This window comes from Cupressus sempervirens, chromosome 3 (genome assembly GCF_028749045.1).
Source record: "Cupressus sempervirens isolate cs-2001-9-10 chromosome 3, ASM2874904v1, whole genome shotgun sequence".
NCBI lineage: Eukaryota > Viridiplantae > Streptophyta > Pinopsida > Cupressales > Cupressaceae > Cupressus > Cupressus sempervirens.
Genome location: NC_143120.1, coordinates 980599181 through 980671269, shown reverse-complemented (window position 1 = coordinate 980671269; position 72089 = coordinate 980599181). Strand labels below are relative to the sequence as shown.

The following is a 72089-nucleotide window of genomic DNA, read 5'->3' as shown; positions in this document are numbered from 1 at the left end:
GACCTCGAAATGCACTTAGAGCGCCTTGGAGACTACTCGGTATGGGCTACCCGTAGATGATGGAGGGTCTCCATGGCTAGAAAAAGGGTGTCACTAGGGTTCACGTGCCCATCCAAAGCTAATGGCATTAATGATTTGAGGCAAAGATCAACGATTTCAAAGTTACATTGTGGTGCACCTATGAACTGAGGCACACTATGAATTTTGGCATTGAGCGAGATCGTTGTGCTGAATCTAAATGGAATGTGATCTCTCAAAAATGAGATAGGTTATTTTAGGCCTTGACATCATAGTCCTATGGAATTTTACATTTCATCAATAGCCCTCACGAGCTCTGAGTTATGACCCTTAGAAGATTGACCTCAAAATGTACTTAGAGCACCTTGGAGACTACTTAGTACGGGTTTCCCGTGAATGATGGAGGTTCTCCATGGCTAGAACAAGGGTGTCACTATGGTTCAATTTCCCATCTAGAGCTAATGACATTGATGATTCGATGCCAAGATCAACGGTTTCAAAGTTACGCTATGGTGCACCTATGAACTGAGGCACACTGTGAGTTTTGGCATCGAGCGAGATCGCTATGCCAAATTCAAATAGAATTTGATCTCTCAAAAATGAGATAGTATATTTTAGGCCTTTACATCATCGCCCTATATAATTTGACATTTTATTGATAGCCCTCATGAGCTCCAAGTTATAGTCTTCGGAAGATCAACCTCAAAATGCACTTAGAGCACCTTGGAGACTACTCAGTACGGGCTGCTCATAAATGATGGAGGATCTCCGTGGATAGAACAAGGGTGTCACTAGGGTTCACCCACCCATCTAGAGCTAATGGCACTAAAAAATTGATACCAAGATCAATGGTTTCAAAGTTATGCTGTGGTGCACCTATGAACTGAGGCACACTACAAGTTTTGACATTGAGCGAGATCACTGTGTTGAATCCAAATAGAATGTGATCTCTCAAAAATGAGATAGATTATTTTAGGCCTTGGCATCACTATCCTATAGAATTCAATTTTTCATCGATAGCCCTCATGAGCTTCAAGTTACGACCCTCAGAAGATTGACCTCAAAATGCACTTAGAGCACCTTGGAGACTACTTGGTACGAGCTTCCTGCGAATGATGTAGGGTCTCCATGGTAAGAAAAAGGGTGTCACTAGGGTTCAACCACCCATCCAAAGCTAATGGCACTGACGATTTGATGCCAAGATCATTGGTTTCAAAGTTATGTTGTGGTGCACCTATGAACAAAGGCACATTGCGAGTTTTGGCATCGATGTGCTGAATCCAAATAGAATGTGATCTCTCAAAAATGAGATAGGTTATTTTAGGCCTCAACATCAATATCCTGTAGTATTTGATGTTTCATCAATAGCCATCACAAGATCTAAGTTATGACCCTCAAAAGGTTGACCTCAAAATGCACTTAAAGCACCTTGGAGACTATTTGGTACGGGCTGCCCGTGAATGATGGATGGTCTCCGTGTTAGTAAGGTTCACCTGCCCAGTTGGAGCTAATGGCATTGGTGATTCAATGCCAAGATCAATGATTTCAAAGTTACGTTGTGGTGCACCTACGAACTGAGGCACACTACGAGTTTTGGCATTGAGCAAGATCCTTGTGCTGAATCCAAACAGAATGTGATCTCTCAAAAATGAGATAGGTTATTTTAGGCCTCAAAATCACTGTCCTATAGAATTTAACATTTCATCAATAGACCTCATGAGCTCTGAGTTATGAACCTCAGAAGATTGACCTCAAAATGTACTTAGAGCACCTTGGAGACTACTTGGTATGGGGTGGCCGCAGATAATGGAGGGTCTCCATGGCTAAAACAAGGGTGTCACTAGGGTTCACCTACCCATCCAGAGCTAATGGCACTAATGATTCGATGCCAAGATAAAATATATGAATGAAATGGTAGCTAACCAAAGCTTAGAAGATTATTTTTAGAGTATTGTAAAAGGTTTTTGTCAGAACCTTGGTACGGAAAATTTAGAGTATATGCATTTTTTCCAATGATTCTAAGCATGAATGCAAGATGGATCCATTTCTGAAGAGCATTCAACAGGTTGATAGTTGTTATGAACTTTGAACTACCTTAACAAAAGGATGGTACTCCTTCACCATGGAGGAAGAGTTGGCATGGTTGTAATAATGCATGGTAACCATGATGAACCAACAAAAAGAAGAAACAAAATAAAAACCAAAAAATCAAGCTTAAAATTTTTGCTTTCAAGAGGTTGTGCAATCAGGTATTTTTCCCAGCTCAAGTCAAGGGAGGAGTCACCATTCAAACTAGCACTTGAACATGAAGATGATTATGGAGAGGATCAAATGCAACATGTTGATTTAGTCCCAAACATTGATACTTTCAATCAACAATGTGAATTAAGTCACACCATTTTCATTCCTCAATAGATGTTGCATCAAACAATTCAATATTGTTCATTTATCCATATTTTGGTATTTTCCTTTAAGCATGTTAATCATGGCACTTTTAATAATAAAGTCAACTATTTTAGCCAACTAGTGAATGAATTCATTTAGCATTTGTCTTGTTACTAGTTAGGGTAGAGTAGGTTAGTTTTCAAGCTTGCTACAAGTGTTACCTTTGGATAATACTTGTCAATTGTGGAGTGTACATTTAACATACCTTGTCTTTTCCTTTAGTGTTCTATTTTGTCCCTTTCCCTATATGTTGCAATGCCTTCAGTGGATACCTTCCTTTTGCATTTAGCCTTTCAACGACTGCTGCTCCCCATTAAAATAACAATATCAGAAAACTAGGGATATATTATCAAACTTTTTTTGATTGTTTGGGCCCCAAAACATGACTTTTTCTAAAACATGTGAAAAAGGCCCACAAAAAGCAATGTTGTCAGGTTTACAATGAAAGAGAATATTTTGAGAAAATAATGCAAGTAAATATGGAGTATCTAATTTAAGATCGAATACCCAATTTCAAATCGAATATCTGATATGAAATCAGATATTCGATATTGGCTGACACAAAATATTGGAGGGAAAAATAGATTTATGAGTTATGGCTAATGAGTTATGAAATATATAAATATATAATATATAATCTATAAATATATGATATGACTAATGAGTTATGACTAATATATATATATATATATATATATATATATATATATATATATATATATATAATATTATTATTATTATTTAATATAATAACGTAACTATTAATATATAGTATATTATGTTATTATTATTATTTATAAATATAATATATATTATTATATTACATTATTATTATTTTTACTACATGATTATTAAATATAATAAAATAATATATTATATATATGTTATTAATATTTATTATTATTATTGTCTATAAATTATAATCTATAATATATATTATTATTATGACGTATGTTATTAATATATAATAATATATTATGTTATTATTATTATAATCTATAAATATAATATATATATTAATATATATATGATTATTATGCTATATTATTATTATTTTTACTATATTAATATATTTTAACTATATTATTTGTATTTGTTACTATAACAACATATAATAATTGTTTACATGGGTCGAAAGGGGCCATAATTGGACCTATGACCCCTTTCAACACATTCTATGATGACATATGTCTTTAGGGGTCCTACGACCCCTAGGGACATATTATAATCATTTATATAGGTCGAAAGGGGCCATAGGATGATCTATGACCCCTTTTGACATGTTTTATTACAACATATCTCTCTAGGGATCTTGGGACCCCTAGGGACCTATTATAATTGTTTATATGAGACAAAAGGGGCCATAAGATGACCTATGACCCCTTTAGACACATTTCATGATGACATATGTCTCTAGGCATCCTAGGACCCCTAGAGACATATTAGAATCATTTATATGGGTTGAAAGGGCCATAAGATGACCTATGACCCCTTTCAACACATTCCATGATGACATATGTCACTAGGGGTCCTAAGACCCCTAGGGACATATTAGAATCATTTATATGGGTCAAAAGGGTCCATAGGATGACCTATGACTCCTTTCGACATAGTTTATTACAACATATGTCTCTTGGGGTCATAGGACCCCTAGGGACATATTAGAATCATTTATATTGGTTGAAAGGGGCCATAGGATGACCTATTACCCCTTTCAACACATTCCATGATGACATATGTCTCTAGGGGTCCTAGGACCCTTAGGGACATATTATAATTGTTTATATAGGTAGAAAGGGGCCATAGGATGACCTATGACCCCTTTCGACACATTCCATGATGACATATGTCTCTAGGGGTCCTAAGACCCCTAGGGACATTATAATAATTTATATGGGTTGAAAGGGTCCATAGGATGACCTATGACCCTTTTCGACATGTTTTATTACAACATATGTCCTTAGGGGTCCTAGGACCGCTAGGGACATATTACAATCATTTATATGGGTCGAAAGGGGCCATAGGATTACCTATGAATCCTTTTGACACATTTTATTACAACATATGTCCTTAGGGACCCTAGGGACATATTAAAATTGTTTATATGGGTCAAAAGGGGCCATAGGATGGCCTATCACCCCTTTCAACACATTTTATTACAACATGTCTCTAGGGGTCCTAGGACCCCTAGAGACATATTAGAATCATTTATATAAGTTGAAAGGCACCATAGGATGACCTATGACCCCTTTTGACACATTCCATGATGACATATATCTCTAGGGGTCCTAGGAACCCTAGGAACATATTATAATGGTTCATATGGGTTAAAATGGGCCATAGGATGACCTATGACCCCTTTCACCACGTTTTATTACAACATATGTCCTTAGGGGTCCTAGGACCCCTAGGGACATATTACAATCATTTATATGGGTTGAAAAGGGCCATAGGATTACCTTTGACCCTTTTTGACACACTTTATTACAACATATGTCCCTAGGGGTCCTAGGAACCCTAGGGACATATTAAAATCATTTATATGGGTCAAAAGGGGCCATAGGATGACCTATGCCCCCTTTTGACACATTTTATTGTAACATATGTCTCTAGGGGTCTTAGGACCCATAGGGACATAATATAATCGTTTATATGGGTCAAAAGGAGCCATAGGATGACTTATGACCCTTTTTGACATATTCCATGATGACATATGTCTCTATAGGTCCTAGGACCCCTAGGGTCATATTAAAATTATTTATATGGGTCAAAAGGGGCCATAAGATGACCTATGACCCCTTTTGACACATTTCATGATGACACATGTCTCTAGGGGTCCTAGGACCCATAGGAACATATTATAATAATTCATATGGGTTGAAAGGGGCCATAGGATGACTTATGACCCCTTTTGACATATTCCATGATGACATATGTCTCTAGAGGTCCTAGGACCTCTAGGGACACATTAAAATCATTTATATGGGTGAAAGAGGCCATAGGATGATGTATGGCCCCTTTCGACACATTTTATTACAACATATATCGCTAGGAGTTCGAGGACCCATAGGGACTTATTAAAATTTTTTATATGGGTCGAAAGGGGCCATAGGATGACATATGACCCATTTCGACACATTCCATGATGACATATGTCTCTACGGGTCCTGAGACCCCTAGGGACATATTATAATCATTTATATGAGTTGAAAAGGGCCATAAGATGATCTATGACCCCTTTCGACACATGTTATTACAAATATGTCCCTAGGGGTCCTAGGGACATATTAAAATAATTTATATGGGTCGAAAGGGGCCATAGGATGACTTATGACCCCTTTCGACACATTCTATTACAACATATGTCTCTAGGGATTGTAGGACCCCTAGGGACATATTAGAATCATTTATACGGGTCAAAAGGGGCCATATGATAACCTATGATCCCTTTCGACATATTCCATGATGATATATGTGTTTAGGGGTCCTAGGATCCCTAGGGACATATTATAATTATTTATATGGGTCGAAAGGGTCCATAAGATGACCTATGACCCTTTTCAACACATTCCATGATGACATATGTCTCTAGGGGTACTAGGACCAATAGGGACATATCATAATCATTTATATGGGTCGAAAGGGGCCATAGGATAACTTATGTTCACTTTCGATAGATTCCATGATGACATATGTCGTTAGGTGTCCTAGGACCCCTAGAAACATATTATAATCATTTATATGGGTCGAAAGGGGTCACAGGATGACCTATGACCCCTTTCAACACATTCTATGATGACATATGTCTCTAGGGGTCCTAGGATCCCTAGGGACATATTATAATCATTCATATGGGTCGAAAGTGGCCATAGGATGACCTATGACCCCTTTCAACACATCTTATTAGGACCCGTAGGGACATATTACAATCGTTTATATGGGTCAAAAGGGGCCATAGGGTTACCCATGACTCCTTTTGACACATTTTATTACAACATATGTCCCTAGGGGTCCTAGGAACCCTAGGGACATATTAAAATTATTTATATGGGTCAAAAGGGGCCATAGGATGACCTATGTCACGTTTCGACACATTTGTGATGCAGGCAAGAGGGTGAATAACTAGGGCCAAAGGCTCACCTAGCTATCCAAACCACCTTGCAAGAGTTAACACAACAGAAATGAACATAAAGAACATCAACCAAAGGAGAGAGAAGAGCAAATACTTCTATTGATTCATCAAAATATCTTCTTACATGCGCAGCTATGAGGCCTTCTGGGTTATGGACAATTATAATACATTTAGTTACAAAGATCCAATAGAAAATTGACACTTTTAGTTCTACTCCCTAATTTTCTCTCTCTAAGGCTTTTCTAATTCTAAGCCTGAACAAACCACCCTGCAAGAGTTAACACAATGGAAAAAAACACAAAAAATAGAAACCAAAGGAGAGAGAAGAGAAAATACTTCTATTGATTCATCAAAATATCTACATACATGCCTAGCTGTGAGGCCTTTTGGGTTAAGACCAATTACAATACATTTAGTTACAAAGATCCAACAACAAATTTTCACTTTCAGTTCTGCTCCCTAAGCTGCTCTCTCTGAGCTTTTTTAATTCTAAGCTTGAAAATTCTATTTATACTTGCCAAAATGGCTTACAGATCATTCTAGAATCATTACATAAGAGGAAGGCCAACCCAACAATGGTCTGGACTCATCCCAAGAAAATATCTTAACATAAATTTTTTGAATGAAATAAATCCCGCAAGTTAGCCCACAAAATCACATCCAAATACTGACACTCGACATACACTGGGTAACTCAGCACATGAAGAAACACTCGGCATACACTGGGTAACTTGGCACATGAAGAAACACTCGGCATACACTAAGTAACTTGGCACATGAAGAAACACTCGACATACATTGAGTAACTCAGCACATGAAGAATCACTCGGCATACACTGGGTAACTCGGCACATGAAGGAATGCTACAGTAACTCAGCACATGAAGAAAAATAGGGTTACTAGGTACATGAAGAAAATATGGTTACTAGGCACATGAAGAAAATAGGGTTACTAGGCACATGAAGAAAATAGGGTTATTAGGCACATGAAGAAAACAAGATTGCTAGGCACATGAAGGAATTACTAGGCACATGAAGAAATGCTAGGCACATGAAGGAATTGCTAGGCACATGAAGGACTGCTAGGCACATGAAGGAACTACTAGGCTAGGCACATGAAGGAATTGCTAGGCACATGAAGGATTACTAGTCACATGAAGGAACTACTAGGTGAACAAAATGAGCAGGATAACAAGGCAAATTGGGATGATCGTGCAACAATTTGATTACAACATATGTCTCTAGGGGTCCTAGGGACATATTAGAATCATTTATATGGGTTAAAAGGGGACATAGGATGACCTATGACCTCTTTCAACACATTCCATGATGACATATGTCTCTAGGGGTCCTAGGACCCCTAGGGACATATTATAATCATTCATATGGATCGAAGGGGGCCATAGAATGACCTATGACCCCTTTCAACAATTTTATTACAACATATGTCCCTAGGGGTCCTAGGACCCCTAGGGACATATTACAATCATTTATGTGGGTCGAAAGGGCTATAGGATTATCTATGACCCCCTTTTGACACATTTTATTACAACATATGTCCCTAGGGGTCCTAAGAATCCTAGAGACATATTACAATCATTTATATGGGTTGAAAGGGGCCATATGATGACCTATGACCCCTTTTGACATATTTTATTACAACATATGTCGCTAGGGGTCCTAGGACCCCTAGGAACATATTAGAATCATTTATATGGGTTGAAAGGGGCCATAAGATGACCTATGACCCCTTTCAACATATTCCATGATGACATATGTCTCTAGGGGTCCTAGGACTCCTAGAGACATATTAGAATTGCTTATATGGGTCAAAAGAGGCCATAGGATGACCTATGACCCCTTTCGATAGATTTTGTTACAATATATGTCCCTAGGGGTCCTAGGACCCCTAGGGACATATTACAATCATTTATATGTGTCTAAAGGGGCCATAAGATGACCTATGACCCCTTTCGACACATTTTATTACAACATAAGACCCCTAAGGACATATTAGAATCGTTTATATGGGTTGAAAAGGGCCATAGGATGACCTATGACCCCTTTCGACACATTCCATGATGACATATGTCACTAGGGGTCCTAGGACCCCTAGGGACATAATATTATTGTTTATATGGGTCGAAAGGGGTTGTAGGATGACATCTGACCCCTTTCAACATATTCTATGATGACATATGTCTCTAGGACCCCTAGGGACATATTATAATTTTTTATTACAACATATGTCCCTAGGGGTCCTAAAAACCCTAGAGACATATTACAATTGTTTATATGGGCTAAAAGGGGCCATAGGATGACCTATGACCCCTTTCAACACATTTTATTGCAACATATGTCTCTAGGTGTCCTAGGACCCCTAGGGACATATTATAATCATTTATATGGGGTCAAAAAAGGCCATAGGATGACCTATGACCCCTTTCAACACATTCCATGAAGATATATGTCTCTAGGAGTCCTAGGACCCCTAAAGATATATTAGAATCATTTATATTGGTTGAAAGGGGCCATAGGATGACTTATGACCCCTTACGATACATTCCATAACGACATATGTTTTTGGGGATCCTAGGACCCCTCAGAACATATTATAATCATTTATATGGGTCGAAAGGGGCCATAGGATGACTTGCGACTCCTCTCCATGCATTTTATCATAGCCTATGTCCTTAGGGGTTCTATGACCCCTAGGGATGCATTTGGTTGGTTCCAATGCATCGAGAGGGGTCATAGGTTAATTTATGTTCCCTCTTAATGCATTTCATGATAATTTATGTCCCTAGGGCCCCTAGAACCCTTAGGGACCCATTAGGAATGCGTCAAAATGGGATACTAGGGTCCCTAGGGACATATGTTGTCATGAAATGTGTCAAAAGGGGTCATAGGTTAACCTATGACCCCCTTCGATGCATTTTATGACAATATTATATTTAATAATAATATAATTGTATATTTTAATATAGTAATAATATAGTATTAGATTATGTAACAATAATAATCATATATGTTACTAGATTATAGATTTAATAATAATAATTATTATATTTATAACTATATTATACTTAATAATAATAATCATACATATTACTATAATTTAATAATAATTATAATCATATTTAATAATAATAATATCAATGTCCACACTTCCCCAAATAAATTACCTTGTAAAATACTCTAAAGTTCTCATCTCAATTTTTCCTACCTCAAAAATTACAATTGGAATATCTTTCCTCTCAAATTTTCTTCCAAAGTTTTAATTGAAAAATACGAGCCTAGTCAGATACCAAATTTCATATCAGATATCTGATTTCAAATCAGATACCCGATTTTATTTTGGGTATTTGATTAGGCTCGATATTTACCAAGCGTATTTGGTCAACCTAAAAAATGTGTTTGAGAAGGGTTTCACTGGCACTCAGACTTCGGATAGCCATCTGACAATGTTATTTTCATCAAAATTGAATGAATTGAAAAAGGTTTTTTATAACACTCTCAAGATTCCATCAATATAATATCTATCAAATTCTGAATTTGATAAGTATTTATTAGTTAATTTTCAATGAAGATAATTGTAAAGTGTTGATTGACATAGTAATTGAAAACTAGCTATAACTTTCAAACGATATAACATTTTTTAAATCCAAAAGTTTCTTCACATTCTATGCTTTGCCTAGTATAAGAAGAAAAAAAAATTTAAATTTGGTAAAGTTTTCTATTAGTTAAGGTGGTCAAACATGGGAGTTTTTTTTTTTTTTTTTTTTTTGAAATTTTTTTAGCAAAAATTGATATTTAATTATTTATTTAGAATAAAAATACCCAAAAATATGTGGGCATGAGTATACTTTTTATATCTATAATTATATTAAAAAAATATTATCATTTGATTTTGATTAAGGTGGTTAGACATACACCTACTTTTTATTTTCACCTTGAAATTTTCGTAGTACTACATTAAAATCCAAACTTTTGACCAATCAAATTTTTTTTCTCTAGATAAGGCCTAGTAGTTTAGAAACTACATTCAATTTCATATAGATTATTTTCTTATAACTTTTTGATATAAATTCTAGAACAACTTTAAAATTATGTGCCAAGTTGACATAACCTTGATTTGCTAGTTTTTCACTACCACTTAAGGCCATAGTTTGGTTGACCATGATCCTACACATACCCTGGTGATTTATCCCAAATGGGGTTTCCACATAAAATTCTTGTGTCAAAATGTGTGATTGATTTTGTGGTATTGCATGTTTACATTTTTGAAAACTTATTTTGACCTAGGACATCAATGTGCAAATGTTTAAGATGTTGAATGATCAATGGATGCATAAGTATAAGTTGAAGTACTAAAATTTTTTATTCATACATCTAGATCTTGGATAACTAATTCATCCCCCAGTTATTCTAAAAAAATTTACAATTGGTATTAGAGCTCCAAGTGCTTGTGAAAAAGTTTGAATGTACTTAAAGCTAAAAATTAAGATGTTTAGAAAGGAGGTGCCCAAGTTAAACAAGGAAAACTTTCTTTCATGGAAAAGTTTGATGAATCTACATCTAGGAGATCTTGGAGATTATGCATTGTCAATTATCATCATTGAGCATGTTGATCCAACTGGAGCCCCGACTATTGAGCAATTGAAATAGAAGAAGGAACACAATCAGGTAAGGTTGGAGATTGCATCTACCCTAAGCTATTTAGAGCTTGATGACATCAAAGGATGTGATTTTGCTAAGAAGATGTGGGATGCCCTATAGAAGATCCATGGAGGAGACAAGAATGTGTTGAGAGCCAAAGCTAAAAGTCTTAGAGAAAAATTTAATGAAATGAGAATGCAAGAAGTTGAGACTATAGTCCAGTATTATGCAAGGATCAAAGACGTTGTTAATGCAATTCAAGGATATGACAAACAGATTGAAGATGAGATTATGATCAACAAAGTATTGAGAACCCTTTTTCCTATGTATACTATTAGATTTTTTTCTCAAACCAAGGTGTATTCTTGGTAGTAATTTGACCCTTAAAGGACTGGTTGGTAGACTCATTGCTTTTGAATTTTCAAATTTTGATAATTTCAAATCTGAGAATGTTGAATCTTCTTTCAAAGCTAAGTTGACACTAAAAGAACCAAAAGATAAGAAAAATAAAAAAGTCAAATTGTTGGAAATATAAGGTAGTCTAGGTTACTAAGAGGGGAGGGGTGAATTAGGAACCAATAAAACTTTATCTTACTTCACCAATTAATCCTTCATATAATCTTCTGATCTAATTGCATGCATGAAAGAATGAAATAAAATAAACATTTATAACAATTTGACACAAGATATGGTGACCTATAAACCTTTAAATTAGAAAGTAAAACTGGGGTGGGGATAATACCCTCAAGCTTTAGTACTATAGTATAAAATTAACTTGACAAGGCTTACAATTGACCACTTTTGGTGATCTGCCCTGTTAGGAGAAATAAGGACTATAAGGTCTATCTTGTTAAAGGATTTACAAACATACAATGAAGTATGCACTCAGTTAAGAGATCTAACAGAGACTATTAAGTCTACCCTATTAAAGGATTTGGTTGATGCACTTGTTAGGATGAACTGGTGGTTGATATCTGATCTACAACTTTGATTTTCTAGTTGAGATTCCTTGTATTGCAATGATCACTTGATTGTGATAGATAAAATTCTATTGTCCCTTATACTTCTTGTAGCCTTCTTTAATTCACACTTCTTCTCATTATACTCTTTTTTCATACTTACTTGGATACAATATAATGCATTACATATATACCAATCCAAATCATAACATACTAGAGTCATCTATAATACCAATTTCATCATAATTCATAAAGTCATCCCAACTATTGTAACTCGAGTTCCAAAGAAAAACTCGGTGATGTTATGGCACATAGAAAACACTATCAATGCTCGACAATCTTTGGCACTCGGTTGAACTTGAATCTCAGTCCATACTAATCACTTCCAAGTAGCTTGAACTTAGTTAGCACTCTATGACTTCCTGAACTCTGAGAATCTCGCTAGCAACTAGATCACTAGGTTGACACTATAGAGCTCAGATAACACTATGATCTTCTTCACTTCCACTTATTAGCTTGATAGCCTTTACTATGCTCATTATGCACTAAACTTTATCTCTGAAGCTTAGTAAAAATTGTGTAGCTTGGAAAACACTACAAACTAACTTAGGTGCTTAGTAGACACTATATTTTGACTAATTAGCTTAGGAACAATTGAATCACTTGGTTAACTCTACAAATTGAATGATAAGCTCGGTGGCAACTATAGAGCATGGTAGCAATGTAATCAATTGACTAAATGTTGAGTCACCAATATATAACTTGACCTTAATGTCAAAAATTTCTCCCTTTGGCATTAGTGGCAAAGCCACTTATCAAAAAAAAAAATCTAATCATTCAAAACTATAAGTCAAAACTTCCTTTGCCATTATTCTATGTCTTTAACTTGGCTTTGACTTCCATCTGTTGTGGCTCACTAACATACTCTATTTTTCTAAAATTTTATTTTATTTTTTGTAAATGTATTTTACGCTTATCCATACTACACTATACTTCTCCCCCATACACATATCTCTCTTACATACATACAAATGGAGTATAGTATACTTCTTTATTACATATTACTTCTTCTCCATTCTTATTCATATAGTATACACTTCTCCCCCTTTTTGACATAAATGCCAAAGGTGTATAATCTCAATATGTTAATATGAAAATGTGACAATAATTTAGAATGTACCTTCAAAATAAGTACCATTGTCTTGTCCCAATTCTCCTTTAATACCTTGCTTGCATGTAGCACAGTCTAAACTTCTGCTGATAATTTCATCATGTGATTAGCTATGGAGAAGTTTTTATCATGGATGAGTGTCTTTGAATGTGAAATATGTTTCTATAATGCATCTATGTTTGGAAGAATCATGCCTTTAATTTTCACAAGTGTGGCCTTGATCCTATCTTCTTCCTTCAATAATTCTACCTGCAGATTTGTCAGATATCTGACCTTTGACTAATGTGTAGAACTATAGCTTAGGTCAAGTGACAGCTAGTGTGCACTTGCCTTCATTTCTTGATCTATCTTGGAAAATTTATCCTTAATCTCCTTTGTGAAGATAGATATGTTACTCAACTTGAAAAATACTGATACAACATTATTAAAAAATGTTTCCAGTGTACCAAGAATAGTAGCTAACTCTATTTGATCTATTGCAATTCTTTGTGCAACCTATTCTAACACTGTATTCTCAAATTTTATTTCTACTCTTTAAAGTAGCTTCTCCTATCCATTCAAGTCTTCATTGAATTTTTGGACAATTTTTGTTAATTGATCAAGAATAGGTTGAATACCATCACCCTCAACACTCAAAGAATCAACAAATATGCTCTTTATGTCTTTAAAAAAATTATTTTGTTTCTTCTTCTATTCTCTGAGATTTTTTTTCTTAGCCCTCTTCTTAATTAGTTCTCCCATGGAATTCATTTGATCAGGGGTGATGGTAGAGATATCCCAATTTGGAATAACTATATCCTCATCTATATCAATAGCTTTTGTTTCTTTTCCCTTTTCCTTCAAAATGGTGGAAACAATTTGTTTTCCCTTGTCCAAGACTTCAATACTTGGTTGAGACTATTTTTCAACTATCATTGTACTAGCTATGGGTAAATTTGGAGTAGAAACAATTGTGGAAATTTATGGACTAGCAACAAATGTTGAAATGACACTAACAATAGGAATACCTTGTTGTTGCTTGGTCAAGCTTGATGATGGAGGACCTTGTTGCTTGGTAGATGAAGTGTTGGGCACTTTATTCATTGTAATATTTAGTTGAATAGATTCAAATATTGGTTGGGTGCTTGTTATAGAAGTGGCATTGACAACCAACTCGGTAGAAGCTATCTCTAAGCCAAATTGCACTAAGGATGTGCTCAGAGAGTGAGGAAATAAGGCCATGACTTCTACTACAATTTTCTCTACATCAATTTCCTCAATACCTTATATCTCTAGAAGACTTTCTTTAGTAGCTTCCTATTCTTCCTCCTCATCATCTATATTGACATCATCAAGTTCATCATCTTTCCCATCTTCATCATCTTTTTCATCAACATCAACAAAAAAGTTGCTAGATTGATGCAACTTATAAATGTTCTTCCATGTTTTTATAGCTACCTTCACTACATATTCAATGTCCTTAAACAATATCATACATGTGTCCAAATTTAGAGTGAACTTCTTTTCATTCTACTTTAAGGATTCCTTTACTTTGTTTTTACTAAGATTTGGCATGAGCTGCTTCAAGGTCTATTCATAAATGTTCTTGGTAGTCTTCTATGCATGCTCCCATCTAGGATTTATTCACTACATAAGTTCATTAGGAATTTTCTCTACAAGATCATCAAATGAGAACTTCCATTTACCTAGCTTGGTCATAAAAACATCCTTAATCTTCCTTTTCTCATTTGCATTCCTCGTCTCATACTTGAGGAATTTAAAACATGCCGTGTTGTTTCGTTCTTCCATCTTTTTCAATCTTTCCTAAAATTTAGGTTTAGATATTGTGAAGATAATCTTTTTAGCTTCATCTTCACCTAACTTCAATCTCTTTCTGGACTTGGTTGCCCTTCTTGTGAATACAATAGGAGATGACTTGGTAGGTCTAGTTATGATAACCTTTCCTTTCTTCCTTACAGGCTCTTCTTCCTTAGATTTGACTTTTTCTTCTTCATCCTCTACATCATCATCTTCAATATCATCACCTTTTCCCTCTGTAAGCATTAGAGGAGAACCTGCTTGCTTTGTTCCTTTTAGTAGCTTCTCTAATCCTTTCCTTCCTTTATTTATTACTTGAGGTAGCTTAATCTCAAGCTCTATTCTTGACTCAGCTTCATCATATGTTCTAAAGTATGTAGCTTTGGGATCCATAGGATCATTTAGTAGAGCCTCTATGATATCCTTGGTGTCATCAATGTTAACCTCATACTCTAGAGGCTTAACCCATTCCACTCTAGGTCTGACTACTTGAATATATACTTTTTCATAGTCCACCATGAAACATATATAATCTTTGTAATCTTCTACAAGTTTCTTAGGAATCATTTATCTATTATTCTTCTTCTCCTTGAATGTTTCAAAATAGTTATCCATGATGCTATCAAAATTTTCACCCATCTCTGCTATATACTCATTAATCTGATATAAAATAAGAACATATTTCCTTCATAGTATTAAACCTTTAGAAGGGAAGAATTTCTAAACAAAGAAGAATACATATGTTAAAATAAATCTGAACTTACATGGATTATTCTTTGATCTTTTGATGCTCTCCATATTTTTTTGGTTCAATAGTAACTCGACAAGGTTGAAGGTTAGTTTATTCATCAGAACCTTGTATGCAAGATCAACAACTTCACATGACATGTTGTTTAATCTACTAGAACTTTAAATCTTGTGTGTGATTATATGAATTTCGAACTTCATCTCCATGTTTATTACACCACTAATCCTCATACCTCTTCCATACCACTCAGCAAGAGTTTATTTTTCTAATTTGACACAACCTATGGTTTTGGTTGTCTTTTCTTTATTTAGCATTGAGAGCCCAATAATTCTAAAAATAATTTTCTTGGTTAATTGAATGGGTTGGTCCAATCATAACTTCCCAATGTGTACATAGCTCAAAATATATCTCATCTACTTGACCTAGAAGTCTCTTGGCCTATGAGAGATATACATCAATCTCTTGGTTTCCAAATGCTGATGTTTAGGTTTCAATGCACCATCCACACAAAATTTCCTAAATGCCTCATTCATCTCTAGGGTTTTGAGTTCTTAGATAGAACTATGATAAAAGGAATGAATGTCATGCATGAGTTATACCTTAGGAAAAATTTGAGATTATGCACTAGTTGGGTCGAGTGTCTCTACAATCGCTAGACTTAACTTGAAATTTGGTGCCTTGCAGTTGACTCCATAAATCAACATTTTAGAACTTTTCTTCATTTTTCTACTTGAAGATGCCATGCTTGGTAGATTTTATGAAAAACTTCAAGAATCCTTTAAAAGAAACACTCAAATCGCTCAGGGGCTCTGGTTTTTATCTTCACAAATAGCTTTGGAAATTCAAAATGAAACAATGCCTTCAATATCTTCCTTTTAATGAGTTTCCTCCTTTCAATCACCATTAATTATTTGTACTTCATAGTCATTTGGTGATAGGCTATCCTCCACTCAATTTAGTCTTTAATGTTTAGAAGACATCTACAACTCAGTAGAGTCACCATCATTCTGTATGAATTATCAACTTAAGTATGCAACAATACATAACCCAACCTTGTTCACTAAGGTCTTGTGACCTAACCTTGCTTAGTAAGATCTCCTAATTTTCATCATGGTTGGTGATCCCTATGCATCTTGAATTATGATGTGGATCTTTCTTCTTATTGGCTAGAAATGATGTTATATTACTTCTTCTTAATCGTAGTTCCAGTGATCTCGATAGAACTAGGTTGACATGATTGAACCACCCAACTCATTGACCTGGGTGACAATTACTTCATGATTTTGACTTACATTCTTTGAAGATTTTGGTACCCATTTCTACCTCATTTTATTTCTAATATTTTCATCTTTGGCTTTCTTTTCATCTTCAATTCTACCTGTGTTGATATAGATCTTGGCAAGATGTCCAAGTTTCGTACAAATAAAACATCTTTTTTTAGTATCTCATTTTTTCATGTGATGTTTCACACAGTTTGCTCCAATGTGCCAAAATTCACCACAATAGTGACATCTACACCATTTATTGTAATTCCATCAAAATATTCCTTTCACAATTTGTTCTTCTAGGTACCACTACTTGGTTTTGTACTTTGAAGATTTGTGTCCTTGTTTCTTACAATTGTGATATTTACCTTCAAAATTAGGTTTCTCTTTACATTCACTTTCTCTATGACCATGCTTATTGCAACTGTAACACTTTTCTTTGAATTTTTCTTTACCATTACTCCAACATTTGTTTGGTGTATGACCTATCTACCACAATAATTGCAAGTAGGTCTTTGATTCTTTTGAGCTACTTGCTAAGATGATTCACCTTCTTTTGGGTATCCTAATCTAGCTTTGCCTTTGTGTCTATACTGATTTTGTTCATTTAATTGATTCATGCTTTCTTGATATTTCATCATTTTTTCATAGGTTTTCTTTTCAATGTTGAGATCATTCTATGATCTTAGATTCATAAGTTCTTCATTTGTATTGGTGAGCTGATCAATGAAATCTACTTTCTAAAGGGATAGTTGCTAGATTTTATTATTCTTTTCTTCTATCTCTTTTTTGGCTTTGTCTTTTTCTTACATGACTTCACATAATCAAATTTATTGGATTTATTTCTCTTTTTAACTTTCTAACTTCTTCTTGAAGATTGGAATTCTTTTCTAATATATCTTTGATTACTTCATCATCTTCATTTGAATTTCTTTCAAGATAAATACCTTCAATTCTTTCTTCAGTGTAGAGATTGTCATTCATTTGTACTACAAGATATTTAGTTCTTTTCAATGATTGAGAGATTTTCTCCTTTGATTTCTTGAGTTTCCCAATAGCCAATTCGAGATCCAAATTTTCATTATCAATAACCTTATCTAGCTTGTATACCTCCATTGCTGCTAATATCTTCTCAAGCTATTATACTTTTGATGTGAGAATCAAATGAGCTCTAATACCAATTGTTTGAAATATAAGGTAGGATAGGTTATTGAGAGGGGAGGGGTGAATCAGGAACCAATAAAACTTTATCTTACTTCACCAATTAATCCTTCATATAATCTTCTAATCTAATTGCATGCATGAAAGAATGAAAGAAAATAAACATTCATAACAATTTGACACAAGGTATGGTGCCCTAGAAACCTTCCAAACAATATGAAATACAAAAAATCAGAAAAGAGAAAGATGCCATCCTAGTGTTTGACAATATTCCTTGAGCTAAAATCAGTTAGTTTGGGCAAGGGAAATAACATTGGTATTAGAGCTTGCTTGCAAAATGTTTGTGAAAATTTCAAACAATTGAATTTCAGAAGGATTTGGTGTTTCACAAAGTTATAGCTAGTTTGGGTTATTACATTGGTATTAGAGCTTGCTTGCAAAGTGTTTGACAAAATGTGAAATAATTGAATTTGAGAAGGATTTGGTGTTTCACAAAGTTATAACTAGTTGAGGTTATTACAATGTTATCAAAGCCATTTCCTACCATACTGTGGGGTAGAAAAATATTAATTATTGTCATATTTGTTGTTGCATTTGGAGTGACCAGCACTCTAGCATTTTTTAGCCATGGACAAACATAGGAGGAATGATAGTTCTAGAAGTCGGTGGAGTAATGAGGAAGTTAGCACAAGGATGAATGTTTTGCAAGAAAGTATAGAGAAACTTAAGCTTCATCAATAGAGGTTGGAAAAGAGCTTGTTAGATCCAAAGATATATGAGAGTGTAGTGAGGTATATGGTTTCTGCCTTTAGAAGGCTGAGATCAAGGTTGTAGGGAAGGAAGCTTCAGTTTTCCCTGACATGTATCCATGATGTAGATGTACATGTATTCAGTATGACACTAGCTAGTCCTATCCATAGTGTTGATTATGGACTTATTTCATAGGGACATTTGGTTGTGTTAGTAGCAGTGGAGGATAGTAGCACTAAGCTTTAATAGGTTGAGGTTCCCAGAGTTATTGCAGTTAGTGTAGAGATAGTCAATGCAGTTGTTTACATTGATATTTCTAGCTCTCTTGAGGATAGGTTTATTATTGGAGACTTGTATGTAAGCTATCATAGAGTTTTTCTAGTATAGGAGATAGTTGATTCCTTAGGTGGGACCTAGGGAAACACAGAGTCACCCAACTATGATGTTGGTGATAGTCAAGAATCCACAGTTGGGGCTTTGTCAAGAGATGTTGATGTAGATAGTATGGACATATTTGATTATGCTATGAGATGTACTGAGTATGATACCCCTTGTTAGATATTGTGTGATGATTTTGAGGAGGTTTTGGATGGGTCCTAGGATCAATTCTTATAGGATCTTTCCATTGAGGTGGAAGCTAAGACATTTGAGGAGATTGATATGGAAAGGGCTTCCATTTCTTTACACGAGGAGTTGGTTGAGGTACATGGAAATTGTATGTTGGATGAAAAATTGTGTGAGGAAGATAGCACATGTATGAGAGATCTTCTGGTGGAGAGTTCTGATTTAATTTCCTATCTTAGTGTGGTTAGTGAGACAAAGAGCTTGCATAGGAGTTAGGAATTATAGAGGCATCATGTGACTTGTCAGCTGAAGGTGAGTGATAGTAACATTTCTTTAGCTCTTGAGAATTATGATGCTATTTGTCAGATGTTAGCTACATCTGGTTGGGGTGCTCCTATGTTTGATGAGCATGGTGATATTATTCTTTCTCTAGTAGAGATCCATGTACTTTGAGAGGATATTAGGATCTTGAAGCATAGTTACTCTCATTTAGTTGATGATAGGGATTACCTTCTAGAGTGGGGTAGCACTTGCTATGAGATATTGTCAGGGAAACAGGAGGAGGTAATTGAGCTCAACCAAGAGCTTGAGGTGACTATGGACTCTCTTCAATATACTTAGTTGGATCTTGAGGAGTCACAATCACAATTAAATAAGGTCACCATGGAGTTAGAAGAGGTACAATCGACACCAACCCTAAACCCTATTTAGTTACATATTGTGGTTGGTGGTGAGTTTTCTTCTATGGTTGAGGATGAGGGATGTGATGATGTGGAAAATACACTTTTCCAAGATATAAGTGTAGTATGTACAAAGGAGATGAGAACATCAGTGGAGATAGTCTCTCATGGTGATTTGCCTCCTATTGGAAGTGAATCTATTTCTTCTTTTCATATAGTTGGTAGTATTGGACAGTTGGCACTGCCACATTTTCAGAGGGATCAATTGTGGATTAGTGGGGGAGTAGATTGATGCTTACACATATAATTTTTACTATACTAAGTCATTCATGGAGTATTTTCTTGAGAGATCAAATTTGAGGGAGGTTTCATACAATATATATGAGCGTGTTCTCATTCAAGGCTCTTGCTATACAATGATTGGTGAGGAATATTGTAGAGACCTTGACTAAAATGCTTCCCAATAGGGATTTGATGGTTGGGTTTGCTGAGAGGATCATCCAAGATCCTATTTGACTAATAGTTTGGAGTTAGAGAGTGGAGCCATCTTCTAATTCCTAGTTTCATGATGATGAGATTGGGAGTTTTAATCGACGTTATACTATTAGGAGAGAACATTAATTTTCTCTGACCCATAGGTAGCAGATTTTATTTTCAGCATTATAGATGGTGATAGAAGGTTTGTTATTCATTATACCCATAGAGGGCATATTTCTCCACTAAGGGATGGAGATTTTGAGATAAAGGGTATTGTGAAATAGTTGGATGTGCTAGAGAATGAGATGAATCAAAATAAAAAATGAATGACCAAACCAATTTCAAATCTAATATTTGAGTAGAGCAAGATATATTTTTTGTGAAGAGAAAAATTTGATGATAATTCATGTTAGGTTAATTCAAATGATGTAGTTGTTCACATGAGTTTACTAGATCATGTATTTGGTAACAATGCATTGATAGTGGGAGTAGGAGCATGTGAGCATACTGTCATATCAGTAGCCACTTCAATGTCAATTAAGCCATCCAATGAGGAGTTTAGTAGTATACATATGATTTTAGATATGTACTTTGATGATAGTACACTTGTTATTATTGATGAGGTGAGTGATATAGTGATAGAGTCATGTTATACTATTAATCAACAAAGTGTTGATGTTGACTTCATGGAAACTTCTATATTTGACATGGAGGCAACATTCTCTTATGACAATCCATTGTTTGAGGTTGATGTTGATCACTCACTTGAGTGGATTTGGGCTCATTTTTCACCGTCTATAGAGATTTAGTTTTGTGTTGTGATAGTTGGTAATATCCCCGTGTCCAAAAATTTTGATGTGGCTATACCTATTGTTGATACAGTTGGCATGAGTGCATATGGTTCTCTTGTAGCTACATCTCTTCAAGAGATTGTTGATTAGGATTCTAGTTTAGTATATATTATATGTGTGGGAACCAAGATAAAGATATTTATTTTGGGGTTTCCTTCTAGTGATATTATATCTCCTACATCATTAGCACAGGTTTTGAATCCTATACAGCAAGTTATGTTGTTGGTTATGATGATGTTAGTGGTATGTAGTTGGTTCAATGTTAATAGGGATGTCACATACTACTTCATTTGGGATCCAGGTGGAGGTTGGAGTTCATTGTGTTGCTAGATTGCTTGAGGACAAGCAATTTCAGGGAGGGCAGACTGTAATGTCACCCATCTTTTAGACCCTCAATGGAGTTCTTAGGTTTTCATTCTCTAAAGGATAAGTGGAGAAATAAATAAATAAAAGTAAATGAATAAATAAATCTAAAGGTGACTTTATATTTGATTAATTTAATTTTCTAGTAGCACAACTAATTATTGTATTGGAAAGGGGGAAGCTTCTATAGAGTGCAATTAAATAATATTTAATTTCCTTCTAGAAGGGTGAAGGAAAATAATAAATAGAGGTGAGGGATTCATTATTAGGCACCAGATTATTTCAATTGCATTTGATATGATCTTGGGAGAAGAAACTAAGGGTTTTTTTTATTTTAGTTAGCCATTGGAGAGCATCATTTCTTTAGTATTGCAACCATTTGAGGTGGTGAAATATCCATTATATTTGGCAATCAGGAGAGCTTCATTCTAGAGTTCTATTTGTACTTAGAGTTAAAGAATAACTGAAAGGTTTGAAGAATATTGAAGGAATATTGAGTGTAGACCTAAAGATTTATCTTTAGTAGCCATTAGTAATCATTTTTTCCCCTTCTTGCTATAGTAAGAATGAATAGTGTTGTGATATAGTATTTATGCTTGATTCTAGTTGCAATTTTCACCTCCATCAGTGGGAATCACTATTATCAGGTTCCTTTTGCAGTTATTAGTAGTTAGCATTGTAATCTTAGGCATAAAATTTTTCTATTGTAAGTGATAGCTCAATATCATATTTGGCATTGTTGTAGTCATTATTGTAAGCCCATTTGTCTTGGCAAATTCATAGCAACACTATACATGGGAATGAATTTAAATAAGGAGATATATGTTGCATACCATTTGTTTGACAAAATGTTCATTTAATATCATATATGATCAACATAATAGTTGTATGCCAATTGTTTGTCAAAATGTTAGTTGGTTGTGGGTACGCATTCCATATCTAGTTTCCATGTATATGCATTGAAAATGCCAAAAAGAACTGCACTTGCATATTAGTTCATTGTAAGAGGTATTGTAATATCATTTGCAAACATTCTAAATTTCTTAGCATCATTTAAACTATATCAAACAATCTAAAACACAAAAAATCAGAAAAGAGAAAGGTGACATGCAAGTGTTTGACAATATTCCTTGAGCTAAAATTAGTTAGTTTGGGAAAGGGATATTACATTGGTATCAAAGCTTTCTTGCACAAAGTTTGACAAAATATCAAACAATTGAACTTGAGAAGGATTTGGTGTTTCACACAGTTATAACTGGTTGGGGTTAATACATTGGTATCAGAGCTTGCTTGCAAAATGTTTGACAAAATGTCAAACAATTGAATTTGAGAAGGATTTGGTGTTTCACAAAGCTATAACTAGTTCAGGTTATTACATCTTTGATCATCTCTTTCATATGACATTGAGGCTATTTTCACCCACCATATGTAAAAGGTACGTAGTTTCATATCATTGCTACAATATTTTTCTTTTCTTCCATTTATTGTACTATATTAAAGTTATTGAAATAAAAATTTTATTTTATAAAAAAGGTGGAATGACTAAGGTCCTAAATTAATAAATCAGCTCACTACATCTTTGGAGGACCTTTTTGGAAAAAAATATTTTTGACACTGCCCTACTTCTCAAGAGAGCATAAAAATATATAAAGACTATGAGGGATCAATATAGAAGGGGTCTAAAGGAGAACCCAAAGTGTGACTATCCTCCTATGATTCCACCAATGGAGTGGAATGAAATAATAGACGATGCAAAAGAGAGAAGGTTACATGATAAAGGAAATGACCCAAAAGATGGAAAAATAAGGTATGTCATGATATTATTAAGTAGAATGTAATCATGCACTAATTAGTGATCTTTGTATATATATATAATCTAACATGTTTCATATTGTTCATAGACTATAGAACAAATTAGTGGCTACAAAAGAAAGAGTAGGAAAGGTTGGCCAACACAAACATGGCTCTAGTGGCTATATGAATCTTCAGTCTTGAATTGTAAGTAGCATCAATGGAATTTTATATTATTATTTTTTGTATAATGTTGCAAAATTTTTTTTTTTAATCAAATCATACATGCAAAACTGATGATATTAAGAAAAAATATAGGGCCTAGAATTCAATGTAGAGACCTTGGATGAAGATAAAAAAATTGCCTTGAGGGAAGGCTATAAGGTCATGGCTATATGTCTTTGCCAAGAATCTAAAAGCCATACCCAAGAATCTAGTGCACCAATTGACACATAGGTAAATTGGTCAAATGAAAAATAAATCAAATTGAATAGCTGAGAAATTTCTTTTTTGGTGTTAGTTTTCAACATAAATCAATTGCATAACAATGTGCATAACATTTCATTGTCGCCTTCAAATCCTACCACAAAACTTGCATATGATGAAGGCCATGATGTGCATCATAGTGGTGGAGGTATTAATTTTCTATTGGAAATTAATTACAAAATTATGAATACAATTTAATGTCGTTAATTACAATTTGATGTGTAACCTTTTGCATGTTCCAAGTGTTCAACATGTTGAGGTGGTGGTAGATCAAAATGTTATTGTACATGATGTGGCATTCCAAGGAAAGAAAAATGCATGTTATGTTCTATTGGTTAATTAAATACATATAATAATTTAAAAAAGAAAAAGAGTATTCCAATTTAACCCATTTACTTGTAATTGCAATAGAGCCCCCTGTAGTGCAACAACCTCTTGTTCCAAAAAATAGGAGGCATCATAATGTGACATTATATGTGCCACAAGAGGAGGAGAATGAGGTAGATATTGATGCTCCTATCATGATTTACCTTAAGAGAGCTAATAAAAACAAAAAGAAATGATTTTTTAAAATGCTCTTTGATAAACCTTGTTTGATAAACTTTGTTGGATAATGGAAGAACATTGTTTTGAGTAATTGTCTATGAATGTTGCATATTAATATTGTTTTTTATTTCATGTTAATGAATATTGTTTTTAATTAGGAAAACAGGTTTTACAGGGATCCTGAAACCCAAAGTTTTACAGCATAAAACAACTTAAAGTAGAAAAGACAGAAAAAAAGCTGCCTCAAAAGGCCAGAAACAAAAAGGCTCGAAGCCTGAGAAACAAAGGCTAGGAATAGAGCCTGGTGGGCAGACTAGTGTCCCTTCTTTTCCATTGCCTGCAGGGTTTCTGCAGTGTCACTTTCCTTCTGGTTGGCCTCTTCCTCCTGGATCATGGGGAGGAAATGCATTTGGTCCCCCTGACTTTCCTGGATTCCAGTCTCTTTCTAAGGATCCTCCTAACTGGTTATGTGCTCTGTACTCTGCTCCACATTCCCCACAAGACTAGCATTGGTTAGATAGTCCCCCAGATTAACAATATTTTCATTCAAGGTATGGAGGGTATCAACAATCTATTTAGTCACAACCTGGTGGACAAAATCTAGCCTTTGGACCTTTTGCTCGAGCCGGGTGATTCTGTCCTCCTGATTATCTCTGGGGTCCTAGCTTCTGTCTTTTTCCTGGCTGCCCACCTGGTCTTTACTGCCCCTAGCCTCATGATCCTTGAAACCCCCCTATTGTTGGTCTGGTTGGACCTATCCTTCAGAGTCTCAATTTCCTAAAAAAGCCACTTAATGGAGCGGAAATTATCAATTAGGTTGTTCTTTGCATTGTTGGGAAAGTTGAAACCCATTTCACGAACATTGTTAGAGAGAACCAAAAGAGTCGGGTCAAGGAGCTCGTCATAGTGGGTGCTACTACCGAGATCCCTCAACACTTGGATTTTAGTAGGTTCTCTAACAATGCCCATACTGACACTATCCATATTGACATTTCTCGAGGCTCTTCTCTTATTTTTCCTGATGGCCTCCCCTCCCTTTTCAACCATAATTTCTATCATCTCTTCTCGGGGCGAAATGGGGACCTCCAGGGGGGAGGTGGGTGTAGTAGGACTGGGGGACAAATCAGTGTTATCACTGAGATGATCATGGTTCAGAGTCTAGTCCAATTTTCTTTTCTTGGGGTTATCTTGGGTTACCAAGGGGGTTACCTCCTTCTTGTCATTATCTTTCTCCTTGTTGTCTTCCAACTCACTTTCCTTCTCTACCACTGAATCCGCCTCCTCTGACTCTGTATCTGACTCATCACTAGACTCCTTAGGATGAGGGGTAGGGGGGTTAGGGGAAGGGCACCAGGGGCTCTTCCTGCTAGGGAAGCAGGGAGAGGGTTTGGATTTTGGGGTTTCAGACTTGACAGATTTCACAACGCGCACTTCCCCTGAGTCTGAGCTAGCAGTGTCCTCCGAGGAGCCATCCAAAACCCCAATGGACTTGACTCTTGTCTAGGTTTTTAGAAACTCAAAAATGAGGAGCAGAAGACCTTCATGAAGGGCTGGGTTCTTGATAGGACATTTCTTGTAACTCTCTATATTCTTAGTCACAGAAGTATAAATATAGAAAGGAAAGGAGATTTTCACTTTATGTCTAAAATGATTAAGCAGAACAAAATGATGGGTCCTAACTCTATCAAACCTAGGCTCCAAAGTGACATACTCTATGATGATCCTCAAAACGAGCCCCCAAAACTTCTTGATGGACTCAATGTCATAGAAGGTGTCAATCTTTACCAGTTTTCTTTTCTCCTTTTCGTTCTTGACGAAAGCGTTGATAGCATTGGCGGACATCTTCTTATCCCTAAAGAAGCTAATGCCTTCCTGGGAGAAGCCTATCACCTCCACAATGAGACCCTTTGATTTGGTGGGAGACACCATCAATTATGACCTTTCCGTTGTGCCAAGTTTCAACCATAATCTTGGTAACCCTCGCATTGAAACCATGGAGCTTCTCCATGAAGCTGGTTATGCTGCCCTTCTAGAGTTTTTTCCAAACCTTCCCTTTTTCTTTTCAGCTCTTTGTTTCTCCCCATGGCTCTCTTCTAATCCTCTCTCCCACCATTGCGATATTATGCCTCTCTAACCCTAAACCCTTAACAGAATTACAGAGCTCAAAGATGGAAAAAATGCTAAGAACGAGAGCTTTAATGTGCGTGTTTTTGGGTTTAACTCTAGCTTTCTTCTACTCATGTAATCCATACATGTTATTATGAAATGGTTGGGGTTAAACATTATTACATGTTATTATGAAACGTTATTATGTTAATGAATATTGTTATGTGTTAATGAAGTCTTGATTAGTATTGTCTATTAATGAATTTTATATCATATTAATGAATGTTATAGTTCATAAATGGATGAATGAATGAAAGAAGTATGTAATTAGATGATAATGAAGAATTTAGATTGATGTTAGGGAGGGGGGGTGAGGCCAAATGAGCTTCCACCTTCAAGTGGTTGGCCTTGTTAAATAGAGAATATTAAAGTATTCTTGAAACCAAGTGAATCTCAAACTAACATAGCAAGGATATCTTCCTAACCATCTATTAGTTTCTTTTCTTTGAGATAGAGTTTTGTGTCCATTCCTTTATCAAATACTACCCTTTTAGGCTCCTCAATTTAATTTTCCACTCTATTCTTTTTTTTGCTTCAAAACTATTACCAAAGCAGCAATTTTTTCTTGATCATCTTTAGCTTAGTTACTAAGCAATATAATTTTGATCCCGATACCTCTGCTTCCTTCAACTACTGTTCTATTGTATTAATTAGGTTTTCATCCCTCACCCACATTTTTTCAAACTTGAAAGGACATTGTTTTGTGATTGAATCCTCATTGATATTCAACTGAATTGAAAAATGGTTTGAACTAGAATAAGGGAGGATATGGGCCGAGATAGTATAATAAAATCAATTTTTATTGAGATTCTTTGGTGATTCTCCACTATTTTCTCTAGGACTCTTTATAGCATTTAATTGACCACCTATAATACAAATTAAAATTCATTATAGCATTGAATTCATTATAGAATTAAATTTAAAACTCACAATATTTTTGTTAAAAAATATAATTATATCCAACACATGCTTACACCAAACTTCTGTACTATGATCAACATTGATACTAAAAACTATCTCATAGTCTATTCAAGAAGAGAAAATAATTATCTAGTATAGATTGTGCAAATCCAATACACTTTACTAATTAAATATGATACATATGTGACATGAACAATGATTAGTGGTGAAGGGGGCGAGATTCAATAGCTTCTAGGATTCATCATTTCTATATGAAAAGTATTATTTGATTTATTGGTTCTTTCTAATATTTGGTGAAGAGAAGGACTATATATGGATTATAAGGGTCTAGTAGATCATATGATGATAACTTACTTGGGTTGTTGATACAAGTGTTAGAAATTCTTTAGAATAACTAAGGGTGGGGGGGGGGGGGGGAGGGGTGTGGGGGTGAATCAGTTATTTAGGGTTCAAATGTCCAATTAAAACTTTTTCATCAAGTAAAGTTAGCCCATTAAACTTTTTCATGCATCCAAGCTTTAAACTTTCCTACTTAGCAAGTTATTGTAAAATTAGTATGCAAACATAACACAGTGATTTACGTGGAAACTTAATTTGGGAAAAACCACCAGTAAAATGCTACTCAATTCTCACTCTTCTAAAGTGATGCCCTATGAAAGGACTACCCTATTAAAGGCTACACCACATGGTTAAATGCAACTTGGTTAGAGGATTTAACCACCCTGTTAGAAGTGGAATTGGTTAAAGGACTTTTGAACATTCACTTGGAATGCCACCCTATTAAAGGATTTACAAATGGTTGTTAAACCAACCTAAGTCCATAGGATTTTAACCTAGCTTGCACAACTATTAGAGAGTAACAACAAGGGCTTTTGACCTAATACAACTCACAACTTAGCTTGCAAATTTTAGATCTCTATTCAACTCTTCACAATTTGCCCAACTTTTAGTCTCTGCAACTTTGACAACTTGTTCTCCTTTCAAGCATTGTCTGCTTAAGTCTTCATGCTCAATATACTAGTGCAATCTCCTATATGGCCACTTATTGAAGTAGATTCTTTGTGCTCTATTCTTCCTTCTTAATACCTTCTCCTTGACATCCTTCAACAACTTCACATTTTGGCACCCCAACTACTCTTGCTTCTTGGCCTGTGACTCCTTAAATAGAAGTCTAGAAAATGCTTTTCCCGCTTGATTCTTCCTTCTAATTTCAATTTGAATGGATTAGGTAGGATTCATTGAATCTAACCCATATCTTGTTTCTTCTAGAAACATCATGAAGAATCCTCTTGATTTTGCACAAAAATGGTTTATCTAAAATTCTGTGCCACCAGCTCATCATCCTTATCCTCTATCTAGTTCACAAAATTCAAGGTAACAAACTTGTCAGCTTAGATCTGGAAAATCTTTGACTTTTCAAATAATGTAGTAGCTCGACACTATTGAAATTCTAGTGCTCAACACATACTATGTTACTCGGCACCAACTACATTTTACTAATGCTTGACACCTACTGTGGATTCACTTGACATCCACTAAGTTTTTATGATGCTTAGCACCTGTTACTTTTCTCGGCACCTAAACACACTCAACTCCTCCTATATGACTCATCACACACTAGATTTTGCATTTGCTCAACACTAACTGAAAATCTACTCAGCATAAACTAGCTTGCTTGGTACTCACTAATGAACTTAGTTAAGCTGTGCAAACAACCTTGTTACAACTTATTCTTCCAGTGTTTCTAAGTGTGACCAACCTCTGTATCTTCAATTATATTATCAATACATTATTTTACCATTGTCTTAACTGATCCTTGCACTTCATTACAAAACAATAACTCAACCTTTCCCTTAGGTATTTTGTTACATCTTTTTGATTAAATCCTCTTCATCAATCAACTAAGTGATAGTACTTGGATCTTATAAGCAATTGTCATTCCAAAAAATAGTAGGTTTGACATTAGTGAGAAAACAATGATTGAAAATATTCTTTATCAAAAATCTCCCTCTTTGTAATCAATCTTCTTCATTCTTCAATAATGATCTTTTCAATTAGATTTCCAACAACACGTCTATTAGTGGAAGAACCTAATGGAGATAACACTATGATTCAAGATTTCATATAATAACTATGTGTTGAACTAGAATATAGGCAATGATTATGTACTATTGCTCCAAAATACCAGTCATTTGAGTGCTTCAATGAGTGGGCTAATGAAACTACTTGATAATGACAACTACTGCAGTGATCTCTACAAGTAGCGTGGCAATTTTCTATTGGATATTCAGTACATTAAGGAAAGAGGGAAGAAATGTCCTACAAAGGTATTTGCTTATAATGCTCTACAATCACCTCAAATAGATAGTGCATAGAAATTAAAACTAAATCTTGGTTCTTTTATTCAAATAAGATTAGATAACTTATCAAGAGAGAGTGATACTATTTGTGACATAAATGAAAGTGTATTTACTTGTTGAAATAATGTTTTGATCAATAGTGCAATAACTTTTCTTACATGTTCAGAAAAATGTTTGAATGTGCATTGAAATGCATGGTTGATCTTGTTCAATAGGATTTAATTTCTTGTATAATTCTCATATTCATATTTAATGTTGTATTGGCATCCCTGTTATCCATGACTTGATAATACTCTATTATATTGACATTGATGTCTACAATATTGAATAGTTTTATAGATCTCTAGAAACCATAGGTGGAACTTCATGGAAAACCATGTGTTGTTATTGGGAAAAGTGGTCTTGTGGCTCTATATGATAGAATGTTTATTTAGGTTTACAATAGCCTTAATCTTATTTATGATTTCTATATTTCTAATGCTCAATATACTTTCTTAGGAGATAAATAGGAAAGAGAATTTATTTCAATACATTACACAAATTAAAGTATGTCTTGCTATCATATAGCTGGATGTTACATCATCCAAACTTCTTGTAACTGATAATGAATTGAGGGATTTTGAGTTCAGAAAATAATTAAGTGAAGCTATAGGTTCTTTGCCAGACTTGTATGTAGTTCCAATTTTCAATGAAAATGATGCAGTGAGCACAAGAAAAGTACTGTACAAGGTATTTATTCCTAAAAAAAATTTAAACCACATGATTTGTTTATAAGTATGCTAAATTTTTATTTTCATTCATGTTGTACGATTATATCTATTTATGTATTCTAGATGTATGATGTGAAGATTTATATCTAATGTATAATCTTAGACACTTATGCATCATGATGCATGCATATTATTAAAGTTTGACAATTTTGTTAGCTTCTTGTTTAATCAACCACATGTTAATTATAGTGTACATGCTTATAGTGGTGGGGTGTGGAAAGAATAAGGTCATTCAATAAAAAGTGGTATTTTTTTTTGATTGCAGATTGCCTCATTATTAGATAGTGGCAGGGTGTGGACTTTACTTTTATAGTAATAAGGGAGTAACAACTTAATTCCTTTCATAGAGCTTTGCAATTATTATTTTGATATGTTACAATGAATATAACCTAATGCATCATTCTCCACTATTCCATAAAGTTTCTTGGCCAACTAATAGGTCTAGGACTTTTCTCTATGCCAAAACCTCAAGTTACACTAGGAGGCCTAAAAGGGGCTCAATCCTAGTAGCCCTATTTTACCCACAATAACTCTAAAGTCCCCAAAATTACAAAAAAAATTCCAAATAAATTGAAAAATATTTTAGTACATGAAAAAATATATCTAAATACCAAAGATGGGTTTAGGATCTCAACTCTATAGCCCTTTCTTCTTGAGCCCTAGCTTCTAGGTTTTATGGCTTGAAATTGTTGTTTAGCCTTGTAGGATCACAACCTCAAAACCCATGATGGATTTTTCTTTCCCATAACCATTGCCATCATAATTTATTATTTTCAAGTAAATATCCATTCTCCATATCTCATAAAACAACATTTGTGCTATGTTCTTGGTCAATTAGGATGTCAAAAATAGAGATAATAGTCCCTGCACATGGCTGTTGTATCTTAGTCTAATAAAGAGCATCAAGAATTTAACCATGCATGGAACTTAAAAATAAAAACCTTCCTTTTCACCAAGTACTAGGAAGTTTCATCATGGGTATTACGAGAAAAAAATATGTGCATACAAACCCTTATCACAATCTATTGTAAACAATAGGTAAAGAACAAGCCAAAACTAACTATTACCTTATCATATACAAACAAAACAATAATTTACTTAATTTAAGAACAAAGATAAAACTTTCAAAAATAGATCTAGTCACTTAGTGTCACCCTACAATCAAATAAGGAAAGATGCTTGCTGACTCCGCATAAATTCACTTCAAAAAGTCTATATTAGCCACTCTTAATCCATACATACCATATCAACCATTTCTAGGTGGAACAGAAACAATATATATCCCTTAAATTGACCTTAAAACTTCACCTACCTATTTTTAGTCCAAACAAAGCTTTGACTATTTAGCTTCCATAATTTTGCAAGAAAAGTTGCAAAAAACTTGCATGATAACTTTTATTGCAAATTTTGCAATTTTTACATTTTTTCCAAAAACTTAACACAAAAACTTCACAATGGCTACCCAACTATACCAAAACATGAAAAATATTTATTAAACTTTTAAAAAATGTTTTTTGGTCAACTCTCAATGTTTGACCAATCATTGACCATCCTTTGACTTTTCTTGTAACCTTAGCATAACATGTAATCAAATTGCCTAAATGCATAATAAGAATGTCTCAACTAACTTGTATCATCTTGGACACTTCTTGACCTTCAATATTATCCTCCTTAGTGTTTGACCTCCTTATTCAAGACCTAGGGCTCTTGCACCATTTTTGTACATAATTTGTCCAAGCTAAATTATTTATGGATCAATGGAACTTTGGGTATTTTAGTTCATTTTTTGTAGTTTTTATGATGGTAACTACACATCATGCATTACTCATAGTATTATAGATTCTTTTTATGAAAATCATATTTCTCATTGCAGATTTCTAAATAGTTTATGCCACAAGTCTCTAACTTCTTCTACTGATACATTGCATTTCTTGGGTGCATGCAAGATATTTCAAGACTTCCAAAATCTATTGTGCACCTACTTGAAGCTCCAATTCTAGTAATACTTTTTTCTATAGCTTGCCTAGTCCCAGTGAATATGAGTGGTGTTTTTAGCAGTTCAAAATATGCAACAATTTCTATTTCTATTACTTGTGCCCAATTGAAGTTTCATTTTGATTGGTGCAAGGGGTGAATGATCTAATGCTTTACATTGTAATGCTTTTTAGAATGTTTGCATGGCATGTTGAAGATCACTACTTATATAGGTAAATCTAATATAAAATGTGTACTAGTTTTTATTCTTTGAGGATCATCCTATTTGACATGATGATAGGCACACTATGAATTTAAAATTACAATTTTTTGAAAATCAATTTATTTAACTATTCTCTTTTCATGGAAGCATTAACTATCACCATTGTGGTGCATCCAAGAAATGGTATAGTATTCCTAGACATGCAACTAATGATTTTGAAAATGTAGTTGTGGAACATGTGTATGTTGGAAATATAAGAGGAATAACTAAGAGGGGAGGGGTAAATCAGTTACTAGAAAAATAAATCCTAGATCTCTTAGATGTTAGTACAAATCAATACTCTGTATAAACTAAATTCTGTTGTAACTCAACAAAAACACATGCATTAGTTTACACTAGCAAAGTGATTAATCTTACTTAACTTAGTTGCATACATATAAAAGAAATAACATGAACACAAGTGACACCAAGATTTAACATGGAAACCCAATTTGGGAAAAACCACCAATTGCAACTAGTTATCAATTTTTACTCTTTTGAAGTGAGCCTTGTTAGGAGCCAACCCTATTAAAGGTTACAAAACACACTATTAGGTATGACCCTATTAGAGGATTTAATCAGCTTGTTAGGAGTGGCCTTGTTAGAGGCCTTTAGACAATTCAATTAGAAATGCTATCTTGTTATAGGATTTACAAATAGCTATTTGAGCCAACTTGGTTAAGAGATTTAGATCACTGCTACAATGGTTAGAGAGTAATAATTGGATGACCTAATTTTTGATGCAATTTGATGCATGATGTGGGACACACTTTTCTATCTACCAGGGGAGTCTGATGCAGGAGCATCTTGTATGAGAAAATTAAATTTAAAAAAACATTTAAAAAATTGTGGAGGAGAGAGAAAGTGACAAAAATAGAAAGAAAAATAATAATAAAATAAAATAAGGGAAAAAGGAGAAAACAAGAATTAAAAAATGACTTTCTATTTTCAAGGTGCATAGGTGGCGTAAATAGAAAAAAAAAATTGTCATTCCATTAATCGAGGTGTGTAGGTGGCATCTTAGAAGTTTGTGGAAAGTTCCTTAAATCATGCATTTAATATTTATTGTGATCCATAAAGAAAATGTAATTTTCTAATTGGGCCACATGGTGGTGCTTAGTTGTATTTAGGTGGAAATTCTAGAAAGTTGTAGATATTGTAGAAGGTTGTAGGTGGAATTCTAGAAGGTTGTGGATGAGTCATGCATTGGGTGTCAAGTTCCTATTTAAGCAAGCCATATGAAAATTTGGGAGCAAGCTCTCAAGGTGAAGCTCTTCGAATGTAATATCTTGTATGGAAGCTCAAGAAGTAGAAGTTTGGGAAGGAGAAGCTCTTCGAGTATAACCTCTGGAAGGATGGGCTCTTCTTGTAGAAGATCTTAGTGAGCAATCTCTCTTATATTGTAAGAATTTGGAGTCCTATCATTTGGAGAATATTGTAATGAATTTCAAGTATTAATGGATGCTTTATGAAGCATTTTGTCATTTTTTGTCTCCATCTTATTGTGATTTTGGTTGTGAGTTTGTAAGGGTGGTGTGACCCTTCATCACAATTGAATTACTGATTACAAATCTCAATTCTAGCTTATATACTTGATCCTTCTTGGTGGAATGTATCTTTGCAACTCAACAAGGATATTCTTCTTATCCTTCTAATTTGCTTCCTCTAAGTATCATCAAATATTCTATATCTCTTCCACTTTTGCTTCATATTCAATCCTTAACTTGATGTTATATTTATATCTTACACATTGTCAAGTCATCTTGAATACAAATTATAATACTTAATATTCAACTTCTCAGTCAACTAGAACCAACAACTAAATCAATTAAACTCAATATGCCAAAATAAGAAAATCCTTCATTAGCTAACCATGCTCCATAGACACTAACTAAAAAATAATTTTCCTATGTTAACCAAGTGAACTCAGTTAACACTACATATTCAAAAAGTTCTTTTGGTAACCAAGTGAGCTCAGTTAACACTGGTTCCATCCAAAATTTTCTTCATTAACCAAGTAATCTTGGTTAACACTCAACTTATGCAAATTTTCCTTTGATAACTAAGTGAACTTGGTAGACATTGTCTTCTGAACTAGGAAAAGTCTAGAATTCTTGACATACATAAAAAATTGTCTCCATTGCCCAAGTGAGCTCAACATATATTGAATGATATGACATTTTGTGTAACATCAAAGACAATATACAATTAATTAATTATTTTTAATAATCTTCCTCTTTGGCATTGATAGCAACACAACATGCCATAATATAATGAAATTTTAGAGCAAGAATAAAGTAAGGAACATATTCTTAGTTTTATGCTAATTCTCATCCATGTGTACTCCCTGTATCAGTGTGAACTCCCTTTGCCTTTAGTTTCACCCTTTGTTAGCAAAACACTACCTTTAACATCTTCTTTTGATAGAAAACTCTCATTTGATATTAGACCAAGTTCTTCATCTTTGACACCGCTAAAAAAAATTTTTATGATATGATAGCCAAACTCTCCCTCTTTGATATCTTATGCCAAAGACAATATTCAGGGAATATGAATGTACCTCATATACTAATTTATTTGCAATGTGACTTTTCAATACTACATCAACTGTTTGATCTTCAACATGCTCCAGTTGATGCATTACTAGACTGCATTTAGCGAGCTTCAGATAGGAGAATGACCCCTAACTTACCTCTTAGACACAAAAATGCATCCTTATGTAATGAATTAGTTAATATATCTACAATTTTCTCTTTTTTATTCACATATTCCAATCTTACCTCTTTATATTGTACCAATTCTCTCAAAAAATGATATTTTATTGCAATGTGCTTGGTTTTGGTATTCATCACAAAATTCTTTGATATATTGATTGCACTAGTGTTATCATAGAAGATAACCAATGGATCCTTGATCTGTATCTTCATACCTACCAATAGTTTCTTGAACCAAACATTATTAGAATAATTAATTGCTACTGCCACATATTCTACTTCTACTATGGACTTAGAAATACAATTCTACTTCTTTCTTTTCCAAGGTACTAGTCTTTTATCAAGAAATAATTCTCCTCCACTTGTTCTTTTTCTGTCATCAACACTTCCTTCCCAATTAGCATCTATGAATGCTTTCAAATCCAAGTTTCCTCCTTTCTTATACCATAAACCATATTCTTTAGTACCTTTCAGATATCTTGTGACTCTCTTGCTAACCATCATGTGATTTTTTTTAGAATTTACTGAGAATCTTGCCACCATACCAACTGCTAATGCAATATCAAGCCTTGTGTGCACTAAATACTACAATTTTCTAATCATTGATCTATATGTGGTTTGATCTAACTCTTTGGAATCATCATTTTTGGAAAGCTTATGTCTAGTAGACATAGGTTTTCCAATAGATTTTGAATCTTCCTTCCCAAACTTCTTCAGTATCTCCTTGGTATATTTGGATTGAGCAATATACATACAATCATTCTTCTATTGGATATACAATCCAAAAAAGAATTTTCTCTCCAAACATGGACATCTCAAATTATTTACTAATCTCTACTAAAAATTCCTTGCATAAGTCATCATTTCTTGCAAATAAAGTGTCATCCACAAATATTTCTACCAACACAATCTTCTTGTCTAGTCCTTCTTTGATACACAAACTATTTTTCATTTTTAGTTTGAAAAAAATCTTTATCAACTAGTTATAAAGTCTTTTATACCAAGCTTTGAGAGCTTTCCTAGGACTATTAAAAGCCTTGTGCAATTTACATACCATATCTCTTTTGCTAGGATCTACAAAACCTTCAAGTTTTTCAATGTAGACTTCCTCATCAAGAATTCCATTTCAGAATATAAATTTTACATCCATTTGATAAAATTTAAATCCTCTGTATGTTGCATATGTTAGTAAAGTTCTAACACCTTCTAATATTTCAATTAGAGAAAAAATTTCACCATAATCATTACCTTCTTCTTAAGAACAAACTTTAAAAACTAACCTTTCTTTGTTTCTTAAAACTTCTCCATCTTCATTTAACTTATTTCTGAATATGCACTTTGAACCAATTACATTTTTATCCTTGCATCTAGGAACAAGTGTCCAAGTCTTATTCTTCTCTATCTATTATATATCTTCATTCATAGCTTCAATTCAACTTTCATTATCCAAAGAATCTTTAACATATCTAGGTTCAAATTCAACAAGAAAACATGTACCTTTGAATTTTTTTCTTGTCATTGTTCCATCTGACTTATCTCTAATGATCTAATCAGGTGCATGATTCTTTTTGACATATCTTGCTAAGATAGGTGCTTTGGATTTAGAACATGTTCAATTAACCTCTTCATGATCTTCTATGTAAAACTCAAGTTCCATTATGTGTGACTCAGGTCATTTTGACTTAGTTTTCTTAGGCACTAGCTTGATAGTGTAAGACTATGACTTGGGTCCTTTAGACTATGAATTGGGTTGCACTGGATGCAACTAGGTAGCTTTTGGATATTTTGGGGACTTAGGAAGTGAGGCCTCCTAACTTCCAAATCGATTTGGCATAGTATTAGGTCTATAATAAGAAATTTTTTTGTAATCCTTAGGTTCTTTGCTACTTTCCTCTTCACTCTTTTTTATAAATTCATCAAAACTTACATGTGCACTTTCTATGATCTTATGAGTAGTTAGATTAAAAACTTGTATCCTTTACTTCTATAGGAGTATCCTAGGAATATGCCTTCATCACCTTTGACATTAAATTTACCTTTCCTAGTTTCCTTCAAGATTTAACATTTTCTATCAAATACTTTCAAGTAACTTACATTAAGTTTGTAGCCATACCATATTGCATAAGGAGTTTTATTTGATTCTTTCTTCAACTATACTTTATTCAAGGTATGCACTATAGTACTAATTGCTTCCTTCTAGTATTTGATTGCAACACTCTTTTCTATCATCAAGGTTCTTGCACAATCCATGATGGATCCATTTCTTCTTTTAGTTATACCATCCTGTTGAGGTTAACCAAGGGCTGATACTTGTCTCTTAATTCCTTTTTCAATATATAATTCATTAAACTCATTAGAAATGAATTCAACACCTCTATCTAATCTCAAACATTTTAGCTTCTTTCCAGTTTCTTTCTCTACTCTTGTCAGATACCACTTAAACTTTTGAAAAGCTTTAAATTTTTCTTTTATATACATTACAATCATCATTCTAGAATAATCATCAACAAACAAAATAAAATACTTATCTCCACTATATCTCTCTATTCCAATAGGTCCACATAAGTCTATATGTACTAGTTCAAAGACTTCTTCTAAATGATAGTCTTTTCTTCTAAAACATGTCTTGCCCATTTTACCAACTTGACAATTTTTGTATAGACCCATATCAGGTTTCCTCAAACTCTTACTCTTACATTTTTTTCTTATATTGACAAGATTATCAAAGTTCACATGATACAACCTTTAATGCCATAACCAACTTTTGTCTACTTGAGCAATAAAACATGAAATTTCACTAAGATATAGGTAGAATAGGTTATCTTTTTTTTGTTTTCTAGACCCAAAAAAATTTCCCTTTCCATCTAGTAGTTTGGCCTTCCCATTCATGAATTCTACCTTGAATCCAATGTTATTCAACTATGCCACACTTAGTAGATTCTACTTTAGTCCTTCAACCCAATAAGCATTATCAAATATAAGCTTATTGGTTAGTGAAATACAACCTTTTCCCTTTATGCAACAAGGTTCATTGTTTCCAAATCTCACACTATCACCATCATAATTTTCTATGTGTTCAAATTTTATTTTATCACCATTCACATGATGTGAGCAGCCACTATCAATAATCCATTTATTATTTTTTCTAATGTGAGAGATAAGTGTCATTTAATCTCCTTCATCATCATATCCATCTTTTACAACAATGTAAACCATTTCATCATCTTCACTATTATTTGAATCTTTAGCAATAAAACAAGATTTCTTACCTTTTTCCTTGTATTCCTTGAAGTTATTAAATCCTTCTTTCCTTTGAACTAACTATGCTTCTTTTTATTTTTGTCTTCTCTATTTGGGCACCTTGTAGAAATGTGTCCAACTTCTTCACAAGAATAACAGATTAAAGGAATCATACCTTTATACATTCCTTTGCCTTTGGGATACCTTCTTGCAAGCAATTCTTCAATAGATTCAAGATCACTTTTAGAATTGTCTTCCTCTTCACTGTCAGATTGTTTTTTGTTAGACCTTTTAGCTTTCTTCTTGAGTGATATCTTAGCTTCAAATGTAGACTCAAGATTGCTAGAATTGGGAGTATAATTATCATAGTTGCCTAGTTCAAATGTTGTCAATGTTCCAACTAGAGCATCTAAAGTTATAGTATGATTTGGATTACATCCCATCTCTTGAATAGAAGACACTCTAATTGCATAGATAGGAAGAAGGGTTCTAAATACCTTTCTTACCACTGTTACATCATTAAGTGTTCCACCAAAGGCTTTGATAGCATTGACATTGGCTTTGATTCTATCAACATATTTTGCAATATTTTTGTTCTCTCTCATTTTCATTTGATCAAACTATCCTCTAAGACTTTCATCTTTGGCTCTCCTTACATTGTCATATCCTTCATAGATATCCTTCAGTTTGGCCATATTTCATGAGCAGTTTTACAATCTTTGACATCATCAAATTAGGCATAGTTCAGAGATGAAGCAATATCAATCATCATGATATTACTTCTCTTCTTCTTTGCAATTTCTTCAACAATCATAGTTCTAGTAGGAGCCTTGTATTCATTATCCAAGTTCTTTAGCCTCATATCTCCAATGGGTGCCAAGTGTAGCCTCATGAGTTCTTGCCATACTAAAAAGTTGTCTTTGTTCAACTTTGGAATCTCCCTTCTATAAGACATCCTAATCTTTAGCTTAGGTCCTTGAAACCTTTTCTAGAAGCACCAAAAGCTTTGATACCAATTGTTGGAAATATAAGAGGAGTAACTGAGAGTAGAGGGGTGAATCAACTACTAAAAAAATAAATCTCAAATCCCTTAGATGTCAGTACAACTCAATGCTCTGTATAAATTGAATTCTACTATAACTTGATAAAGACACATGCACTTAGTTTACACTAGCAGATGTTGTAACTCGGTAAACACTAAAATAAATTGGTAACTTCTTAACATGAAATCTTTAAGATATTATCTATGACTAATCTTACTTAACTTAGTTGCATAAATATAAAAGAAATAGAATGAACACAAGTGACACCAAGATTTAACGTGGAAACCCAATTTGGAAAAAACCACCAATTGCAACTAGTTATTGATTTTCACTCTTCTAAAGTGATCCTTGTTAGGAGGCAACCTTGTTAAAGGTTACCAAATACACTGTTAGGTGTGACCCTATTAGAGGATTTAATCAACCTATTAAGAGTGGCCTTGTTAGAGGTCTTTAGACAATTCAATTAGAAATTCTACCTTTTTAGAGGATTTACAAATAGCTATTAAGCCAAATCGACTAAGAGATTTAGATCACTACTACAATGGTTAGAGAGTAACAATAAGATGACAAGATTTTTGATGCAACTAAATTGCTGATTATAGATCTCAATTTTGGCTTGTAAACTTGATCCTTCCTAATCAAATGTATCTTTGCATGCCAACGAGGTTATTCTTATCCTTCTAATTCATTTCCTCTAAGCATCATCAAATCTTCTATATTGCTTCTACTTTTTCTTCATATTCAATCCTCAACTTGGCCTTATATTTATATCTTACACATTGTCAAGTTAGCCTGAATACAAATTAGAATAATTAATATTTAACTTCTTAGTTGGATAGAACCAACAACTAAATCTATTGAACTCAATATGCCAAAATAAGAAAATCCTTCATTAGCTAACCATGCTCAGTAGACACTATCTCAGAAATGATTTTCCCTTTTTAACCATGTGAACTCAGTTAACACTACATATTCACATAGTTCCTTTGGTACTAAGTAAGCTAGGTTAACATTGGTCTAATCCAATATTTTCTTTATTAATTGAGTAAGCTCAGTTAACACTCAACTTCTACAAAATTTCCTTTGATGACTGAGTGAACTCAGTAGATACTATCTTCTAAACTAGGAAAACTTTGAAATACTTAACAAACATAGGAAACTATCTGCATTGCTTGAGTGAGCTTAGCATACACTGATTGGAAATGATATGACATTTTGTATAACATCAAAGAAAATACACAATTAATCAATTTTTTCTAAAAATGTATGGCACAAATATAGCCATGCAAGAAGAAGAAGTTGTAGCTTTCAATTTTTTGATAGGAAAAAAAATAATGTTTCCACCAAAAATATTATGTGACCATGCAGTTCTTGTTTATAAGGTTGTACAAGAGCTTGGGGAGTTTTTAATTATGTTTCCTTAGGCATATCGTGCAGGCTTTACTCATGGTAAAGACATAGGAAAGATTATTTTGTTGAGTGAATTTTGTTAACTATGTCTAGTTGATTTTTAAAAAATTTTGATTGCATTACTCAAGTGAAGTGGGGCCATGTAAGGTGAATGTAGTGTTTGGTTGGATTTTTTTCCTTCTTGATAACATATTAAAACATTGTTGTAGGTTTTAATTGTGGTGAGGTAGTAAATTTCTCATTAGTTGATTGGTTTCCATTTGGGGAAGCAACCTATAAATGATATGAAAATTTGAATAGAGTAGAAATGCTTCCTCATGACCAACTACTATGTAAAAAGGAAATTCTTCATCCAAAAAATAGACCAGGTTTTGGAGGAGTGCAACAGTTGAATAAGGTTGCATTTTTCACCTTATAAGACATCAACATTAGTCTTGTTGGTTACTGAAGAAGTAAGAAGCACATATATTTTACTCTCTAGGTTATGATAGAAATGTACTATGCAATGTCTTCAATTACTAGTGCTATGTTGCATTTGGCATATGCTAATCCAACATGCACATTTTGTATTTAAATCATGGTATGAATTTATTTTCTTTGTTAGTTTTGATCATTCATCCTTTATGTTTCATTGGAAATCAAAGATGATCCTAAGAAAAAATACACTCATAATTGTTGGTTTGCATCAAAATGGATTTCATTTCATGAAGTGGCAATTTGTCTAGTAGTTACAAATGCATTCTCTATGTGGTTATCCTCTATATACATAATATGGCTTTCAATGACAAATTGTTTACCATAAAAATTGGTATTAACTATATAATGGACTCTTTTAGTGATTTTATACATGCCTTGGTATTTTTTAGTTTGTAGCAATAAAATGTGGATGTGGCTACATACCAACCATCTACTTGAGAGATGATATATTTGCAACAAAATCAGTAGCCTAGGAATTTGAAGAAGACGAGGGGGTGTTGGAAGAATCTTTGAAAGAGATGTCTATCTTGCTTGATGGACACAATGATTATGTTCCATGCTCTAGAGTCATTTTAGAGAAAAATCAAAATTATGTTCTTTCTTCTTTATTATGTTGTAGCCAAATAATGGAATGTCCTCTGATTCTGACAAGGAATCTTCCAGTGAGGTTGGTTTGGTATATTTACTATTCAAATTACTTTCTTACAAGTTTTCTTTTTTATTTTCATTGTAGATTATGAACAAAGTAGATTATGAGTGTTAGTACTAAGAAACCTCTTGATTTCAATTCAAGTTTCTGATATTTATTTCTTCTTCTCTATAGAAAGCTTATTATTGGGCCAATAAATGGCCACAATAGAGTTCTTAAGTAAGAACTTGAAATTTTCTATTTTATGTACAACAAAAGCATGGTGAAAAGATTCCTTACGGGCTAGATGATATAAAGAGAGCTCAAGACATCATAGTTGTACTAATCCAAATTTAATATGATTCTTTGAAATTCATGTTGATGATCTTTTTAGTAAATAAGCTTGATGTTGTGTAGGTTGAAGGGAACATAGATAAACTTTCCATGGAAGAAGCTCAGTATAAAAATTGTATTTGTGTACCTAATGTTGCTCCATCCAAGGTTTCATTAAATGATTTACCACCTCTAGGACAGGTTTTTCTTACCATGTAATCCCCTTGAATACTAAATATTGATTACATATATTTATATTCATCTACTAATAGGTCACCATAGGAAGTGTTTTCATAATTAGTTTTGGCTAAGATTGTAAAGATAATGACTTTTTCTTGAATAAATTTAATTACAAGTAGTTTTTATATACAATTTATTTCATATTAAATTTCAAGATTTTAACTAATTAGTTTTTATAGTTCTTTATATTCATTCGTCAACATGGGCTTTAATGTTGTCCTACCATATCATAGTCATTATCTTATCAAAAAATTTGGAAGAAATTTTCAAGGAAACAAATAAGGATGCAAAAATTAGGATACGTAGGACCGTGATTGTGTTGGAAATATAAGAGGAGTAATTGAGAGGGGAGGGGTGAATCAATTACTACAAAAATAAATTCTAGATCCCTTAGATGTCAGTACAAAATAAACTTTTCTAAAGCTTAGTAAATACATAGAAAATGCTATAACTCAGTAAACACTAAAAATGCTCAACAAATACTTAACATGAAAATCTTAAAATGTTATCTGTAATTACTTATTACTTTAACTTAGTTGCAAGCACATAAGAGAAATATCATGAACACATTAGACACTAGGATTTAATATGGAAACCCAATTTGGGAAAAACCACCAATTGCAACTAGTTACTAATTTTCACTCTTCTGAGGTGAGCCCTATTAGGAGACAACCCTATTTAAAGTTACAAAATACACTATTAGGTGTAACCCTATTAGAGGATTTAATCACCTTATTAGGAGTGGCCTTGTTAGAGGTCTTTGGACAATTCAATAGAAATGCCACCTTGTTAGAGGATTTACAAATAGCTATTAAGCCAATTGTGTTAAGAGATTTAGACCACCGAGCTACAATGGTTAGAGAGTAACAATGACATGACTTGATTTTTGATGCAACTGAATTGCTAATTATAGATCTCAATTCTATCTTGTATACTTGATCCTTCTTGATCAAATATATATTTTCAGCTTCACAAGTATATTCTACTTTATCCTTCTAATTTTCTTCCTCTTAGCATCATCAAATCTTCAATTATCATCCATGCATTCACACTTTCTAAATCTCAACTTGACCTTATATTTATATCTTTCAAATTGTCAAGTTAGCTAGAATATAACTTAAAATGAATAATATTCATTTCCTCAGTTGGCTAGAACCAACATACAATTCAATTGAATTTAATATGTCAAAACACAAAGATCCTTCATTTGCCAACCCTGCTCAGTAGATACTAACTTAGAAATGATTTTCCTATGTTAACCTAGTGAACTTGGTCAACACTACATACTCACAAAATTCCTTTGATCACTGAGTGAGCTCAGTTAGCACTAGTTCCTGTAGACACCTAAATTCGATTACACCACTTTGGTAATCCTATTTAGCTATCTCTAAAGGAATCATTAATTAAATTCTTATTTAATTAATCCTTTGCCATCTCCTAGCTAATTAATTTAATTAATCATCTATAGTCCTAATTGATAAATCAAATAACCCATTATTTATCAATTAATCCTATTCTCCTATCTAATTCCAAATCCCAAATTTATTAAAATCATTTTAATAAATAAAACCCTCAAATCTAATAGCCCCTAAAACTATCCTAAATCATCCCATTAGCTTAATCCACCCCATCCACTCATACTAACCTAGCTTAGCCACTAACTCACCCACCCTCATGAATGCCATCCACTTGCACATCTCTAACATCTTTAATCTAATCCTAACCCAAGCCTAATCCCCCCCTAACCTTGTCACATTCCCTAAGTGAGCTTAAGACTTTCCTAAGTCAAACCAAAGTCTCCTCCCTCAAAATATCCCAACCATAAAACTTTATCCCAACCACAAATCCTTCAATGCTCTTACATGCTCTTAAAAGCTCTTACAAAGTCATTGCAAGGGTCATTTAAGGCCTTGAGCCTCCTTTTTTGACTCATCTTTGCCCTTTCTTCCACCCAATGACCCTATGACATGTGTCACTCCCTGATTGGTGCTAAACAAGCACAATCCAAGTGCTCTCCTCTCATTCAATCTAAACCTTCCATAAGCTTTCATCTCTCCTTGCATCTTAACCCTCCATCCCTCAAGCCCTTGGCCTATAAATTAGATCGCCTCCCAAGCCATTTTATCACAAATCCTTAAGCTAAAGTTACCATGCCCTTTTGAAATCACAATCCATCAAGTAAACTCATAATGCCATTTTGAGAAGCCAAATCCATATCAAAGCCATCATCCACACCAAAAATCCCAAATCCATTGAAGCTATTTTGAAACTTGAGCATATATCCCAAATCTACATAATAGAATCATCCCTAAATCAAGTGACCATCCTCATTGGGAGAGCCATTCCATGGCTCATATTCTCATTTGAGGGTTTCACTTTGTCTATCTCATATGTTATGATTTTTATGCTAGTCAATGATTTTGTTTTTGAATAGATTAGTATTACTTGCTATCATATTTTCTCATATACATTTTGATTTGGATAAGGGATATATGGAACCAAAATGGAGGGTTGAAAAGAAGTAGGATAAGGGCCCAAAAGAGATGTAGAACAAGATGGATGGGAACTTTGGGGTGGAGATGGGAGGACTTGGGACCATGCAGGAATAGCAGGGTTACCAACATCTAGAGATACACATTTATTTCTTTCTTCAATATGATGTTCATTATTTGGAACACAAGATGTGAGTCCATTATTAGCTAAAGGAGTTGAAGCTTCATATATGATAGTTAGTTCTTCTTTGATGGATCTATCATCATGGATTACAGGAGATGTATGATCATGGAGCAAAGGGGATGGAAGGAGAGGATCTTGAGTTGGATGGGTTGAGGGAAATGGATCTTGAGATAGAGAAGGTGTGATGGTGGGACACAGACATGGAGGGGATGGTAAAAGTGGATCATGTAGGGGAATAAGTGGGATGGTAGGATCTTCTATTGTGTTAGGGGATATTTCAACATGCTTTTGGACAAGATCTTGATAGGAATGGATGGGAGTGGATGGTATGATAGGAGAAGTAGCGATGGTCTTTTTAAATGAGTTAGATGGACAGGTAGGAGTTTCTGCAATGGGGATGAGTTGATGGAGGATGGATTCATTAGGTTCATTATATGGGATTTGGGTAATGCTAGGAGGAGGAGATGTGGATGGGATTTTGAGGGATTCGATGGATGGGATATAGGAGATGAAAGGGGTTTGATAAGTGGGGTGGATGCAATAGGGATGGTAGCGATAGGACGAGGTAAGAGGAGTGATAGGGGTGGGAGATAGAGTTTCTTTGGGCTGCCTTGTAAAATTCCTTGGAGATGAGTGTGTTGGACTAGGAGGAGTAAGGGGATTGGGGTGATGCATTGTATGGCTAGGACTAGTTGGAGGATTCGAAAAGGGGTTTGGAAGAGATTGGGATGGTGGATTTGGACTAGGGATGTAGCTACTAGAATTGTTCTGGAATGGTGGAGGTTGGGAGATGAAGGTAGAGGAAGATGGAGATATGATTGATGTATATGAGGAATATGTGGGCACAATATAGGAAGGCGGTAAGGATGATGATAGTAATGGATTTCCCTTGTCAAAGGCATGGTAAGGAGTACTAGTGGGTATGTTTGGAGGAATATCTCTAAGGCTTTCAATATACCCATCATAGTCGACAAGATCATCATCATCATTGGAATAGGATGGAGTGGGAGAAAGGACAATGTGACCAAATTCATCATGATAGGGTTGGGATTTCATGTTTTGATGATGAGTGGGATGGGGATGGGGTCTTGCATATGGATAAACACGGAAGCTCATGGTTGGATTTGGATTAAGCGTAGATTTTGGATTGGCTGATGAAAGATTTCCTAGGGAGAGTCAAAGCTGCATGACAGACCTAAGGAGGATGGGCTGAAGATTTTTGGCTTTCCTGTGGATGGAAGACTTCAAGGGTATGCTATCAAAAAGTGAGAGTTTTGTTTTCCTATGTGTAGGATTGGTGGCTTTTGGTGTCAACTTGAGGATAGACAAATGATCCTATGGGCATGACACAAGATTGACCACTTAAAGATCCCAACCTTTAGCTTAAGGTGATGAGGGATGACAAGTGACAAGGCTAGATTACCCTAGACAAAGCTCTGTGAAAGGGATAACCTTGGGGAGATTGAGGGATTTGGATAGATTGATTGGATAGAAAACTCTGGCAGAGTAACAACAATTCCTTAAAGGCTTGGGTTGCTAGCTAGCTGGGGGGATGCTTTGGATGGACTTTGGATTTGGGATTGTTCTAAAGAAAAGAACTAGATAGATTCCGTTGCGGCAAGGGAGCTTGGATGATTTTATGATGAGGTAGTGACTACACTAAGTATGCCTTGAGTTGGGAGATTTATGCTTTTCTAGGATTTTGACCAAAGTTGGAAAACATTCATTCAAAATCTATGAACAAACAAGCAGACAAAAGTTTGGAGCAGGCACGTCAAACACACCAACATACTAGGAAGCTTTCTACAAGGATGAAGTTTGGTTTAGCTAGGGAGTCCTCAATATATGCAAGATACGTGAGGTCCAAATCCGTAGATGAAACCAAAAAAATGTCACACAGCCAAGAAGAGCGGTAGCCCACTTCTCCTCTTTCACTTCTCAAGGGTATAAACTTCCTTGAGGCTTAGCCTAAGTGATAGAATTTTGATCCCAAGAGAGGTGTCTTTGGATTCACCTCCCGATCTTTATACTCTGCCAGAATGCTAGAGTTGAGGTCATCCTAAGGGGTGATGAAATCCCCAAGAAAGCCTCCTAAAAAAGTGTGAAACAAGACCACATAAGTGATCTTGGGTTTAATAGACATGCATTTATTCCAATTGATGATTTAGATTTTGTAAGCTATGATTGAAGACACTCATGTTTATGACATACAATGTTCATTCCAACTTGACAGCATCGTCAGCATAATGGAAATTGAGAGATCGTCAACATAAGAAATGCGAGCATCATTGAATCATGCAATGTTCATTGATTTTGTAAGCATTCAAGATTGAGTGTGAGTTTTTTTTAAGCCCAAAACAAAGATGTGTGTAGAGCTCGATTTCAAGCGCGCGCCCGGAGGCCCTCCAAGTCAACTAATTTTTGTTCAATTTTAAAGTCCAAACTTGAAGTGTGATCGATCTAATCTAAATTTTTGGACATTCACAAAATCTTATAAGTTAAGATAAATCCTCCAAAAACTAATTAAGTAGAATCAGATTGGAACACTTAACACCTTTTTCAAGTGGACCCATCCCAATATATGGCGCTGATATTGCAACCAATGGTTAGAATGATGGGCAGTTAGAAAAATGGTGAGTCCAAATGAAAACCACTTAATTTGCTTTTTATTTATTTATATTAACTTAACAAATTTTCTAAGTGTTCAAAAATTGACTTTTCCTAAATTTGCTTGCAAAATATAGATTTGTTTGTTAGTTTTAGAGCACCAAAGAGACGTGTTTGATTTGTGGGGGTTTTTTAGGCATATAAGTTCATTTTTTTGATTTGTAAAGACAAAAAACAATGACAAAATGTGACTCTAAGACACAGAAAGCATTCTTGCGAGGGTACAAGCATTTCCGCAAGCGGGTTCACGATCTCGCTGGAGTTTGATTTTGCAAGGATGCGTTCCTGCAAGCCTCCCAAGGAGTGGGAATGCCAGGAAAAATTGGTGAAAAATTAAAATAAAATTTTTTAAAAAATAAGGGAGCTCATTTTGAACAGAGTGATCTCGCTGGTTTGTGTTTTTTACAATGTTCTCACAACGCGGGAATGATAGTTTCACAAGAAAATTAATGATTACAGATGAAAAGAATATAGTTCACATTCCTGCAAGTGGGAATGACAATCTTGCTGCTCTCAGGCACATTCTTGCAAGCGAGAATGACAATCTCACTGGAGGATTAGTCGGCAGGGATGTAGAGCCAAGTGCAGGGTACGTGGCAGAGGTTGATTTGTGATGATTGTTGAACTCGTTGTCACAGATGCACATTCCCGCTAGAGAATAGCTGCATTCTCGTGGTTGCGAGGTTGCGTTCTTGGGGTCGCGGGGATGCAAAACTTGCTAGTTTTGAAGTCTTCTAAAGTGAAAAGTGATGAGACAGCCGAGAGCGCGTTTTCCAAAAAGTGACCTGCATACCTACAACAAAATCAACAAATCTAACACAAAAAATTGCAAGCGAACAATGTTAGTTTTGTTAGTTTATCAAAAAAAATTTTAAAAAATGATTAGATTGACCCAAATGCGGGCTCCCACTGGGCATGCCAAAATGTATATGAGAAAATATGATAGCAAGTAATACTAATCTATTCAAAAACAAAAGCATTAACTAGCATAAAAATCATAACATATGAGATAGACAAAGTGAAACCCTCAAATGAGAATATGAGCCATGGAATGGCTCTCCCAATGAGGATGGTCACTTGATTTAGGGATGATTCTATCATGTATATTTGGGATATATGCTTAAGTTTCAAAATAGCTTCAATGGATTTGAGATTTTTGGTGTGGATGATGGCTTTGATATGGATTTGGCTTCTCAAAATGGCATTATGAGTTTACTCGATGGATTGTAATTTCAAAAGGGCATGGTAAATTTAGCTTAAGGATTTGTGATAAAATGGCTTGGGAGGGGATCTAATTTATAGGCCAAGGGCTTGAGGGATGGAGGGTTAAGATGCAAGGAGAGATGAAAGCTTATGGAAGGTTTAGATTGAATGAGAAGAGAGCACATGGATTGTGCTTGTTTAGCACTAATCAGAGAGTAACACATGTCACAGGGTCAATGGGTGGAGGAAAGGGCAAGGATGAGTCAACAAAGGAGGCTCAAGGCCTTAAATAGCCCTCATAATGACTTTGTAATAGCTTTTAAGAGCATGTAAGAGCATTGAAAGCTTTGTGCTTGGGATAAAGTTTTATGGTTGGGATATTTTGAGGGAGGAGACTTTGGTTTGGCTTAGGAAAGTCTTAAGCTCACTTAGGGAATGTGACAAGGTTCAGGGGGATTAGGCTTGGGTTAGGATTAGATTAAGGATGTTAGAGATGTGCAAGTGGATGGCATTCATGAGGGTGGGTGAGTTAGTGGCTAAGCTAGGTTAGTATGGGTGGATGGGGTGGGTTAAGCTAATGGGAGCATTTAGGATAGTTTTAGGGGCTATTAGATTTGAGGGTTTTATTTATTAAAGTGATTTTAATAAATTTGAGATTTGGAATTAGGTAGGAGAATAGGATTAATTGATAAATAATGGGTTATTTGATTTATCAATTAGGACTATAGATGATTAATTAAATTAATAAGCTAGGGGATGGAAAAGGATTAATTAAATAGGAATTTAATTAATGATGCCTTTAGAGATAGCTAAATAGGATTACCAAAGTGGTGTAATCAAATTTAAGTGTCTACAGTTCCATCCAACATTTCCTTCTTTAACTAAGTGAGCACAGTTAACACTTAAGTTTCATAAGCCTTTTCTTTCACAACTGAGTGAACTTGGTAGATACTATCTTCTAAACTAGGAAAACTCTAGAATGCTCGACAAACATAGAAAAATATCTTCAATTCCTGAGTGAGCTTGACATATAATAACTAGTAATGACATGAAATTTTGTGTAACATCAAAGACAATACACAATTAATTAATTGTTCAAATAATCTCCTTCTTTGGCATTGATGGTAACACAACATGTCATAATATAATAATTTTTTTTAGAGCAAGAATTCTGATTCTCATCCATGAGAACTCCCTCTATCAATGTGAACTCTTTCTGTCTATAGTTTCTCCCTTTGTTAGAAAAATTTTATCTGCTACAACTTTTTCTAATAGCAAAGTCTTCCTTTGATATCAAACCAAGTTCATTCTCCCTCTTTGACATCTCTTTCTCTTTACAAATTTTTTTTGAAATATGAAAGAAACAAAGTTTTCCCTCTTTTACTTCTAATGCCAAAGACAATAATTAGTGAACATCAATGTACCTCAACTACTAATTCATTTGTAATATGCCCTTGTCAATACTGCACCAACTGAATGATCTTCAAAATGTGCTAGTTGATGCATCACTAAACTTCATTTAGTGAGCTTCAAATAGGGGAATGACCCCTAGCTTACCTCTTAGATATAGAAATGCATCCTTAGGTAATGGCTTGGTGAATATGTTTGCAATTTTTTCTTTAGTATGTACATATTCCAATCTAACTTCTTTATCTTGTATCAATTCTCTCAAGAAATGATATTTTATAGAAATGTGTTTTATTTTGGTATGCATCACTAGATCTTCTGATATATTGATTGCACAGGTGTTATAATAGTATATGACTACTAGATCCTTGATCTCTAGCTTCATACCTGCTAATAGTTGTTTGAACCAAACAATATTAGAACAATTAACTACTACTGCCACATTTTTTGCCTTTGCTGTGGACTAAGAGATACAATTCTATTTCTTGCTTGTCCAAGACACTAGTCTTTCACCAAGAAAGAATGCTCCACCACTGGTGCTTTTTGTATCATCAATATTTCCTACCCTATCAGTATCTATGAATACCTTTAAGTCCAAATTTTCTACTATTTTGTACCATAAACCATATTCTTAAGTACCTTTCAGATATCTGATGACTCTTCTGATTGCCATCGTGTGATTTTCTTTGAGATTTACTGAGAATATTGCCACCATACTAATTGATAATGCAATATTAGGTCTTGTATGCACTACATGCTACAATTTTCCAATCATTAATTTTTATGTGGTCTAATATACCTCTTTGGAATCATCATTTTTGGAAAGCTTATGTCTAGTAGACATAGGGGTTCCAACTAGTCTTGAGTCTTCCATTCCAAATTTTTTTAGTATCTCCTTAATATATTTAGATTGATTAATGTAGATACCATCTTTCTTCTACTATGTCTACAATCCAACAAAGAATTTTATTTCTCCAAACATAGACATTTCAAATTCTTTACTCATTTCTTCTGAAAATGCCTTGTACAAGTCATAATTTTTGGCAAATAAAGTATCATCAATGAATATTTTTTCCAACACAATCTTCTTGTTTGGTCCTTCTTTGATATACAAACTATTGTTATCATTTTTCTTTAAAAAAAAATCTATACTAAGTAGTTATGGAGTATTCCATACCAAGCTTTGGGAGCTTGCTTGAGACCATATAATGCCTTGTGTAATGTGTAGACCATGTTTGTTTTGCTAGGGTCTACAAAACCTTTAGGTTGTTCAATGTAGACTTCCTCATTAAGAATTCCATTCAAGAATGTAGATTTTTCATTCATTTGATAAACTTTAAATCCTCAACGAGCTACATATGCTAGTAAAGTTCTAACACCTTCTAATTTTGAATTGAGAGAAAAAGTTTCACCATGATCAATACCTTCTTCTTGATAATATCCTTTACATTCTAACCTTGCTTTGTTTCTAGAAAATTTTCCATCTTCATTTAGCTTGTTTCTAAATACCCACTTTGTGCTAGTTACATTTTTATCCTTGGGTCTAGGAACAAGAGTCCAAGTTTTGTTCTTCTCTATCTATTCTATTTCTTCATTCATTGCTTCAATCAAACTTTTATTATCCAAAGCATCTTTATCATTTCTACTTTCAAATTTAGCAAGTAAACATTTATCTTTCAATTTTTTTCTTGTCATTGTTCCATCTGATTTGTCTCCAATGATCTAATGAGGTGCATGATTCCTTATAACATATCTTGCTAACATAGGTTCTTTGGATTTGAAGTGTATTTCACTGATTTTTTCATAAGCTTCAGTATTAAGCTTGGGTCCTACTAATTGTGACTCAAGTCCATTAGACTTGACTTGTTCTTGTAGTAGCTCAGTAGCTTCTAACTATGGCTTGGGTCCTTCAAATTGTGACTCAGGTTGTACTATCTATAACTCAGTAGTTGGAGATTTTGGAGACTTGGGAGGTGAAGCCTCCTTTCTTCTAGATAGATTTGGTAGGGTACCACATTCATAGAAAACAAATCTTTTGTAATCCATTGGCTTTTTCTTTCTTTCTTCTTCACTCTTTTCTCCAAACTCATCAATTTTTGCATGTGCACTTTCTATGATTTTATGAGTAGAAAAATTTAAACATTTTAATGCTTTACTTCTGTAGGAGTATCCTAGGAATATGCCTTCATCACCTTTGAGATCAAATTTACCTTTCCTAGATTCCTTCATGATATGACATTTGCTATCAAATACTTTCAAATAACTTACATTAGGTTTGTAGCCATACTATAGTTCATAAGGAGTTTGATTTGAGTCTTTCATTAGCTACACTTTGTTCAAGGTATGTACTACAATGCTGATTGATTCCTTCTAGTATTTGATTGCAACATTCTTTTCTATCATTAGTGTTCTTGCACAATCCATGATAGATTTATTCCTTCTTTTAGCTATACCATTCTGCTGAGGTGTACCAAGGGTTGATACTTGTCTTTTAATTCCTTTTACAATATAGAATTCATTGAATTCATTGGAGATGAATTCACCACCTCTGTTTGATCTCAAACATTTTAGCTTCTTTCTAGTTGCTTTTTCTACTCTTGCTAGATACCACTTGAATTTTTGAAAGGCTTCAAATTTTTCTTTTAGATATATTACAATCATCATTCTATAATAGTCATCAAAAAAAAGAATAAAAAACTTATCTCCACTATAACTCTCTATTCCAATAGGTCCACATAAGTCTGTATGCACAAGTTCTAAGACTTCTTCAGAATGATAGTTCTTGCTTTTGAAACTAGTCTTTCCCATATTACCAATTTGACATTTTTTGCATAAACCCATATTAGGTTTCCTCAAGCTAGGAATACCTCTTACTCTTCTATGTTTTCTTATCTTAACCAGGTTATCAAAGTTTAGATGACATAATATTTTATTCCATAACCATCTTTCTTCTACTTGAGCAATAAACCATTAACTTTCACTTAGATCTAGGTAAAATAAATTACCTTTAGTTTTCTTGCCAGATCCAACCAAATTTTGTTTTTCATCTAGCAGTTTGGTCTTGCCATTTATAAATTCCACCTTAAATCCAATGTTGTTCAACTATGCCACACTCAGTAGTTATTTTTTAATCCTTCAACCCAATAAGCATTATCACATATAAGTTCATTGGTTAATGAGATACATCCTTTTTCTTTTATGCAACAAGGTTTATTGTTTCCAAATCTCACACTACCACCATTATAATATTCCATGTGTTCAAACCTTGTTTTATCTCTAGTCATATGATGTGAGTAGCCACTATCAATAATCCACATACAATTTTTTCTAACATGAGAGATAAGTGCCATCTTATCTCCTTCATTATTAGATTCATCTTTTATAGCAATATATACCATATCATCTTCACTTTTATCAGATCTTTAGCCATAAAATAAGATTTCTTACCTTTGTCCTTGTAGTCCTTGTAATTTTTGAATACCTTCTTGCCTTTCTACTTAATTTTTTTCTTTTCATCCTTGTTTTCTCAGTTTGGGCACCTTACATCAATGTGACCAACTTCTTCACAAGAAAAGTGGATTAGAGGAATTTTACTTTTGTACTTTCCTCCTCCTTTGGAATATTTCCTTGTGAGTAGGGCTTCAAGAACTTCAAGATCACTGTCAAAACTTTCTTCTTCATCTTTGCTTCCTAATTTATTCACCTCTGAATTCTTACTCTTTTTCTTGAGTGAGAGTTTGGCTTCAAATGCAGACTCAATACCTTTGGAACTAGGAATATTGTTATCATAGTTATCTAACTCAAAGGCTGTCAATCTTCCAACTAGAACATCCAAAGTTAATTTTCTATTTGGATCAAATCCACTTTCTTGAATAGAAGATACTCTAATTGTGTACATAGGAAGAAGGGTTCTAAGTACTTTTTTTACAATTGTTTTGTCATCAATGCCTCCTTTAGATGCTTTGATTGCACTTACACTTGCTTTGATTCTATCAACATATTTTGTAATATTTTCTTTTTCTCGCATCTTCATTTGATCAAATTATCTTCTAAGACTTTTAGCTTTGACTCTTCTTACATTTCAATCTCCTCCATAGATGTCTTTTAGTTTGATCCACATTTCGTGAGCTATAGTACATCTTTTGACCTCATCAAATTTAGTATAATTTAGAGTAGATGCAATGTCAATCATCATAATATTATAATTTTTCTTTTTTGTAGTGCTTGCCCCTAGTTTACATTTTTGCTATCATTGCCAAATTCTTGTAGGCCAATTTTATGGTGATGATTAGTAGCATTATCTTGAGATTATCAGATATTATTTCAGATTCAGTTGATATATGACAACATTACTTGGTACTCTATACTTCATGTGTGCATGATGATTATTACAATGTTGTTCAGTTGTTGATGATGTCTAGATAAATGGATTATCATATGTGTTTTCTTATGGATACTTACCCCATATTGCATGTGTATGGTGTGCATGTTTGTTTTCTTTATGTATGGCATTGTTGATGTGGTTAAAGAAGGGAGTCATAGTCACCTGCTAGTCGAGATCTACATGATGCACCACTTCCTAACACTGCCTATTTAACTTAGTACATATTGTGTATGTACATGCATAAATTTTATGTAGGTTGCAGTTACTGGGTATCAACTTCTCTAAATTGCCAGGATGAGCATACCCTATTGCATTATCTCAATGGTAAGAGAGGGGAGATAAATTCTTAAGTCCAAATCCTAAACCCTTAAGCCATTTGTCCTAATTGATAATTAGGACAAGTATCTAAGTCATGGACCCTCTGAATGCATCATATGATGTTAATTTATGATTATAACCCTTTGATTTAATTTTGTATGTGTTTTTCATTGATGGGTTTTCATATTTTACTTTATGAGTCTTTGGTGAATTTTCTATTAATTAAGTCTAATTAAAAGATTAAAATTAATGATTTAATTTAATAAAAATTATTATGATATTTTAATATTTAACTATATTTAATTAACTGAGAAATTAATTAAATAAAAGAATTAAATTTGAAGATAAAAAGTCATAAGTATAAATTTGCAACATGATAATATTTATTTAATTTAAGAATAACATATTTAGAACTCATTTTTAAATAAATGTTAAATAATAATATTATTTAAGTTAATAAATAGTTATCAAATTTAGTGTTCAAAAATAAATTTAGAAGTGGAAAAGAAATTAATTAAATAAAGTTTCATGATTGCATGATACATGCATGAGATTAAATTTAATAAATTAATCTAAAAAGAAGTCAAGTAAAAATTAAATAAAGTAATTTAATTAATTGATGAATGTGCATGGAAAAGATAAAAGAAAGATATATAAAAGTTAATATTGAGTTAAGGGTTGTGAGCAAGGAGTTCTCAGGGTGAACGCACAATTAGTGCCTCAATTTTTGGGAGAGAACTCCATATCACAACTTGGGGTTTTATTTTCGAATGACCACAAATTTTTGAGAAGGAAGAAACTTTTAGAAAGGAGAAGGTTTTGGAAGGAGAAATTTTCTCTACAATTTTCTTCGGGCATAGCGATTAGCATCAGTGTCCAAGTAGACGCTTATGATTTTCACATATCTTAATATGCTCTTTTCTTTCTTGTCTTCATCGTGCCTATTAAATGATTGTCTAGATAATTCTGTGATGAATATATCATATTAAGATTTTCTGGTACTTTCATAAATTCTTCTGTACATGGAACGTTCTTAATTGATCAATAAAATCTTCTTTCAATAGAATTAAAATTGAGAATTAATAGGGAAAGGGTTTTGCTTTGAAATAAAAAATTTAGATGGAAACAATTTGATTGGCTATAATATCCCTACCATAGTAGAGCTAGAATTTTTATTTAAAATGGGGGGGGGGGGTGTTTGTTGTTTTGTTTTTATAACAAAATAAATTTAGAAATAAATTTTAAAATATATATATGGGGAGAGAAGGGTTTTACCCACCATAAACCCCCTTACCTCATATAGCAGCCTTAGCCAGTGCCTCAGTAGTACTATATACTATTGTTACAACAATAGTCTACTACAGTAGTAGTCTCCTACGGTAGAGCTATTGTAGGTTTAAAGGGCCATAGCCAGCATGATAGCCGACATGCTTAAAACGTCATTTAAAAAAAAAAGTTTAAAATGTTATTAATTTATTAATTTAAAGTTTTTAATATTAATTATTATAATTTATTTTTAAATATTATTTAATTTATAAAATTTATTAAAGTTTTAAATTTATAATAATTAATTAATGTTATTTAAAAGTTATTAATTTATTTGAAATAAATTTTGGTAAATAATTAAATGTTATATATAAATAGGTATTAGTTTATGTTGAAAGAATTTAATTTAATTTATTATGAGTATCAGTTAAATAGGAGACCTTTTTTTAATTTGTTGAAGATTATTCCAAATTCTAACTTTAGTGGAATCACAACTATTTTATTGAAATACAATATGAATCTATCTTAGCAAAATTAAATAAACATATAATATACCCTTAGTAAATTTTAGAAAATTAATTTCAAAATATATGGGGGGATAAATCTTTGTGTTATTTAAACAAATTCATCAGTTAACTATAGGGTAAATAGGGAATCCTTTAACTTGAAACTTACACTAGAACCAAAATGGAAACCTTGTATTTAACCCAACCATGTGAATCAAAATGAACCAAAATATGTACTTGCATCTTGTTTCTATATGTTGTTTGTATTTTGGAGTGTGGGGTTGACTAGATTGTTGACCAGTTCTAGGACATCTACTAGAGGCTTGTGAGTTTTGTGAGTGTGGTATCATGCTAACTCGATCTTGACTACTTTTACTTAACCATGGTATTTGATGGTATGCTCTATGTTGAGTGTGTTTATATTGTTGAGTACTATGTTTTAGTGTTTTGTGGGATAGCGAAATTTATGCTATGAGATACTTGACTTTACCTTTTTGACTACTTGATCAGTATTGTTGGGATAGTTTCTAGTTGCTCATTGAGAACCGTTGGATATTATGATTTATCTTTGATGCTATCTAGGTGCTCGTAGAGAAATGCTATGATATTTATGATTATCTTTGTGATTCTTTCCAATCACTTGTATAGGACTGAAGTGATTTTACCATGATTCTGTGATTTGTGATTTCATGAGCCTAGGGTAGGAAATCTATATGTGGTGTCGAGAAGTGGCTTGCACTAGGGGCCAGGGCCTAAAATGGCTACCATGGTAACTCATTATAAGTTGTTTAATATGTGAAAACATTACACTAAATGAGAGTAAAATGAACCTAATAAGATCTTTTGTATGTTCTTGCCCATGCCTCGAGTGCTAGTATAGACTAGGATGGGAGTAGAGAGAATGCTTGGTTGTGACCTTGCATTTCGTAGTATGCCTTGTCAGTACGAGAGGATACTAGTGGCCATATAGGGATCACTAGGGGGCCGGAGTCTTGAGAGACTACTAGGGTAACTCTAGCATGATTCGTGTGATGACACTTTTCCACTTACATACTAGGTTTCCTACGTGTCTTGTGTACCTCTGGGTATAGATGTCAAATTGTGTTGGAACCCTTGAGTTTGATTACTTTTAGAATTTCTTGGACTTATAGAGTACTTGTCATATGTGATTTGATATCCTATTTGGGACTTGAGACTATCTCCTTAGCATGGTGGGAGTGGGCCATTTAGATTCCATGTGGTCAAGTGGTAGTTCTTCTTCACTCTTACCATTGAGATCTATCCATAGTCACCATGGCTGGAGTATTCTTTATCTACATTTACTTTCATTCTTTCTATGTATCATTATGATGGATGGATGTATTTTATGATGGATGGTTATATTTCATGATGGATGTTTTATCTCTATGATGGATGGATGTATTATGTATGTGGATGATTTCATTGATTTTATTGTACTTTGTATCATAGATTTGAGGAGGATGATGTATTCCTATTTCTACATATGTATATTCTTTTTAGCCTTTCATACCCTGTGACATGTACAATGGATGATTGAGCATTTTGAATTTAATTTGCGAAGGGGCACTCAGAACAAATGTATTGTATTTTATTTAAATGGACATTGGACTTTATAATTATTATTTCATATGGATGTGGTATTTGATGGACTTTGTATTAGATTAAATTTATATGTAATTCAATGTCTTGGGATCCTTAAGAAATGTAAACTGTTATGTATGTTTTAGTTGATTGTATGTTAATACTTTCACTACTATGTGTTTGATGTGAAAGTTATTCTTTCTTACTTAAAAAAAAAATTGTTCCCAAACTTAGTAAAATTTTAGGTCATTTCTTTTGGGTCCCTTGGCAGGGTGTTACATTTGGTATCAGAGCCTGAGTTTCTACATTGGGAGCTTTGGGTATATTGGAATGCCACTATTTGTTAACTAGTTGAACAAAAATGAAAACTTTAAATTGTTATATGTACTACATAAAACCTAAACTTGAACTAGTTGAATTGAAACAAAACTTAAACTTTTAGTTGCATTGAACAAAAATGAAAACTTTAAACTGTTATATGTACTATATCAAACTGAAACTTGAACTAGTTGAATTGAAACAAAACTTAAACTTTTAGTTGCATATTTTTCATACTTCAACACTTAGTTGTTAAACTGAAAATTATACCTAAACCTAAAGATAGGAAAAGCTAAACATTGAAACTTATTCTATTTTCAAAACCATGTGTCTTCTATTCATGCTTATAGTAGTATGCTTTATGGTTGTTTTAGTATCTTGTATCTTGGATATTATTGTAGGATGGTATCTGGAATGAGATCTTCCATTAGAGGCCATAGCCTTGGCCATGGTAGAGGCCATGGATGAGGTAGAGCTATCATTGTACATGAGTCTATCCATGAAGGCCCCATTCAAGAAGAGAATAGGGAAGAGCATATTAGTGAGCATCAAGAAGAGAGCCATAGAGAGAAGCATGCTGACTCTGAGGAGGTGGATCTAAGAAAAATGATGCGGACCATTATTGATCACCTACCTCCTATTCATGATTAGGATAGTGCACATCAGGCAGGACATGAGCATAGACCCAGGTCTAGGAGCCCTCGGAGGGATCATCATGGATCCATAGTATCTAGTTAGATGAGGGACCTTATGAGGACTAAGATCAAGCCCTTTAATAGGCATGGTTCAAGATATGTAGCTATGTAGTGGCTCAGTGCTCTTGACAAGATTTTTGCTATTTAGGACTTTGATAGTAATGTCAAAGTATGGTTTTCCATTACCAACCTGAAAAACTTTGGAGCCACTTGGTGGACTATTGAGGAAAATAAGTTGGGCATAAATATGAATAGTTTCACATTGGAGATATTCTTGGAGAGTTTCTATGAGCAATTCCTACTAGAGGAATGGAAGTAGCATAGAGTAGATGAGTTCGTTAACCTAAAATAGTACAATATGACTGTTATAGAGTATGAGAATAAGTTCTATGAGCTCATGCCCTTTTTGGGATTCATTGACAACCTAGCATAGTTGGCACAACATTTCATTAGAAGCTTGAACAAACATATAGTTGGGGGTGTTAAGGTATTTGAGCCTAAAACCCTCAAGGATGTGGTACATTGAGCTATCCTTGTAGAGCAGAGTGTCAACCTTGGACATGGAGGTTTTGTGGGAGCACCTACAACATCAAGATCTAAGGTCAACCATAATTTAGGTGGGAACAAGAAGCCTCATTTTCCTAAGGGGAATTAGTATTAGTAGTAGTAGCCTAAGCAGTCACAGCCGTAGAAGGGATCATACCCTCAAGCACAGAGTGGTGGTGGTGGTTCTAACTCTAGGAACAATTACATGCTCAGTGCAATAAATGAAATCAACACTCTTAGCCTACATAGAGTAGCCAATATTTTAATCATAGGGATAGCCACCAATGGTCAAATGCACCACCTATAGGGAGAGGATCTGGCAGAGGTATAGGGTGTTATATGTGTGGCTAGATTGGACACATTACAGCTCATTTTCCATAGTGAGCACCTCCGTATTTAGGGCCTAGGCTAGCAGCATCTGAGCCTATAGTTGGAGATGCAAGTAGAGCTCATAGGGTTTTTGCAATAGTTGATCATTTTTAGGTAGACCATCAGGGGACTATGGTTGAGACTATGGGAGCTATCTGAGGTACACCTCTCTCTATGTTGTTTGACTCAAGAGCCATAGATTCTTTTATTTCACCATCATTAGTTGCTATGTGCAAGATGGAAGTGGTTAAGCAAGATCATGGTTGGAAAGTGGAACTAGCCTCAGGTGCTAAGATTTCCATGGACTCTGAAGTTCATAAGTGTGGGCTTATCATAGGAGGTTTTGAGACATCAATTGAGCTTCAAGTCATTCCTCTTGGCTCCTATGATGTTGTCTTAGGTATGGATTGGCTTAGCTCTCTTAGAGCTAGTATAGACTATAGGAAGAAGACCATCATATGTCAGGATGACCAAGGGAAGGATGTGGAGATTTTGGGGATATTGAGGCCTATATCTCTATGGATGATTTTTACTATGCAATTGAAGTGGAGCTTTTGTAAGGGATGTTAGATATTTGCAATTATGGTAAGTGAGCTAGATGAAGAAGACCTTGCAAGAAAGACTTTAAGCCACCCTATTCTACAAGAGTATGGAGATGTCTTTCTGAGTGAGATTCTAAGCATGCCCCCAAAGAGAGATATTGATTTCAGCATTGACCTCACTCTAGGAGTGGAGCCTATTTCTGAAGCTCCTTATCATATGACTACTTAGGAATTGAGTGAGTTGTTCCTATAGCTAGATAAATTTTTGGCCAAGGGTAGTATTTGACCTAGCATATCACCATGGAGAGTTCCAGTTCTCTTTGTGAAGAAGAAGGATGGTTCTTTACACCTTTGTATTGATTATATATAGCTAAATAAGGTGACAATAAAGAACAGGTATCCTCTACCAATGATTGATAATTTATCTGATCAGATCAAGGGAGCTATAGTGTTCTCTAAGATTGACCTTAAGTTAGGATACCATTAGCTTTGCATCAAGGAAGCTAACATTTATAAGATCGCCTTCTGAAATTGCTATGGGCACTAAAAATTCATAGTGGTACTTTTTGGGCTAACAAATGCTCCATCAATTTTTAGGAGTCTGATAAATGGAGTGTTCCATTCTCATCTTGATAGCTTTTTACTTGTGTTCCTTGATGATATATTAATATATTCTAAGTCCAAGAAGGAGCATGAGGAACATCTACATTTGGTTTTGTAGTGCTTGAGAGATAATAAAATTTATGCCAATGTGGCAAAGTGTGATTTCTTTCAATCAAAGATACAGTACTTAGGGCACGTCATATCAGGTGAGGGTATCTATGTAGACCTTGCAAAGATCCAGGCAATAGTAGATTGGCCAACACCCACTACTGTGTTAGAAATTCATATTTTCATGTTTCTAGCTAGTTATTATCACATATTCATCCAAAACTTCTCCAAAATAACACATCTTATCACCTCCTTTCAGAGGAAAGGAAAGAAGTTTCTATGGATGGAGAAATGTGAGGAAGTATTTTGGAAGCTCAAGGAGATTTTGACTAGTGCACCGATCTTAGCAGTACTTGATCCAACAGGTGATTTCATGGTGTGTATAGATGCTTCCCTTGAGGGGATTGGAGAGGTTTTGATGCAAAATGGATGAGTGATTGCATATGAATCATGTAAGCTCAAGGATCATGAGCTGAATTATCCACACATGATCTTGAGTTAGCAGCAACAGTTCATGTCTTGACAAGATGGAGACATTTCTTGTTGAGGCATGGATTTGAACTACATAGTGATCATCACAGTCTTCAGTATATTTTCACATAGCCTAACCTAAATGCTCAATAGAGGCACTGGATGGAATTTCTATGTGAGTATGACTTCAAGATGAAGTACATTTAGGAGAACAAGAATGTGGTAGTAGATGCTTTGAGTCACATGAGACATGTGATATCATCTATGACTCTTAGTGTCAATTTGAGGAGACAAATACTTTAGGCACTCCCTATCAATTCTTGGTATCAAGAGGTGTGTAGAGAGATAGATTTAGGGAGACCTTTGGAGGGTAAGTTTTCAGACTATGTCCTAGAGTCAGATGACTTTTTGAGACATTTAGGAATGATTTATGTGCCACTATTGGATGAGCTTCACACATTGATCCTATCAAAGGCCCATCACACACCTTACTCAACACATCCAGGTGTTAAGAAGATACATGCAGATTTGCAATGGTTATTCTATTGGATAGGGATGAAGCGTGACATTGCTGATTTTGTGGCTAGGTGCCTTGAGTGTCAAAGAGTCAAAGTAGAGCACCAACATATAGTGGGACTTTTGAAGCCAAATCTTATTCCTTCATGGAAGTGGGGCATCATCTCTAAGGACTTCATAGTAGGATTACCTATGATTGCTCATCGTTATGATGCTATCATGGTCACTATTGATCGGTTGACTAAGGTGGCACATTTTTCACCAATAAGGTCTTCCCACACTATAGCTTCAATAGCTAATGTCTTCATGTGTGACATGGCGAGACTACATGGCATTCCCTGAAAGATCATTTTGGATAGGGATCTTGTGTTCACCTCCACATTTTGGACATCGCTGTAGCATGATCTTGGAGCATAGTTGAATTTTAGTTTAGCATATCACCCAAAGATAGATGGTCAAACAAAGAGAGTGAATCAAGTTTTGGAAGATATTTTGAGGATGTATGTGATGGATAGCCAGACTCATTAGAAGGACTATCTCTACCTAGTGGAGTTTTCTTACAACAATGGGTATCACAGTTCTATTGGCATGGCACCTTTCCAAACCTTATATGGTCATCCTTTGCATACACCTTTGACTTGGGATATTCCTAAGGATCACATCTTGTTAATTCCTAAGATGCTTCATGATATGGAGCAATAGGTAGTGCATATCCGAGAGCACTTGACTATAGCACAGGATAGATAGAAAAAGTATGTTGATGCACATAGGACAAATAAATAGTTTTCTATGGGAGAGAGGTTTTTCTTGAGAGTGCATCCATGGAAGAGTTCAATTTGTTATGGGAAGGGCTCAAAGCTAGCACCTCGCTTTATGGAACCATTTGTGATACTTGAGAGGATTGGTCTAGTTTCCTATCGTCTTGCTTTATTGCCTAGCCTAGCTCGCATTCATGATGTTTTTCATGTTTCAGTACTTAGGCAGTATATCCCTGATGTTGTAAATGTTCTTGATTGGAATGCATTGCAAGTAGAGGACAAGTAGCTAGCTTTGGAGCCAATTTGCAGTCTGGAGCAACTAGAGTTGACCCTCAGGGGTCAAACCATAGAGCATGTAAGGGTGTAATGGGACCCTACTGATGACTCTTCAATTATGTGGGAGGATGCTTCTAGATTATAGGATTTATATCCCTACTTTTTTATAGGCTTCCAGGAGTAAGCTTGATGTAGGAGCATCCAGAGGTATAAGGGCAATCCTGTGTCAACCAAAATAATGTACTTAGACTTAGTTTCTGTTTCATGTGTTTTCATTTCTAGATACCCATTTGGGTCAAATAAAGGTTTCAACTCTCACAGTTCCACTATTAGTGTTCTAAGATAGAGTATTTGAACACCTTGGGATACGTGTAAATGCCAAAAAAATAGGAGTATGTAATTGAGCCATAATTTTGATGATTTAGAGGGTGTAAATTGGCTAGATGAATGTAATTATAATTTAGAGCATTCCAGAAAAAGAATCAGGTCAAAAGGCCCCATGGTTTGAAAGTTATCGCAATTTTTTAGTTTTTGGAGACCTCTTAAGAATGCTTTGAAGTTAGGTTAGGGGCATTAAATGACCTCAAATAGGGAAAAAAAATGGGGGATGAGTAGAGTTTGTCCATATGGCTATAGAGAACTTTGAGAGCTTTTTGAAAATGTAAACGGTTCGTCAATCGGAGCTATGGTTCAAAAGTTATGCCTCCCAAAAGTTCGGTTACCATTTCTGGATTCTTCTAATTTTGTGCCAACTCCTAATGCGACTTCTAGAGCCTTCTATTTGGTCAGTGGATGCCAACTAGCACTTTCTAGAATGTATTCCTAATCCTTAACCCTCTGGGGTCTATTTAAGAATATTTCTTGCATTGTAAAGGACAGTTTGAAGTGGAGTTTGAGAGAAGGTACTGGAAGAAGAATTTATCTCTAGATTTATGCTATTGTAAGCCCATAGGGCATGTTTTGGAGTTTGTTTCTTTGCACTAGGTGTACTAGCATATTTTTACAATTAATAAAATTTTCCCTTTATTGTTGTGTCCATTATGTGCTTGGGTTGTGTCCCCATCAAGTGGTATCAAAGCATACCTTCATCAAAGCCTCATCCTAGGGGGTGGATGTAGTGCCTGCTCTTAGTTTATATTTTCCTACTTTACATTTTTGCTATCATTGCCAAACTCTTTTAGGCCAGTTTTATATTGATGATTAGTAACATTATCTTGAAATTATTAGATATTGTTTCAGATTTAGTTGATATATGATGAGATTACTTGGTACTCTATACTTCATGTTTGCATGATGATTATTACAATGTTGTTTAGTTATTGATGATGTTTAGTTAAATGTATTATCATATGTGTTTTATTATGGATACTTACCCCATACTGCATGTGTATGGTGTGTGTGTTTGTTTTCTTTATGTATGGTGTTGTTAATGTGGTTAAGGAAGGGAGTCATAGTTACCTGCTAGTCAAGATCTACACAATGCACCACTTCCTACCATTGCCTATTTAGCTTAGTATATATTGTGTATGTACATGCATGGATTTTATACAGGTTGCAAGTACCGGGTATCGACTTCTCTGGATTGTTAGAACGAGCATACCCTATCACATTATCTCAACGGTAAGAGAGGGGAGATAAATTCTTAAGTCCAAATTCTAAACCATTATGCCATTTGTCCTAATTGATAATTAGGACAAGTATCTCAGTCATGTACCCTCCAAATGCATCAGATGACATTAATTTGTGATTATAACCCTTTGGTTTAATTTTGTATATATTTTTCATTAATGGGTTTTCATATTTTACTTTATGAGTCTTTGGTGAATTTTCTATTAATTAAGTCTAATTAAAAGATTAAAATTAATGATTGAATTTAATGAAAAATCATTATGATATTTTAATATTTAACTATATTTAATTAATTGAGAAATTAATTATATAAAAGAATTAAACTTGAAGATGAAAGTTATAAGTATAAATTTAGAACGTGATAATATTAATTTAATTTAATAATAATATATTTAGAGCTCATTTTTAAATAAATGTTAAATAATAATAATATTTAAGTTAATAAATAGTTATAAAATTTAATGTTTAAAAATAAATTTAGAAGTGGAAAATAAATAAATAAATTAAAGTTTCATGATTGCATTGGATTAAATTTAATAAATTAATCTAAAAACAAGTCAAGTAAAAATTAAATAAAGTAATTTAATTAATTGATGAATGTGCATGGAAAAGATAAAAGAAAGATAAATAAAAGTTAATATTGAGTTAAGGGTTGTGAGCAAGGAGTTCTTTGCGATGAACGCACAATTAGTGCCCCGATTTTTGGGAGAGTACTCCATATCACAACTTGGCAATTCATTTTCAAATGACTGCAAATTTTAGAGAAGGAAGAAATTTTTGAAAAAGAGAAGGTTCTAGAAGGAGGAATTTTCTCTACAATTTTTTAGGGGCGTAGTGATTGGCATCAATGTCAAGGTAGATGCTTGTGATTTTCGCATATCTTAATATGCTCTTTTCTTTCATGTCTTCATCGTGCCTGTTAAATGATTGTCTAAATAATTCTATGATGAATATATCATATTAAGAGTTTCTAGTACTTTCATAAATTCTTCTATACATGGAATGTTCTTAATTGATCAATAAAATATTTTTTCAATAGAATTAAAATTGAGAATCAATCAAGGAAAGGGTTTTGCTTTGAAATAAAAAATTTAAATGGAAGAAATTTCACTGGTTGGCTGTAATTTCCCTACCAGAGCAGTGCTGGAATTTTTATTAAAAAAAAATATTCAAAATTTTTATAACAAAATAAATTTAAATAAAAAAATTAAAAATATATCGGGAGGGGTGGGTTTTACCCAACCCTTACCCCCTTACCTCATAGGATGGCCTTAGCCACTACCACAACAATAATTGCTGCAACAACAACAATACTATGTACTGCTACTGTGGCAGTAGTCTACTATGGTAGAGTTGCAACAAGTTTAAAGGGTTGTGGCCAACATGATAGTTGGTGGGCTTAAAACATCATTTTATTTTTATTTTTTAAAGTATTAAATGTTATTAAATTAATTTCTATAAAGTTTTTAATATTAATTATTATAATTTATTTTATAAAGTTTATTAAAAGTTTTAAATTTATAATAATTAATTAATGTTATTTAAAATTTATTAATTTATTTGAAATAAATTTTGGTAAATAATTAAATGTTATATATAAATAGGTATTAGTTTATGTTAAAAGAATTTAATTTAATTTATTATGAGTATCAATTAAATAGGAGACCTATTTTTTTAGTTGTTGAAGATTATTCCGAATTCTGACTTTAGTGGAATCACAATTATTTTATCAGAATACAATATGAATCTATCTTAGCAAGTTTAAACAAACATATAATATACCCTTAGTAAATTTTAGAAAATTGATTTCAAAATATATGGGGGGGGTAAATCTTTGTGTTATTTAAACAAATTCATGGGTTAAATCTGGGAATCCCTTAACTTGAAACTTACACTAGAACCAAAATGGAAACCTTTTATTTAACCCAACCATGTGAATCAAAACAAACCAAAACATGTACTTGCATCTTATTTCTATATGTTGTTTGTATTTTGGGGTTTGGGGTTGACAAGATTGTTGACCAGTTCTAGGATGTCTACCAGAGGCTTGAGAGTTTTGTGAGTGTGGTATCATGCTGACTCGATCTTGACTACTTTTACTTTACCATGGTATGTGATGGTATGCTCTATGTTGATTGTGTTTATATTGTTGGGTACTATGTTTCAGTGTTTTGTGGGATAGCAAGATTTATGCTATGAGATACCTGACTTTACCTTTTTGAGTACTTGATTAGTATTTTTGAGATACTTTACACTTGCTCATTGAGAATCAATGGATATTATGATTTATCTTTGATGCTTTCTAGTTGCTCGTAGAGAACTGATATGATATTTATGATTATATTTGTGATGCTTTCTAGTCACTTGTATAGGACTGAAGTGATTTTACTATGATTCTATGATTTGTGATTTCATGAGCCTAGGGTATGAAATCTATATGTAGTGTCAAGAAGTAGCTTGCAATGGGGGCTTGGGCCCTAAGTGGTTGCTAGGGTAACTCATTGTAAGTTGTTTAATAAGTGAAAAAATTATACTAAATGAGAGTAAAATAAACCTAATAAGAGTCTTTGTATGTTCTTGCCCATTCCTCGAGTGCTAGTAAAGTTTAGGATGGGAGTAGAGAGCTCTCTTGGTTGCAACCTTGTAGTCCATAGTATGCCTTGTTAGTATGAGAGGATACTAGTGGCTGCATAGGGATCACTAGGGGGCTAGGGTCCTGAGAGACTACTAGGGTAACTCTAGTGTGATTCATGTGATGACACTTGTCCGCTTACATAGTAGGTTTCCTATGTGTCTTGTGTGCCTCTGGGTATAGATGTTGACCTATCTTGGAACCCTTGAGTTAGATCTTTTAGGATTTTTTGGACTTAAATAGTACTTGTGATATGTGTTTTGATATCTTGTTTGGGACTTGAGACTATCTCCTTAGCATGGTTGGAGTGGGTCATTTAGGTTCCACCCGATCGGGTGGTAGTGCTTTTTCACTCTTTCCATTGAGATCCGTCCATAGTCATCATGGCTGGAGCATTCCTTATCTACATTTATTTTGATTCTTTCTGTGTATCATTATCGTGGATAGATGTATTTTATGATGTATGGTTATATTTGATGATGGATGTTGTATCTTTATGATGGATGAGTGTATCATGTATGTGGATGGTTTCATTTATTTTATTGTACTTTGTATCATGGATCTAAGGAGGATGATGTATTCTTATTTCTACATATGTATATTCTTTTTAGCCTTTCATACCCTATGACATGTATAGTGGATGATTGAGCATTCCGAATTTAAATTGCTAAGGGGCATTCAAAACAAATGTATATTATTTAAATGGACATTGGACTTTATAATCATTCTTTCATATTGATGTGGTATTTGATGGACTTAGTATTAGATTAAATTTATATGTAATTCAACATCTTGGGATCCTTAGGAAATGTAACCTGTTATGTATGTTTTAGTTGACTATATGTTAATGCTTCCACTACTATGTGTTTGATGTGCAAGTTATTCTTTCTTCAAAATTTTTTTTTTGCCAAACTTAGTAAAACTTTAGGTCAACTATGTGGGGCATTAGATTTTTAGCAATATCTTAAACTGATAATGTTCTAGTAAGAGTTTTGTATTCAGTGTCAAGATACTTACTGTATGCCTAAAATGTAAGCACACTTCTATGAGTAATTATATCCAAGATTACTCAAGAATGAGGTCTCGAATGGTGACTCATAGCTCTCTATTCATGGAGTGCAAGTGTTTGTAATGGAGGCCCTCAGCTTGACCTAGTTTGTGCCCATGCAAGTACACCATGAAACAAGAGATTCAATGATAAAAAAATATGCATGCAAATGAAAATGGAAACTAACCTAAATGATAACAATGTAAAACAATGCAAGAAAAGAAATGTAATAACAATGCAATACTAATCTATGAAAATAAATATGACTCTAAGATAATATGTAAATGCAAGGATGAAACCTCATGATGGAAGCCATGGATGCATGAGAGAATAAGAGAAGAAGATATAAGTTCTCCACAAAAAGCTTTGATGCTCAAACTCCTTCAAAAATTGCTCTCCAAACCTGTAGCATAACAATAGCGTAATTGTGGATGAATTGTGAATGAATTGTGGATGAATTGCAGATGAATTGTGGATGATTAAAATGAAGAGAGGGCTCTCCCTTATAAAGAAAAATATGGAGGTGAGAGGCTTCTCACAACCAATATGGGATAATATCTAATTTGATCCATGTGAGACAAAATTCCACCAATGAGAAAAGAGGAGTGGTTGAGAAGAAATTGAAAAGAGGATAAAGATAAGTCCCACTTAGAGATATGTGCATTTAAGTGTAGAGAAAATAAATAAAATATTTATTTAATCTTTATTTAATTTATTTCTTTTTTCAAGTGGGTTTAATTTATTTAATTAAAAGGAAGCAAGTTCTTTTAATTAAATAAAAAATATTTAATTAAATTAAAAGAGGGGTTTTTCTCTTAATTAATTAAATGTGGACGAATTATTTAATTAAAAGAGAGTTTTCTTTTAATTAAATGAGGACTTATTTTATTTAATTAAAATGGAGATTTTCTTTTAATTAAATAAGACTTAGGATAAAATGATCAACATTAGAAATGAAATAATTGAATTTGACCAAGGAAATTGATTTAAATTGATTTAATAAAATATTGCAAACCATTGATTCAAAAAATTTGATAAATTGATAAATTGAATAATGGGGGCCCATAGTCTAGGCGACCATTTTAGGGTGCATACACTTACAAACTAGATCACTAATAACTACCAGATGTAACCTCATAAGTCCTTTCCATGCTGCAAAGTTGTCTTAGTTTGGGAAAAACCACCAATTGCAACTAGTTACTAATTTTTACTCTTCTGATGTGATCCATTTTTGCAGCCAACCCTATTAAAGGTTACAAAACACATGGTTAGGTGTGACCCTATTAGAGGATTTAATCACCCTATTAGGAGTGGCCTTGTTAGAGGTCTCTAGACAATTCAATAGAAAATTCCATCTTCTTAGAGGATTTACAAATAGTTGTTAAGCTAACTTTGTTAAGAGATTTAGATCATTGCTACAATGGTTAGAGAGTAACATGACTTGACTTTTGATGTAGCTAAATTGCTGATTATAGATCTTAATTTTGGCTTGTATACTTGATCCTTCATGATCAAATATATATTTTTAGCTTCACAAGGATATTCAACTTTATCATTCTAATTCACTTCCTCTTAGCATCATCAAATCTTCAATTATCATCCATACATTAACACTTTCTAAATCTCAACTTGACCTTATATTTATATCTTTCAAATTGTCAAGTTGGCTAGAATATAACTTAGAATAATTAATTTTCATTTCCTTATTCAGCTAGAACCAACAAACAATTTAATTGAACTTAATATTCCAAATTAAGAAAATCCTTCACTAGCTGACCCTACTTGGTAGATACTAACTGAGAAACAATTTTCCTATGTTAACCAAGTTAACTTGGTCAACATTGTTTACTTAAAAAGTTCCTTTTGTAATTGAGTGAGCTTGGTTAGCACTAGTTCCATTCAACATTTCCTTTATTAACTGAGTGAGATCGATTAACACTCAATTTTTACAAGCCTTTTCTTTGATGATCGAGTGAACTTAGTAGATATTGTCTTTTAAACTAGGAAAACTCTAGAATGCTTGGTAGACATAGAAAACTATCTTGAGTTCCAAACAAAGCTTGACATACACTAAATGGTAATGACATGATATTTTGTGTAACATCAAAGAAAATACACAATTAATCAATTGTTTCAACAGATTGGTCTT

The 72089-nt window shown here is 33.9% G+C and overlaps 1 pseudogene; it reads left to right on the top strand.

The window, feature by feature from the left end:
• The first annotated feature begins 33018 nt into the window (after nt 1-33018).
• Nucleotides 33019-49010, top strand: LOC149570035 (lysine-specific demethylase JMJ13-like; annotated as a pseudogene).
• Nucleotides 49011-72089: the final 23079 nt, after the last annotated feature.